Source organism: Suncus etruscus, chromosome 15 (assembly GCF_024139225.1).
Source record: "Suncus etruscus isolate mSunEtr1 chromosome 15, mSunEtr1.pri.cur, whole genome shotgun sequence".
Taxonomy (NCBI): Eukaryota; Metazoa; Chordata; class Mammalia; order Eulipotyphla; family Soricidae; genus Suncus; species Suncus etruscus.
Window position 1 is genome coordinate 93126725 of NC_064862.1, and position 67124 is coordinate 93193848.

Genomic DNA, 67124 nt, shown 5'->3' on the forward strand with positions numbered 1-67124 from the left:
AAAGCAGCTAGTCACATATAAATCCCTTGATCGCCCTCACTCAAAACAGGTGGCCTACAAAAATAAGAGAACCATGGGTAAGGCACTTGTTTACATACAGCTGATCCAGGCAAAATACCTGCTGCCACATAAGGTTCCCAGAACACAAGCTGGCAACTTGATCACAGCCCTCATCGCAACCAGGAGTGGCCTCAAACCCAAAACCAAATCGCCTCGCAAAATTTAACTTTCTTCTTTATTCAATTTTTGGTTTGGGGCCACACCTGATGGCACGCAGGGGTTCCTCCTGGCTCTGCAGCTTTGTTTTTTGTTGTTTGTTTTTTTCGTTTTTGGGTCACACCTGGCGGTGATCAGGGGTTCCTCCTGGCTCCATGCTCAGAAATCGCCCCTGGCAGGCACAGGAGACCATATGGGATGCTGGGATTCGAACCACCGTCCTTCTGCATGAAAGGCAAACGCCTTAGCTCCATGCGGTCTCTCCGGCCCTCTGCAGCTTCCTAATAGAGCACAAAACGGTAAACTGAGGGGCTGGAGAGATAATACAGAGGGTAGAGCATTTGCCTTTCACTGAGCTGAGCTGGATCTCCTGCGTCTCATAGGGCTGAACAGCGCCAGGTGCAATTCCTGAGCACAGAACAGGAGTAGGCAACCTCCGAGGGTGGGTGTGGCCCCCAAAGGAAACGAACCGGGGGCTGGCGCGAAAGCACAGAGGGGAGGTCGTCTGCCTAGCACAAGGATGGCGGGGTGAGATTTCCCACCCCCTGTTTGATCGCCGTCGTCCCCGAGGGGTCCTCCCCTGAGCACTGCCAGGAGTGATTGCTGAGCTCAGAGCCGCAAAGAAACAAACAAGCAAAACCCGAAAGGAAAGGAAAGAAAACAAGATCAAAGAGCCTCCCTTCCTCCGTCCAGGCCCAAGAGAGGCATAAAGGCGCGGGAACCGGCAGGGCCCAGAGGACTCTGCAACCGGGGGTCGAGGGGGCGTGGCTTCGGACATGTGGGGGCGTGGCCTCCAGCACATGAGAACCAATCAATAGAGGTGGGGGGGGGTCTCGGGTGTTTCCGAGCGCGCTCTGCGCACGCGCAGCGAGCCCGACTACGGGGCGCCGCAGGGCCAAGAGAGTCCGAGGTCCGCCGCCGCGCCGCAGGTCACGTGACGCGGAGGGCGCCGCGACTTCTGGAGGCCGCGCCATTTCCTGTAGGTGAAGGCGTGATCGGGGGTGACCCAGGGCCTTGCGGGGAGGCTCCGTAGAGAGAAGCGCCGAGAGGCGACCCTCGGGCGCGGGTCCTGGTGACGGAAGCCTCGGGCAGGAGGGGAGACGGAGGGGTCGCGTGCGCGCGCAGATAGGGCGTGGCCTGAGCAGAGAGGGCGTGGTCTCGTGAGATGCCGCGCAAGGGGCGTGGCTTACGCCGGGTCTTGACCGGCGCCTGGGGCGTGGCCTCACGAGGTGCCGTGTAGGGGCGTGGCTTACCCCGGGACGCGATTGGCCCGGAAGCCGTGGCCACGCCCATGCCATGGGCGTGGCCTCCGGGTCGGGTCGGGCCGGGCCGGGCTCGCGCCTTCCTGCGGAGGCCGAGGCCGGCTCTCGTCTCGCCCGGGTCCTGGCACCGACGTCTCCTTCCCCAGGCGCCCGCCCATGGAGATCCCCGCGCCCACCAGCCCCGCGGCGAGCTTCCTCCCCTCCTGCCTGCTTCTGGCTTGCGGCACGCTGCTGGCGGCCCTGCTGGGCGCCGCGTACCACTTGGGGCTCTTCCGGCAGTTGGCGCACAAGGTGTGGGGCCGCGGAGGGAGGCGACCCGGCTTCCCCCTCCCTGCCCGGGCGGGCCCCGCGAGCTTCCCGCTGGTCCTCGGGTGTCTGCGGCGCTGCCCTCCTCCCGCCCCCGCGCCTCTGGGGCTCCCGGACTTTGCCGTAGGGAAGAGACACGCGAGCAGCCTGACTTCTCCCCGACCCGCCGGCGTCCGGCCTGGGCCTCGCGCTGGCAGGTGTCCTCTGCCGCTGAGCTCCAGCCCCGGCCTCCTCCTAAGTCCTTCCTTGGCCAGCTGGGACCACCCTTGCTCGCCTGGCCGGCTGTGGCCCCATTGGACGAGCGTCCTGAGCCTTAAGGCCTGCTCTGCATTCTAGCGACGAGAGCCCAGGCTTCTGCCCGATTGCTCGCCCACACTGGGCACAGAGGGCAGCCGGTGCCTGGGGACATCGTCCCAGTAGGACAGTCTGACCTGCTCCTGGAGAAGGCTGCAGCCCCCGCCTCCTGCCCCTCCTCTCCCTGTCTGCTGGCCCTCATACTCTTGATCTTCCCGTTGGGCCCAGGTGGACAAGAGCAGCACCCAGCACGGCGGGGAGCTGGTGGCGGCCGTGCTGAGGGCCCATGGCGTGCGCTTTGTCTTCACGCTGGTGGGGGGCCACATCTCTCCGATTCTGGTGGCCTGCGAGAAGCTGGGCATCCGTGTGGTTGACACCCGCCACGAAGTCACCACCGTCTTCGCTGCAGATGCTGTGGCCCGTCTGAGTGGTGAGGGCAGAGTGGGTGGGGGGTTGCCAGGACCGGGTGCCTCTCAGGGGCAGGGCACAGCTCCCTGGTCTGTGTTCCAGGGACGGTGGGTGTGGCCGCGGTCACGGCAGGTCCTGGCCTCACCAACACGGTGACAGCTGTGAAGAATGCTCAGATCGCTCAGTCCCCCATCTTGCTCTTGGGGGGCGCAGCCAGCACAGTAGTCCAGGTACTCCAGGGGAGAGTTTGGGGGGGCAGGTCTCAGGGACCCCATGCAAGGCAGATCTTGGACCCTAAGGGCTGTCTTGGACTCTGGGGGGGGGCAAGTCTTGGACCCCGGGAGAGGCAGGCCTTGGAGGGGGGAGTCTCGGACCCTGGTGCCATGGCAGGCCACCGAGACGCTGCGGTGCTCAGCTGTGACTCTTTGGACCTCATCTTTGCCAGAACCGAGGTGCACTCCAGGCCATCGACCACCTGTCTCTGTTCCGGCCTCTTTGCAAGTTTTGTGCCTCCGTCCGGAGGGTGTGCGACATCGTGCCTACCCTGAGGGCTGCGATAGCCGCTGCCCAGTCGGGCACCCCAGGTAGAGGGCTTGCTCGAGCGTGGACGGACCCAAGGGCTGGGTCGGAAGATGAGGAAGCACAGCCTCTGCCCTCACAGGCCCTGTGTTCGTTGAGCTGCCCATTGACGTGCTGTACCCATACTTCCGGGTCCAGAGGGAGATGATGCCCAGCAAGCCGCCCAAAGACCTCATGGGTCAACTGGTGTCATGGTGAGCAGCCCTGCTTCTAGCCACCCACCAGTCCCACCCCTCGACCAAGGCCCACACGCCTTGTGTCCCTATGTCCCGCCCCTGGCAACTGGCCACACGCCCACGCCCCAAGTCCATTCTTGACTGCAGGCTACGCCCACCCCCTCCCCAGGACCACAGACCACGCCCACCCCTAGCCATTCCTTCTGGCCACAGCGTACTGGGGGCTGTCTGGCCTCTGCTGTCCAGGGCTCTGTCCTCAGGGCTTCGGAGTGGTTGAGAAGGTGGGCAGTTGGCATGTGTTCATCTCTTTCGAGTTGTAATGATTTCAGAAGGCAGGAACAGGTCACTGCTGCTGGCAAGGGGGTGCCAGGCATGGTGGCCTCTCTGCCGGTTAGGGTTGGTGGGGGCAGAGGGGTACTGGTCAGTCCCCGGAACCCCCCTGTGAGCTCAGGGCTACATCACAGGCCTGAGGGCCGGTGTCCCGGTGGGTCATGACCTCTAATGAGAGGTTCCGAGGCAAGGTGGTCCTGACTGGCAGCTTATCCCCTTGTCTGGCCCCTCTCCTGTCACTGTCTCCCCCCACCCAGTGACTCCCAGTGACTCCTGGGGATTCTCTTCCTCTTTGCAGGTACTTAGGAAATCACCTGGCCAACCTTTTTGCTGGCGCCTGGGAGCCTCGACCCGAGGGGCCTCTGCCCCTGGATATCCCGCAGGCATCCCCCCAGCAGGTGACACTCTTCTTCCTGCCCAGGACCCCCAGCGGGATGGCGGCCTCTCCCCAAGGCGCTGTGGTCTCTACGGTGGCCCCTTCTCTCCTCAGGTGCAGCGCTGTGTGGAGATCCTCAGCCGGGCCCGGAAGCCCCTCGTGGTTCTGGGCAGCCAGGCCATGCTGCCCCCGACGCCCGCTGACAAGCTTCGGTGAGGAGCCTCTACCCATCCATCTCCTGCTGCCCGCCCCAGACTGGGCCCACACACTCACCTCTGTCCTGCCTGGCCCTCAGGGCAGCATTAGAGACCCTGGGTGTCCCCTGCTTCCTGGGCGGCATGTCACGGGGACTGCTGGGCCGGAACCACCCTCTGCACATCCGGCAGAACCGCAGCGCTGCTCTCAAGAAGGCTGATGTGGTCCTGCTGGCAGGTGCGTTTCGGCCCCCTGACCCTGAGCCTTGCCCCTGGGGCACCTCTTCGTCCCCTGCCTCTTCTTGGGCCTCCCGTTTCGGGCTAGGACCAGCTGAGGCCTGCAGGACAGAGGTGCCCAGCAGGGTGTCTTTTGTTGTTGGTGTTGTTTTGGTTTTTGGGCCACACTTGGCGACACTTGGGTTCCTCCTGGCTCTGTGCTCAGAAATCGCTCCTGGCGGGCTCAGGAGACCATATGAATGGGATGCCGATGATCGAACTCGGGTTGGTACTGGGTCAGCCTCAGGCAGTGCAAGTGCCTTACCGCTCGCTGTGTTATCGCTCCCGCCCCATCAGCCCAGCGTCTTGCATGTGGTAGGGCAGATTGTCTAGGGCATTCATGCCATCTGCCGTGTCCTGGAATGTCTGAGGCTTGCCAGATGCAGCATGTTGTGCCTCTTAGTATGGCCCCTGCTGGGTGTTGGCACCGTGCAGGGTATCAGCTGTGGGTTGGCACCGTGTATGGGTATTTTCTGCTCTTGAGTTGTGACCCCAGCTGGTTGGTGGATCTCTCTGTCACCTGTTTCCTTGGGCCCCGGGTCATGGCTAGTGGGCAGCCAGCCTGGAGCTTGGTGACAAAGGACTATTGCTGCTGTCAGGCCCCAGGAGGCTGACACCCACTTACTGTGGCCGTACACTCTGCTGACCCAAGCATTCTCAGGGCAGACAGAGTTGGGCTCCATGGCCTTTGCTGGTGGCTGGGAGCTCTTAGGTGTACAAGGTACCCCTGGGTACAAGGGAAAGCACCAGCCTTGCCCACTGCCTGGTCCTCGCCCATCTCCCAGGAGCCGTGTGTGACTTTCGCATGTCCTACGGCCGCGTGCTTAGCCGCAGCAGCCAAATCATCACAGTCAACCGGGACCGGAAGGAGATGCTGCTCAACTCAGACATGTTCTGGAAGCCCCGGGAGGCTGTGCAGGGTCAGTGTCGGCATTGCCCACATCCTCCCAGGTGGGGAGCCAGGGCCACCCCAGGTGACCCCATCAGTGGGGCTCTGGAGAGTTGGGGGCTGCTGGGTCTTCTGTTCCTGTGTCCTCGCACCCTGGCGTTCTCGTGCTCCTTCTGCTCCCTTAGCTGTGCTCTCCACGGCATTGGCACCTCTGGCCTTGTCCTGTGGCTGGTGGCCACTAAGCTGGTGCTTGGTAAAGGGCCCTGGACAGGAAGGATGTGCTGGACTAGGGACTGGAAGGACGGGCCTGGGCAGGGAGCTGTGGCAGCCCTGAGTGAAAGTTTGCCCACCTCACTGCACCTCATCCCCTGTACACCCTTTAAGCTGCTGGAGTCGTGTGGGTGGCCCCAATGCTGGGCCCCACCGTGGGAGGCTCAGACCACTTAGCTCTCCACGACTGTTGCTCCAGCTTTGGCCTCCCTCGCTGCTCCTCTTCCAGGTCTTGAAGGGGATGTGTCTGGCCCCTCGGTCCCTCTGGCTGGGAGGGCAGCCCCATCCACTGCTGTGTCCTCTTCCTCCTGCAGGGGACGTGGGCTCCTTCGTGCTCAAGCTGGCGCAGGGGCTTCAGGGCCAGGCATGGGCTGCAGATTGGGCCGAGGAGCTGCGGCAAGGTGACCGGCAGAAGGAGCAGGACTTCAGGTGGGACTTCAGAGCCCGGCATGGCAGGCCGGGGGCTCTGAGCAGGGCCCCCGCTGACCGCCCCTGGCTCGTTGCAGGGAGAAGGCAGTGCGGCCTGTCGCCCAGCACCTGAACCCCGTGCAGGTGCTGCAGCTGGTGGAAGAGACGCTGCCTGACAATTCGGTCCTGGTGGTGGACGGGGGTGACTTTGTGGGCACCGCTGCTCACCTGGTGCAGCCGCGAGGCCCCCTATGCTGGCTGGACCCTGGTAAGGAAGAGGTCTGGGCACAGTGCTCTGGGTGTGGGCAGGGGGTGCCCTCCCCTCACCTGCCTCCCCTCTCCTAGGGGCCTTTGGGACTCTGGGTGTTGGTGCAGGATTTGCACTCGGGGCCAAACTCTGCAGGCCTGATTCCGAGGTGAGTAAGCTGTGGGCAGGGGGAGGAGGGTCTCCGTGGGCTGTGACCTGCCACCCGCTCCCTTCAGGTGTGGTGCTTGTTTGGGGACGGAGCCTTTGGCTACAGCCTTATTGAATTCGACACGTTTGTCAGGCATAAGGTGAGCAGCTGCCTCGTGGGGCTCCGGGATGTGGGGCTCGGCGGCAGCCCAGTCCTGGGGTGATGCAGCCCGGTCTCCGCCGCAGGTCCCCGTGATAGCGCTGATTGGCAACGATGCCGGCTGGACACAGATTTCTCGGGAGCAGGTGCCCGTTTTGGGCAGCAATGTGGCCTGCGGCCTGGCGTTCAGTGGTGAGCAGCCCGGCCAGGGTGTGACGCGGTGGGATGGTGGCTTGAAGCCCCGCCCTCCAACGTCTGTCTGCTTCTCCCCTTGCAGACTATCACCAGGCAGCCATAGGTCTGGGGGCCCAGGGCCTGCTCCTCTCTCGGGACAATGAGGACCAGGTGGTACAGGTACTTCGGGAGGCCCAGCAGCGGTGCCAGGAGGGCCACCCGGTGGTGGTCAACATCCTCATTGGCAAAACTGACTTCCGCGATGGCGCCATCTCCATCTAGGGCCACGTGGCCCTGGACCTGCCTGGCTGCCCGGGCCATCCTGCTGTGCCTTCCGCCCTCTCACACCGAATAAACCCCCTCCTTGGAGGCTTCACTCGGACTGTGCATACTGGTTTATTGTCCACAGAGACGGCAGTGACAAAGGGTGGGCAGACCCCGAGGGGAGCCCTGTCTCTGGCACATGAGGGTGCCGGACCCTGCCAACTCTCCCCCCCAGGGGGTCTCCAGAACCTCTCGCGCCCCACACCTATTCACACACTGGCCCTCACAGACAGACAGACACACACGCACGGAGACAATAAATAGGGTCCGTACCAAACTGCCCCAACCTGACGCGGAGGTGGGGCCCCTCCGAAAGGAAGGTCTAGTAAGTGCTCAACGTTTTCAGGGACAGGGCGGGGAGGGAAGGCCGGACGCCCCACAGCCCCCTCGGCTGTCGGCGCCCGTCCCAGGACAGTCCTCTCCTCTCCTCTCCCCAGGGAGGCAGAGTGCAGTGCTCAAAGCTAATACTGATCGGGTTGGCAGCAGCAAGAGCGGTGCTCACAGTAACTGGTGTCCCCCATTCGGGGGAGGCAAGGAGCCTGCTGGCAGCAGGGGGAGACCCGCGCCCCCAGCGAAGCCCAGTCTTGACCCTGGGCCCTCTACAAACTGGCGGACGGGGCGGGCGGGCGGCAGGCAGCTTGGCCTGGGCCGGGCTAGAGGCACACGTGGATCTGCTTGGAGAGCTCGCGCTCCAGGTCCAGGATGAGGGCGTCGAAGTCCTTGAGGTTCAGGTGCGGGTTGAAGGGGGCCTCGAAGGCGTCCTCGTCGTCGTCGGAGCGGGCGGCGCCCCGGCGGCCCCCGGCCCCCTCGCCGTCCTCGTCCTCGTCGCTGTCGCTGTCGCTGCCCGGCGCGTGGCCGTAGTCGGGCCCGGACAGGAGGTCCCGGCCGCAGACGCTCCAGTCGCCCGCGTAGCGGTTGCTCGGGGGGCTCTCGGGGCCGCCCCGCTCGCGCTGCCGCGTCACCACGGCCGGGGCTGCCAGCGGCAAGTCCAGCGGCGACTGGCGTCGGGGCCGCAGGCAGGGCGCGGGGTCCGGGGCTTCCGCGGGCCGGCGGGGGTCTGCGGCAAAGGGCTCGGTCGGGCGGGGCGAGAGGCCGATGGGCGGACCGCTGACGGGCAGGGTCAGGGGCCTGTGGGGGCGGGCGGGGATCGGGCTCACCTGGCCAGGCCTGCAGCAGGTAATGCAGCACCTCGATGTGGCGCTTGAAGTCCACCGCGTTGGCGAGGCCGGGGCCCGAGCTGCGCGTGCGGGGCCTGGCGGAGGCCTGGCGCGCCGGCAGCAGCACCGGGCCGAAGCAGACGGCCAGGTTCTGCGGGGTCATGCGGTTGTGGGCGTGGAAGGAGGACACGAGGCGCAGGTGGTCCAGCAGAAGCGTCAGCGTGGCCTGAGGAGAGAAGTGCGAGCGCATGGTGGTGGTGGCGGCAGCACCGGGGCCCTGGCGCTGAGAAAGGAGATCCAGGTGGCCGAGGCTAGGGAAACGGGCGTCCGCGGGGTCCCATCTGGAAGGTGTTCGGCAAGGACCGGAACCATTTGCTGGAAGGGAGACAAGCAGCCCGAGGTGCTGCCACGCTTTGGAACGGCAGAGCCTAGACTCGAACCCATCGCTCTGTAGGCCAAGCCGGGCTGACTTCAGTTCCATTGTGCAGAGGTTTACCGTCCGACTGTCTGATAGAGCGTGCACGTTGGAAGCCCTGGCACCTCACTGACCTGCGATGCCCGTTTCCGCACCTGGGTGATGGAGGCCCTAAAAGCGCTTTCTAGGCCTGTACGTAACGGTGCCAGGCAGGGCCAGGCGTGGGACAACGGATGTACTGGTCTCCAGCTGGGCTCCCAACTCACCCTCTCCACATCAGGCAGGCAGCTGAGGAGTTCACGGGTCCCTTCAGTGCTGGAGGCTGCCCTGCTCGCGGGCCCTCGGGCCATAGCTTCCAGCACCACCTGGTAGAGGGGCTGGGTGATGAGTGGGGTGGGGAGTTCCCTTAGGTAATCCTTGAGGATGCCTGTGGAGACAAACCCCATCTGGTCAGGGCACCCGGAGTTTCCGAGGTCAAACCGGGCAGCGGAGCCGGAAAGGAGGATAAATATAGGCCGGACAAGAGGGTCTCTGCACTGGGGCTCAGGGGTGGCCTGAAGGTGAGCGTGGAATGGGGTGATTGGGCAGGTGCACTGGCCTGTGATGACGTTGATGTCTGGGTACAGGTCCTCAGACAGGCAGACAGCCGCACTGTCCCGCTCGAATGCGTCCCGAAGCTCTTTCTTCACAGCTGCCGAGCCGCACAAGCGGTACAGCCCCACAACCTGGGGTGGGAGCCGCAAGAGGTAGTGAGGGGGCTGGCCCAGGTGCAGTCAGAACTGAGAAGGTGGTGGCTGGCCTGTCGTGGGGTCCTGGCACCTGCCTCCTCGACTGAACCCTGACGGCTCGGCTCCTCTGCTCACCTACCCCTTCCTTTGCAAAGCCTTCCCTGGCCGTTTTAAACACATCTACACCTGCGTGAACCGCGGTGGCTCACATCTGGATGTGCCTTCATTAACTCAAATCCTAGCTGGCAGCACCGGCCTCAGTGTAGGGTCGTGTGTCCTTGGGGGCTAGGCTTTCCCCCGTCAGACACCCCGGAAAGCTGGATCCGGCTCTGCAGCACGGATGGGTGGCTGGACGTCTGGGAAAGGCGCCCTGGGATACTGGGATACGGAACCTCGCCCGCTGGGAGTTTCCTGGGGAGAGAAGCTTGGCGGCCACGTGGGTCGGGGCGCGGGACTCACCCGCAGCCCTCGGCGCTCGATCTGCGCGACGCACTTCTGGATGATGAGGGGCACCTGCCCGGGGGGCTGCTCCCGCTCCACCAGCAGCGGCAGGGGCAGTCCGAACACGCGGGGCTCCGCGGTCCCCGGGGCTTCCCGCTGCTCCGAGAGGGTCAGCTTGGCATACAGCAGCCCCTGGGGCTCGAGGTTCACGGCCAGCTGCTGGGCCTGGCAGCCTGCAGACGCGACGGCAGCTGAGCCACCGGTGTCTGGTCGTCGGTGGGTCCAGACTCCTGCGGGAGGCCGGCCCCGCCTGCAGGCCCCGCCCCCGAGCCTTCCAAGCCCCGCCCCGCCGGGAATCCACCAATCACGCCCTCCACCGAGCAGCCGCGCCCCTGAACGCCCCGCCCCGTCGGGGAAGCCCCGCCCCTCGAGGGTCCCGCGGTCCCGACCGGGCCTGGGCCTCTCGCCTCTCGCCGCTCGGCCCCGGGACCGTCGGCGGGACCCCGGGGGCCGCCCCGCGCCTCGCGGCCCGCCTACCTCGGAAGAGCGCGGGCAGCAGCACGGCGCCCTGCGCGCACGGCCGGTGGCGCCGCACGCCCGGGTCCCAGGCCAGCACGAGCGCCCGCAGCAGCCGCGCGGCCTCGAGCTCCAGGTGGAACGTGTGGTCCAGCCGCAGGAAGCCCGGCCCGGCGCGCAGCGGGCCCGTGCGCGCCCGCGCCACCCCGTCCACCTGCAGCAGGCAGCACAGGTCCCGCGCGGCGGCCCCGGGCGCCGGCCGCAGCCCGCCCAGCCCGCACAGGTGCAGGCTCAGGCGGCCCCAGAGCGCGGCCGGGGGCGCGCGGGCCGCGGGCCCCGCCTCGTAGGGCCGGAAGGCGGCGGGCGGCGGCGGGCCGGCGGGGCGCTCGGGGGAGTCGCCGTCGCTGCGGTGGCCGGCCTGGGGCGACCCCGCGGCGCGCCCCGCGGGGCCCACGCTGCTGTCCAGGTGGTAGCGGCTGATGACGGAGCCCGCGGGCGCCGCCCGCTCGCGCTCCCGGCCCGTCCGGCTGCTCCGCAGGCTCAGGCGGCGCCGCAGCTCCGGCAGCTTCTTCATCTTGAGCGACAGGCGCCGCGCCGGGCCCGGGGACTTGGCGCGCGACGCCTTGCCGGGCGGGCTGCCCGGGGCCGCACCTGGCGGGGAGGGGGCGCTCAGGCTCGGACCCGGGCTCGGACTCGGACCCGGACCCGGGCTCGGACTCGGGCTCGGACCCGGGCTCGGACCCCGGCTCGGACCCGCCGCGTCTCCGCTCACCTGCCTGGGCCGCGCCCTCGGGCGGCGCCGCGGGCGTCTCGGGCGCGCGCGGCCGGGGGTCGTCCTCGGGGATGGGGTTGTACCAGATCGCGCCCGCCGGCTCCCCGCTGCCGGGCGCCCGCGGCCCCAGGACGGCCTCCTCGGGCGGCTTGGCCCCGCTCAGCACCCAGCGCCGACTGCTGGGCTCCAGGCTCTGCAAGTACGCGCCCCGGGCCGGGCTCCGCGCGGGCTCCGGGCTGGGGGTCCCTTCTGGGGCCGGGGCTTCGGGCTCGGGGGCTCTGGGCTCCGGGGGCTGGGCGGGCCGGCCTGGCGGGGGCAGGGGCGCCGTGAGAGGTCCGGGCAGCCCGGGCCCGGGGTTCAAGCCCGGCCCCCTGCCCTGGGGCCCAGCACCTCCCGCCCTCTGCGCCACCCGGCTCTCGGGCCCGGCTGTGCCCCTCGGACGCGGGCCGCTTCCTGTATGCGTGGTCCCGGGCCTCGCCCGCCGCCTCTGACCCGGCCCCCGCTTGCTCCCGGACGTCCTGTCCCCGGGGCCTCCCGTTGGTTTCCCAAGCCGGCACGGACCCCCTCGCCCAGCCCGGCCCGGACCCAGGGGTGGTCTCGGCACGATGCCGAGGAAGTTGAGTCCTGCCCCGCCCGTGCCTCAGTTTCCCCCGCTGCGCACCAGGGCCGTTTCCTGGAGCTGCTTGCTGTCCGGTGGGTGTCCAGGGGCCGCCGCCCCTCCTCGGCCTCTCCGAGCCCCTCTAGGGCTCCGGGAGCCTCGGCCCGGCCCAGGCCCGCTGCCCCTCCTCGCCTCCACCCCGCCTGCTCAGCTCGGCTCGGCCCGGCCCGGCCCCCGCTTCCTGCAGGCCCGGGCCCCCTCCCGAGCTCCCCAGCCCGCGGTGCTGGCATCCCCGGCCGAGCGGCGGATAACGGTCCGCGCCCCTCTCCCACCCAGCTCGGCCCGCCCGGACGGGACCCCCGCCCGCCCCGGATCCGCAGGGAAGGGGCGCCCCTGGCCCCTCTGCAGCCTGCGCGCCTTGGGTGCCCGGGCCGGATCTCGGTCCAGGCCGGCGGGGCCCTCCTGCGCCCCGAGTCGCCCCAAAGCCGCCCCACCCCGCCCCACCCCAGCCGTCCCCTCCCGGGCCGTCTGTCCGCGGCTCACCGCGCTCCTTGGCGTCCGACTTCTTCCGGGGAAGCTTCTCGCGGCCCCGCAGGCGGGAGAAGGTCTTCCTGAGCAGCGGCTCGGCCATGCTGGGGCCCGGCGGGCCGAGTGCGCGCCCCGCGCCCGCAGGAAGCGCATTCCGGGAATGCTTGGCAAAAACTTTTTTTTCCCTCTCCCCTTCCCGCGGCCCGAGCAAGCGATGCTGGGAGATGTAGTCGCCTGGGCAGGCGGGAGGGACCCGGGGATGTGGGCACGGCCTGGGGCGGCCCCCGCCGGTGGGGACTGGAACTTCGCAAGGGTGCAGCGACAGTTCCGGCTCTTCGGGCTTGCCCCGACTCATCACGGAATCAGGGTTCCCCTGGCTGCGGAGGGTGAGACCTAGCCACCTTTGGTGGTCTTACCGGGCGGGTCCCCGCAGACTCGGGGGGGGGGTGAGACCGTCAGGAGCTGTCCCAAGCTGGCCCTTTGTCCCCTCTCTGCTGGTCCCGAGTGCCAGGAAAACTTTCCCTCACCACGCCTGGCAGGGTCGAGAGTCAGAGCTCAACCAAGCCCTGAGGATGCCTAGTTCCATCAGGACCATGGCCCGCCGCTTCCCACCTAACCCGTGGCCCCTCACACTGCTCTGCCCCATCGCCCACTTTCCTTCCTTTCCATCCGTGGCTGCTTCTTGCTGGCCACCTGGTCTGTGCAGTCCCAGGATGTGCACTCAGGATCCGGCCCTTTGAGTTTCTGGAGATGCCACCCGCCACCGTGGCAGATGTCCAGGAAGGTGTGTTCTCTGCGTCAGGTTCCCACTGGCCACCACCGACCTTGGGTGGCCCTGTCCCTCACCTAGGACTTCTGTGACCTCTGGGGAGTGTGTGGGACTGCTGGGACTAACAGGGCTTCTGAGCTGTAGAGCTGTTGAAAATGGCCCCGATGTCATACAGAATTAGAACTGGGCCTCCCTGACCACACGCCGCCTGGGATCAGTGGGCTGTTGATTACAGGCACCACAGGGGCCAGCGGGGTCCCCAGGTGTTGAGAGCCAACTCCGGTGGACCCAGGGAGGTGCCACACAGTATGACCCTTGGCAGACAAACTCTCTGCACTCTGGCCCAGCTGAGGACTCGAAAAGTGCGACCTTCCTCTTGCAGGACCTTTGAGGAAAATTTGGCTGACTGTTTTGGAATCTGGTGCTGGGTGGCCTGATCAGGGGAAGAAGCTTTGATGAGGTTTTTGGGGGTGGGGAGGGGAAGAAAGGATCAGTCCTCAGCTGAGACCCAAGCTGCCGGGTCCACTTCTACAGTATCACTCCTTTTCCAAGGAAGACAAACCATCTGCCTTTCTGAATACACAGTTCTGGGTGAGGACAACATGGAAGGCTGATAGGCGTCACAGGTCTCATTTGTGTTGCATTTCTGTTTTAATTCAGCGCGAAGCAAAAAACCTGCCTTGAGCACAATAACGTGAAATGGGTTTCAGCATCTGAAGCTGGTTTCCGATGTGCTGGCCACAGATAAGCCCCCCCACCGCCCTAACCCCAGCTGTGCCCATCCCCCCCCAAGCTGATATTTACTCTTTGGGTCTTCAGAAAAAGCTAAACAAAGCTGGCCTGTAGCGAGAGCACAGTGTGGGGCGTTTGCCTCGCACCCTGCCGACCCGGATTCAGTCTGTGGCATCCTGTAAGGGTCCCCTGAGCACCACCAGGAATGACCCCTGAACTCAGAGCCAGGAGTAACTTACCTCTGAGCACCAATGAGTGTGGCCTCCAAATTTAAAAATAATGCTAAAAGTTGAGCCTAAAATCATGTCTCTCGAGGGCAGTCCTATGCCACCTGACCGAAGCCCACCCAAGGGCCATGTCTAGTTCAATGCTCAACAGGGCAAGCTTTGCAAAGCTGTTTCTTCCAGCGGAAGGTCACTCACTCCTGAGCTGCTCTGGGGATCCCAGGATTCAATTTTGGGTTCAAGAGCTGCAGGCGCCCTGGTTGGGATCTTGGGGGACACCCTCGCCCTCTGGTGGCTGTTGTCTCAAACGACAGCACGCAGGGCTTTGTGGCCTTCGGTTTGGATTTTTGCTGTGGTTTTTTTTTATTAGCACCAGCAGACCAGCCGCTTCCTACAAACCCAGACTCGCAGTCTCCCCACCATCCCGCAGCTGTCTGTGCCAGAGGTTCTGGGTCTTCGCACTCTTGGAACCCCTCAGACTGGTTGCCCCATCCCTCTCTTCCACTCCCCTCCCTTCCAGATGCTGATTCTCTGATACAGAACATCGGGCTCGTTTTTCCACAGAAAAGCGTTGAGGCTCCCACTCTGGTAAAAGACCAGGGAGGAGGGGCCAGAATGATAGCATAGCCGTAGGGCATTTGCTTTGCAGTAGGACAACCTGGGACAGACCGGGGTTCTATCCCCGGCATTCCAGATGGTCCTCTGAGCCTGCCATGAGTGATTTCTGAGTGCAGAGCCAGGAGGAACCCCTGAGGGCTGTCGGATGTGGCCCAGAAATCAAAACCAAAACAAACAAAAAAAGCCTCCAAACCAAAAAACCCATCCAACTAACAAAAAACAAACAAACAAACAAACAAACAAACAAAAAAGACCAAGGAAGAAACGTGTGGAAGAAATAGACAAGGTTCCAGCTCTGGGGTCCTTACTGTCATTTGCTGGACCCAAGAGGGAGCCCGCCCTCTTCTCACCTTTTCTTTCCCTCTCTTCCCCTCTCTTCCCTGGCCTTGGCTGGGGCCTCAGGAGGTGAACAGGGCAGGGGCTCAGGGTGTGTGGGATGGTGCTTTTGTGGGTAGGGCCTGGGTCCCTCAACTTGTTGTTTACATGGCTCCTCAGGTGGTCTGGCTCTTCCCTTTGGCTGGGTTCCCACCTACCTCTGCAGACATTCAGGATTTTAGAGCCTGCACTCAGCAGAGTTGTCCAGAAAGACCAGCACAGGCCCTGCATGTCAGTAGACTTGTCTTCCTTCCTTCCTTCCTTCCTTCCTTCCTTCCTTCCTTCCTTCCTTCCTTCCTTCCTTCCTTCCTTCCTTCCTTCCTTCCTTCCTTCCTTCTTCCCTCCCTCCCTTCCTTTTTTCTTCCTCCCTTTCTTCTTTCCTTCCTTTCTTTCCTTTCCCTTTCCTTCTTTTCCCTTTCCTTCCTCCCTTTCTTTCCTCCTTTTCTATCTCCTTTCCTTTTTTTCTTTCTGGCCATTTTCATTCTGGCCACACCCAGAGGTGCTCAGGGCTGCAAGAATATTCTAGCTCTCTCAGGGATCACTTCTGGTGGGGCTTTGGAGACCTTATGTGGTGCTGAGGAACAAACCCGGGTTGGCCACTTGTGAGGCAAGTTCCTTCCCCACTGTACTTTCTCTCTGCCCCCCTGGAAAATTTCTTGTTTAAATTGCGAAGCTCTTTGCTCAGTTTCCTACACCTCACTGGACCTCCCCATTTCTAGCAACTCTGCGGCCTCCCTAGCAAGAGCAGATGGTAGGAACATTATCCCACTTACATGCATTTAAATTCTAGCTTTTCTCTGCTAATCTCACCCATGTAATCTGGAGGTTTTCTGGAATCCTAATTTAGAAGCCCAGTGGAAAAGTGGCTTGACCTCTGTGAGCAGAGCACCCCGAACTCCGTCCCCCACCCTACAGCAGCCCAGCGCACATCAGCTCTAGGCCTGAGATGGGGCCACTTTCCCTGCCAGCTTCCTCAGAGCCGCCTTCATGTCCCTGTTCCGGAGGCTGTAGATGAAGGGGTTGAGGAAAGGAATGATGACCCCGTACATGAGGGCGGCCCCCTTGTCCTTCTGGGCGGAGGTGGCCGACGTGGGCAGCAGGTAGACTGCGAAGATGGTGCCGTAGAAGAGAGACACCACAGTGAGGTGGGAGCCGCAGGTGGAGAAGGCCTTCCACTTGCCCTGAGCCGACGGGATCTTGAAGACCGCCCGGAAGATACAGATGTAGGAGAAGACGGTGATGATGAGGGGGCTGAAGCCCATGACGATGCTGAAGCCGAAGACCACCAGCTCATTGAGGTGCGTGTCCGAGCAGGACAGCTTCAGCAGGGGCATGAGGTCGCAGAAGAAGTGCGGGATCTCGGCGCTGGCGCAGAAGCTGAGCTGGGCCATGAGCGCCGTATGGACGATGGACTGGATGTTGGGGATCATCCAGGAGACCCCCACCAGCATCCCACACACACGGGGGCTCATAATGGTAGAATAGCGCAAGGGGTAGACGATGGCCATGAACCTATCGATGGCCATCACGGCCAGCAGGAAGGTGTCCAGCGGCCCCAGCAGGTGGAAGGTGTACATCTGGGCCAGGCACCCCGCAAAGGGGATGGCGCGGCTGCGGGTGTGCAGGTTGGCCAGCATCTTGGGGACGGTGGTGGAGGAGAAGAGCACGTCCACCAGCGACAGGTTGCACAGGAAGAAGTACATGGGCGTGTGCAGGTGAGCGTCGGTGAGGATGGCCGAGACGATGAGCAGGTTCCCCACAAGCGTGACCAGGTACATGGGCAGGAAGATCCAGAAGAGGAGCGTCTGGTGCGCGGGCTTGTCTGAGAGCCCCAGCAGGATGAACTCGGACAGGCGGGTCCTGTTGGCCGGCTCCATGGGCTGCCGGTGGCTGCTGGGGAGAGAGGGAGGCTGGGAGGGGCTGTGGACAAGGGGGTCCGTCCTTAGCTCTGGGGCTGTGACTGAGAAGGTAGAAGGGGAAGTGGGTGTGTGGATAGAGCCCCAGGGCTGGGACTGCTTTGGGGGACCTGGCTCTGTGTCCCGGCTATGCAGAAGGGCCCCGTGATCTGTGGGCTCGAGAGATGCAGGCAGCCTCTGCCTGCCAGATCAGGGAGTGTCCTGCGGGCATTCTCTGCTCTTGCCAGGATACCACCCGGTGGGCAGTTTGTGCCACCTTGGGGTGTTCTGAGCTCACACTTCTTTTCTCATACCCAGGAGAGGGAGGAGGAGAGGACTAAGGGAGGACAGACAGGACAGTGACCACAGGTCTTCACAGAACCCTGACTTTCTGGCAAAGGCTGCTCTGAACTGAGCTGATTCTTTTTTAATTTTGTTTTGTTTTTGGTCCACACCCAGCGGCGGCGCTTAGGTGTGGCCTGGCTTTGCACTCAGATGGCTCCTGGCAGGCTTGGGGAACCATATGGGATGCTGGGAATTAAACCACAGTCCGCCCTGGGTTGGCTGCATGCAAGGCAAATGCCCTACCGCTGTGCTATTGCTCCGGTCCCTTGTTTTTTGTTTTTTTGTTTGTTTGTTTTTGTTTTGCTCGAAGCCAGTGATGCTTAGGTGTTACTCCTAGCTCTGCTCAGTAATCACTCCTGGCAGGGTCAGGGGACCATACGTGAAGCCGGAGGCAAGGCAGAGGCCTTCTCTGCTATGCTTCTGCACCAATCCCGTGGTTCTGCCTGGTTCCCCTCCAGCCCAGCAGTACCTGACATGCACCCATCTATGGTTTGGGGTATCTATGAGTCCTGCTTTCATGGTTCCTCAACTCTGTTCCTTGTGAGACTTTGAGCAGAGGCCCTTGGTCCCAGCTGACAAGGAGAGGCTGGTAGGGGGCACAGTTGGCAAATGCTCCCTCTCTCCTCTGCCCAGACCCCCTTAGCGCTCCTCCTGGCCGCCTCTTTCCGAACCTCCAACCCACAAGCTACGGAGAGCAGACACTGTAGATTGAAGCCTGCCTCCCAATGACTTTGGCATCTAGGGTCACTGAGGTTGGTGGTCTTGAGGTCAGGAGTCCCGTGGGAACTTAGCACAGGGTGTTCTGAGAAGGGTGTGGGGACCCGGAGGTGTGTAGTCAGAGAGACAAGGAAGACAGGAAGGGAGAGACGAGGGAGAATGATGGATGGACACGGGGAGAGAGACACACAGAGAGACACAGAGAGAGAACAATGAAGAGAGATGGGGAGAGATACAGGGAGGGAGAGAGATGAAGAGAAACAGAAAGGAGAGAGATGGAGAGTGATGGAGGAGAGAGAAGAGAGACAGATGGAGAGGGAGACAGAGGAGGCAGAGGGGGCCAGAGTGATAGCACAGCAGGGAGGGTGTTTGCAAACAGCTGACCTGATTTGATGCCTGGCATCCCATATGGTCCTCGAGCCTGACTGGAGTAATTTCTGACCTCAGAGCCAGGAGTAACCCCTGAGTGCCATGGGTGTGGTCCAAACCAAAACTAAATACATAAAATAAGCAGAGACAGAGGAGATAGGAAGGATGAGAAGAGGAGGACGGAGAGGGAAGGGGGTGTTATTGTGTGAAATGGGAGCTGGGAGTCTTGCAGCTCTGCCTCCAGGTCTGAGGTGTCCTCCCACAGCCTCGTCTTCCTATGTGGGCTCCATGAGGTGCTCCAACGCGGGTGACTATGTTTGGACGTAATCCTGCAGAGCCTGGACCCTCGACCCTCATCAGCCACCTTGCCACAGGCGGGACCTCAGTGCCTGGGGCTCTGGGCGGGTCAGAGGGGCTGTCCTGTCACCTGCCCACGGGCTACTCTTCCCGGGGTCATGAGAGATCCACAGTGTAAAGGGGCTTGTGCTGGCGCCCTGACCTACGACCCCACACCGTCCCCTGACTGCTCTCCCTCCGCCTCTGTCTCTCTGTTCCTCTGCACCCCCATACAGGTAGCAGGGATTCCTCCCTCTCCCCGAGTCCAGCCCGCACCCCTTCTCCGCCCCTCACCCCTTACCAGGATGGGTGTCCCAACACCAGCCTCCTCCTGCCCTGGCTGCTCTTGGAGCCTGAGGTGTGCGCTGGGCTGGCCTGGACGGGCATGGGGCGAGGAGTTTGTGGCAGTCGCCTGGGCAAGTCTGGAGTCTGTGTGGGGGTCCCAGTGCCCCAGCTGGGGCGAGTGAGCAAGCCTGGGACCCAGATGGGTATTTACGATGTGGGGCTCAGGGGGCCCTGCTCCCAGGGCTCCTTGTTAGGAGGAAGCTGCTAATCATCTCTCCTCACTCCTGCCTCCCAGGGTCCCCTCTCTGGGGTGCGTGTGCTCTGGGAGGAAGGAGACGAGGATGCGGGACTCATGGGACTCACTGACACCCTCATGTCCCTCCCAGTACTCTGGAGTTCCCCCATAGAGTGCTCTGGTCCCCGCATTAGGCCTCTGCTTCTGTCCCTGTCTGCACGCCCGGGTCGGCATGAAGCAGGGACTGTCTTGTGGGGGCCCAGGGAGAGCTCCACTCATGGTGCTCATTAATGGACAAGTTTATTGAGGTTGTTTGGTCACCTGTCACAGCTCAGGTGTCCTCTCCAGGATGTCACACAGAACCTGGCAACCAGCCTTCACATCAGCCCTTCGTTTGTGATAAGCTGGGCCTCTCCATCCTGTGTGGTCTCCATGAAGCCCGTTAGACCTGGTATTTAGGAATCTCTTTGCTACTTTGCTCATGGAGAGTTTTTTTTTTTTTTTTTTTTATCTTAACACTGCACCATGTTGTTTATTATAGTCATTTCAGGCAATAAATGTACAAACACCAGTCCTACCTCTAGTGTGGCCTTCTCTCCTCAGTGTCCCCAGGCTTTCACTCACCACCCTAGCATAGATTTTCACCTTGTAAACTTCCTTCATGTTGCTTGTTACAACACAAAAGCAAACAGAATGGTCCAAACTTAGGTCAACACAAATGCAGTCGCCGTGTCTCCACTTGGCCAGCTCCACAGACTCACTCAAAAGAGGTGTAAACCAAGCTCTGAAAAACCATGGATACACCAGCCACACAGCTGGATGTAGAGATAGTTCACGTGTGTCGGAAGGGGGATGGTGAGGCCTTTCTCGGCTTGGCCTGGCCGGTTCCTGCAGCCCCTATGACCTGGCGGGTCTGAAGCTTGCAGTGTGATGGCGGAGAAATTCCCAAAGCAGTCAGATGAAGTTTCAGGAGAAATCCAGCTTTATTACAAGGTCCTGACCATTATGTGCCACATGGCTTCTAAGCAGCCTCTTTCCTGCTGCTCTATGATTTCTTTCCTCCTGCCTGTGCTCTCTTTCAGCTGCTCTCCAGTCTTTCTTGCTGCCTCTTTCTTCTCTCTCTAACTCTCCTTCTTAGTCCCTCTCTCCCCCCAGGCAGACTCCTCTACCAGCCCATTCCAGGTGTGGTGGTTCTGATCATTCAGATGGGATGAACAAGAAGTTTGGGGAGGGGATACCCACAGCTGGAAGCTGGCAATCGCGGGAGGAGAGGGTGGACTAACTCTCTGCCTTGCCAAAGCCACGCCTGCTGCACCAATCACCCACGATCCACTTCACCAGTGGCCCTGCTTCACCCCTCCTCTCTGGCTCTCTGCAGAGACACCAAAACTCCAGGTACACCAGGTTTGGGCTGATACTTTCAGGGTATTTTTTTGGAGTGAGTATGGCCACCCTCCCCTGCTTCTCATTCTTCTAGAAGCCCTGGCAGCCAAAACCACACCCCGCAAGTAGCTGCAGAATCGGTAATCGTGTTTAGAATTCCTAGACAATATGGCTGCATTTGCAGCCTTAAAACAACACCATGTTTGGGGTTTTTTGGGGGGTGGGCCACACCCGGTGACCCTTAGGGGTTACTCCTGGCTGTGTGCTCAGAAATCACCCCTGGCTTCGGGGACCCTATGGGATGCTGGGGGATTGAATCTCGGTCTGTCCTAGGCTAGCACGCATAAGGCAGATGCCTTACTGACTGCGCCAACTCTCTGGCCCCATGCTTGATTGTTTGTTTGTTTGTTTTATCATGGTAATCCCTGTAGGAACACACCAATTGAGAAGCCAATGTGTATCTGAAGCCACCTAATGTTCAGAACAAAAGAAGAAACAGAATGAACCAATTAGCAACAAGCTTACTAACCAATGACAGTGACCTAAGGACCTCCTACTTTTCACAAATATTCTTTTTTTTTTTTTTTTTTTTTTTTTTTTTGTGGTTTTTGGGTCACACCCGGCAGTGCTCAGGGGTTACTCCTGGCTCCATGCTCAGAAATTGCTCCTGGCAGGCACGGGGGACCATATGGGATGCCGGGATTCGAACCGATGACCTTCTGCATGAAAGGCAAACGCCTTACCTCCATGCTATCTCTCCGGCCCCTCACAAATATTCTAATTTTCTTTTTTGTTGTTGGTCTTTTAAAAGCATTTCATGCCACTTACTTGGGAACAAATGTATGATCATCAACTATGTGAAACATGGTCTTTAAATACATTAATTTATGTTTTATTTGATTAATTTTTTGGTTTTATTTTGGACAAAACCCAGCAGTGTTCAGGGGTTACTCCTGGCTGTGCACTCAGGAATTGCTCCTGGCAGGCTTGGAGAACAATATGAGATGGCGGGTATTGAGCCTGAGTTTGTCCTGGGTCGACTCACTACAAGGCAAATATGCCCTATCCACTGTGCTATTGCTCCAGCTCCAAGTAATTTATATTTTCTATTTTTTTTTTCTTGTTTGGTGGTATTTTGGTATGGTTAGATATGGGTGGTGGTGGTGGTGGTGGTGGGTGGAGTAATTTATATTAAAAAAAATACTTAGAACAATACTGGTCAACTTGAGATAGTTGTTCCATCTCTTTATGGTGTTACTCAGTGTCTGTCTACGGATTTAAAGGCTGTGGTTGGTGCTAGTTGAGTGTCTGTGTTACTATTTAGGCTCCTTGAGTTGGTAGATGGAACTTTCCCATCTGATGTCCCATGACCCCCTGGGCTGACACTATTCAGAAATTTTGAGTTGTCATATGGTCATATGTCACTCAGGATTTCTAGATTTGGGACAAATTTGGTAGCTTGGCAATTTGATAAAATGAAGTTGTGGAGCTGGGCCGTTGCTGTGGAGGGTGTTGGATGTGTCTCTGGGCTCCTGTGATAATTGCAGGAAGGGGAGTCTGTACTCCTCCAGTCTGAGAAGTTTCACCGCCATCAGCCCAGATCAGATTACCTGGGAAGAGTCTGCAGGCATTGTTATCTTTCAGGTAGAGGAGTTGGGCTGATTTTCTGCCAGGAAAAAGGAGTTTGTCTCACAAATAGTTGTGGTGGGTCTCGTTCTTTGAAGTTGTGTTCCCGATTTGTATTTTAAAGCTTTATGTTGTTCTGGGGTCACATCTGACTCTACTCAGAGGTTAGTCCTGGATTTGTATACAAGAATCACTCTCTTTTTTGAGAGGGGGCACATCTGGCGATGCTCAGGGGTTACTCCTGGCTTTGCACTCAGAAATCGCTCCTGGCAGGCTCGGGAACCATATGGAATGCTGGGAACCGAACCCAGATCTGTGCAAGTCAGCAGCGTGCAAGGCAAAAGCCCTACCACTGTGCTATCTCTCCGACCCCACCGGTATCATACTTGGCAGTGCTCAGAGAGCCTTGTATGGCGGCAGTTATTAGGCTGGCCTTAGCTGCATGGAAAGAAAGCGTGCTAACCATCTTATTTTCCGGTGTATAAGATGACCGGGCGAATAATTTTACAGTTAAAACATAGGTTTAGGCCTATATTTGCTGTATAAGACATAATGTTCCTGTGCTGCAACTGTATCTTCCACAGTGAGCCAATCACAACAAGCAAAGGTCCAAAGGTAATACTGTAATAGATGTCCTCTCTGACTCTGGCCAATCTGAACAGGCTTTTGACAGTGTAGATTCGGGGATAGAACACTGTATAATTTGCATGCATCAAAAACCTGCTCGGATTGGCTGAGTTAGAGAGGCGGTCCGAGCAGCCTTGCAGTGATTGGTGCAAGATCTAGTTGGAAAATTTGTTTTGTGGCAATATTCAGACAATTTTCGTTTAGTGGCATATTGAAACATTTTTTTGGGATATACTCGGCGTATAAGACGACCCCCAATTTTTCGGTTGACTTTTTTTTGTTTCAAAAGTCATCTTATACGCCAGAAAATACGGCATTTCTCTAGCTTTTGTTGTTTCGGGAATGCTCAGGGGCTACCCCTGGCTCCTGTGTTTAAGAATCAGTCCTGGTGGACTTGGGGGAGGGAACCCTATGGGTTGCTGGCATTAGCCATGTGCACGGCAAATGCTCTACTTGCTGTACTATCACTCTGGCCCTCTCTGTCAAGTTCTTACACATTGTTTAACACTCCCAAAGACCACAGAGAGATCTTTCCCACAGAGGCCCATTTTCCATGTTGGCTACGTGCTGTCTAATCGTCAGCATCATCAGACCGAGGAAGGCGCTGTTGGCAATAATGTTCTGAGATGGAGTTACTCAGATCTTACTGATCTTCCCCTGTCCTCATGGCTTCTTTGTGCCCTGTGACATCAAAACCTGCCTGGGTGTCTGTGACGCTGCTGCCTCCCACCACCCGTGATGTGTGTGATCTCTCTCCACTCAGAATCTGACCCCCCCCCCTTTCATTTTGTGTGTGTGTGTGTGTGTGTGTGTGTGATATCTGGTAGCGCTCAGGGGTTCCTCCTGGCTCTACACTCAGAAATCGCTCCTGCCAGGCTCGGAGGACCATATGGGATGCCGGGATTTGAGCCACCATCCTTCTGCATGTGAGGCAAATGCCCTACCTCCATGCTATCTCTCCATCCCCCTCACCCCCTCTTTTATCACTCCCTTAACTCTCTCTCTTCCCGAAGGTGTTTTTTTGGGAGGGGTGGGTCAAACCCGGCAGTACTCAGGGCTTACTCCTGGCTCTACGCTCAGAAATAGCTCCTGGCAGGTTCGGGGGACCATATGGGATGCCAGGATTCGAACCACCATCCTTCTGCATGCTCTGGCTCCTCTTCCCAAAGTTTTGATACTCCACAAGCCTGTGCTACTGGACCTGCCAGGTGCATGACCTCTCAGTCAGGAGTGTTACACTCTACACAGCCTTCTTTTTATTTATTTATTTATTTATTTATTTATTTATTTATTTGTTTGTTTGTTTGTTTGTTTTTTGGCCACATCCAGTGACTTTCAGGGGTTACTCCTGGCTATGTGTTCAGAAATTGATGCTGCGGGGATCGAACAGCAGTCCATCCTAGGCTAGCCTGGGCAAGGCAGATGCGTTATGGCTCGAGCCACCGCTCCAGCCTCATCTACACAGCCTTCTTTTTTTTTTTTGTTTGTTTGTTTTTTGGGCCACACCCAGCAGTGCTCAGGGGTTACTCCTGGTTGTCTGCTCAGAAATAGCTCCTGGCAGGCACGGGGGACCATATGGGACACCGGGATTCGAACCAACCACCTTTGGTCCTGGATCAGCTGCTTGCAAGGCAAGTGCCGCTGTGCTATCTCTCCGGGCCCTACACAGCCTTCTTGATCCCTCTCTTGTTTCCTGAATCAGCAGTTGCTCTTATTAGTGGCTAGTAGTTCTGTGCTTGGGGTGAGCAATAAGCCAAAAGTGGCATCAGTGTCAAAACAATCAAATGGGTTGTGACTTAATAAAAACCACTCGATGGGGCTGGCGAGGTGGCGCTAGAGGTAAGGTGTCTGCCTTGCAAGCGCTAGCCAAGGAAGGACCTCGGTTTGATCCCCCGGCGTCCCATATGGTCCCCCCAAGCCAGGGGCAATTTCTGAGTGCTTAGCCAGGAGTAACCCCTGAGCATCAAACGAGTGTGGCCCCCCCCAAAAAAAAAACACTCAAATATTTGTATGCAGGTTCTGTGTCTGTCTATTGTCATGTCTCTTGAGTGTACCTTGGGCCATAGGGTAAGAGTCTGTTTAACTTTCTATGTTTCTATCAGTCTATATCTCATCTTTGTCCTTCCATTCACCCACCTCCTATCTTTCTACACTATCATCAGTCAGTTGTAATCTATTATTTTTTTATTGTCATCTATTTATATCTCTCTTCCCACCATTCATTTCACCATTCTTTCTGCATCCAGTCTTTCTTTTTCTGAATCTGTTTATTGATTCATAAAACTATCTCATAAATCATTTTTTCATGATCAATGTATATATCTATCATCTATATCCATTCATACAAAATTTTCTCTATAAATTTTTATCTACCTAATCTTCTGTTTTTGTTTTGTTTTGTTTTGGGGCCACACCCAGTGGTGCTCAGGGGTTACTCCTGGCTATGCACTCAGAAATCACTCCTCATGTTTGCCACCCTTGTATCAGACAAACGCTATCCCTGTTGTGCTTTTGCTCCTGCTCAATTTTTTTTTTTTTTGCCATATGCAGAAGTATTCAGGGTTGGCTCTATGCTCAGAAGTCACTCCTGACCATGCTCAAGAACCCTCTATGGTGTCAAGAATTGAATCCAGGTCAGCCACATGCAAGCCATGCAAGTGCCCTACTCACTATACTATATTTCTGGTCCCATCTTTCTATTATGTCTACCTACCACTTCAATTTCTTTTTTTTTAACTTTTCTTTTCTTTTTTTGTTTTGTTTTTGGGCCACACCCAGTGGCGCTCAGCGGTTACTCCTGGCTATCTGCTCAGAAATTGCTCCTGGCAGGCACAGAGGACCATATGGGTTGCTGGGATTCGAACCACCTTTGGTCCTGAGTTGGCTGCTTGTAAGGCAAGCGCTCTACCGCTGTGCTATCTCTCCGGCCCCATCAATTTCTACTTCTGTGAGTCAACCTATATATGTGTCTGTGCACCTGTGTGTTTCGCTCCAGAACCCCTTCGTGAATCTGCTCTATTCTGTCTCCATCTTCTCTCCCCAAACAGACATACATCCCTGATTCCAAGCACCATGGGTTAGCTATACGTATAGCCATGACCGTATCCATACATTTTCTTGAGCTTTATTTTAAGCAATCCAGAGCAAGCACACACATACCTTTTGTCCTCATTCCTTCACATTATATTTGTTGAGATGGAATCTAGTTACTGAAGAAAGCAAGAGTTTATATTTCTTATGCTGTGCAGCATGGGTTGGCTTAATATATTTGGATTGGTATATTTTTTGGGGGAGGAAGAATCACTACAAATGATATTCAGTATCAAGGAAGCATCATCAGTAAAATATCTCCAAAATCTTGTAACTCTATGTTAGGTGCCCATAAAAGGGTCTTTGAGGAGCTGGTTCAGAGCCAGGTCCTAGGTTGTGCAAAGTTGCAAAACAGAGTGCTGTGTTACACCCCCACCTCCATTGTATTTCTCCATTTCTAGGAACTGTGTCCTCTCTGGAACGAGCAGATGGCGAGTGCCTCACCCCTCTCGCTTGCCATTATCTCAGCCTTTCCTGACTAACCTCACCCATGTCTTGAGGAGTTTTCTGGACTCTGAACCTAGAAGCAGAGCTGAGAATTAATTCCCTATGAGCAGGGTATCCACACTCTGTCACCACACCCTGAGCGGCCCTGGGCAGGATCCCTGCACACCTGTACTCTAGGCGTGAGAGGGCAGCACAGTCATGGCGAGCTTCCTCAGGGCTGCCTTCATGTCCCTGTTCCGGAGGCTGTAGATGAAGGGGTTCAGCATGGGGATGACCACGCCACACATGAGGGCGGCCGCCTTGTCCTTCTGGGCGGAGGAGGCCGAGGCCGGCTGCAGGTAGACGGCGAAGATGGTGCCGTAGAAGAGAGACACCACGGTGAGGTGGGAGCCGCAGGTGGAGAAGGCCTTCCACTTGCCCTGAGCCGACGGGATCTTGAAGACCGCCCGGAAGATGCAGACGTAGGAGATGACGATGCACAGGAGGGGGCTGAAGCCCATGAAGAGGCCAAACACGAACACCACCAGCTCGTTGAGGCGCGTGTCCGAGCAGGACAGCTTCAGCAGGGGCATGAGGTCGCAGAAGAAGTGCGGGATCTCGGCGCCGGCGCAGAAGGTCAGCCGGGCCATGAGCGTCGTGTGGACGATGGACTGGACGTTAGTGACGGTCCAGGGGATTCCTACCAGCAGCCCACAGACTCGGGGGCTCATGATGGTAGAATAGCGCAAGGGGTAGACGATGGCCACGAACCTGTCGATGGCCATCACGGCCAAGAGGAAGCTGTCCATGGTCCCGAACAGGTGGAAGGTGTACATCTGGGCCAGGCACCCCGCGAAGGGGATGGCGCGGCTGCGGGTGTGCAGGTTGGCCAGCATCTTGGGGACGGTGGTGGAGGAGAAGAGCACGTCCACCAGCGACAGGTTGCACAGGAAGAAGTACATGGGCGTGTGCAGGTGAGCGTCGGTGAGGATGGCCGAGACGATGAGCAGGTTCCCCACAAGCGTGACCAGGTACATGGGCAGGAAGATCCAGAAGAGGAGCGTCTGGTGCGCGGGCTTGTCTGAGAGCCCCAGCAGGATGAACTCGGACAGGCGGGTCCTGTTGGCCGGCTCCATGGGCGGCCGCTGGGTGCTGGGGAGAGAGGGAGGCTGGGCGGGGCTGCGGACAAGGGGGTCCATTCTTGAGTTTTAGGGCTGTGACTGAGAAGGGGTGTCTGGGGTGCTGGGCAGGGGGAAGTGGGTGCGTGGAAGGAGCCCCAGGGCTGAGGCTGCTTTGGGGGACCTGGCTCTGTGTCTATCTGTGTCTGTCTTCTTTGCAGAAGAGCCTTTTGATCTGTGGGCTCAAGGGAAGCAGCAGCCTCTGCCTGTCTCTGCAATGTGGGACTCAGGGAGTGACTGCCTGACGTTCCCTGCTCATGCCAGGATGCCACCTGGTGGGCAGCGTGTGCCACCCTGGGGCAAGGTCACCCTTCCTTTCTCGGGCACAGGAGAGGGAGGAGGAGAGGGACTCAGGGAAGACTGACAGTGCCCGAAGATCCTGCAGAATTCTAACTTCCTGGCAGAGGCTGCCCTGCTCCCAGCAGCTTCTTTCCTGCTTTCCTTCCTGTCACTATCTTGTTTCTGCCTTTATTTTTCAGTGGCATTTTGGACCCTCACTTTGGGGAACAATGTCACCGTTTTCCATGGTGCCAGTGCCCCGAACTGCCAACCCCACACAGGTCCTCACCTCTCTGGAGCCTGCCCGTCCCCTGACTGCTCTCCTTTTGTGTCTGTCTCTCTGTCCCGTGCATCCCCACTTCATGTAGCAAGTATTCCTCTGTTTCCTCTAGTTCAGCCCTCGCCCTTTCTCCATCCCTCACCTCCTTACCAGGATGCGTTTCCCAATACCAGCCTCCTTTTGCCCGAGGAGCCCGAGGTGAGAGCTGGGCCGGCCTGGACGGGCATGGGTTGAGAAGCGTGTGGCAGCCGCCGGGATGAGTCTGGAGTCTGTGTGGGGTCCCAGTGCCCCCAGCTGGGGCGAGTGAGCAGGCCTGGGAGCCAGCTGGGTATTTACGATGTGGGCTCTGGGGGCCCTGTTCCCAAGGCTCCTTGTTAAGAGGAAGCTGCTAATTGTCTCTCCTCACTCCTGCCTCTTAGGGTCCCCTCTCTGGAGTCCTGGGAGGAAGAAGGTGAGGATATGGAACCCGAGGGATTCGCTGTCACTGCCATGTTCCCTCGTGTCCCTCCCAGCATGCTGGGCCCTTGGCAGGGCCTCTGGGATTTTCCTGTAGAGTGCTCAGGTCCCCTCATCAGACCTCTACTTCTGTCCCAGCGTGAAGGAGGAACTGTCCCGTAGGGGCCTCCCCAGAAAGCTCCATACATGGTGCTCATTATGAAGGAGTTTATTGAGCTCACAGGGTCACCTGCCCTGGCTCAGGTTGTCTTGTCCAAAATGTCACACAGGACCTGTCAACCAGCCTTTTGTATGTGATGGGTTGGGTCCCTCCACCCGTCCACTGGACCTGATTTAGGAATCTCTCTGCTATTTTGCTCACTAACAATTGTTTATTTGTTTCTGGCCACACCTGGGATGCTTAGGGCTTGCTCTGGGTTCTGCACTCAAGAATTACTCCTGGTATCTCTTAGGGTCTCTGTGGGGTTCTGAGGATCGAATCCAGGTCAGTCTGTTCAAGGCAAGTGCCCTCCCCACTGTGCTATCACACTGGTCCCTTGCTCAGGAACAGTTTGGATGGGTCTCCGTGCATTGTTGTTTTCATGTCCTTCACTTTATATTCAAGAATAGCTTTTGCGTATGGGATCCAAAGAGCCATGTGCAAACCTGATGGTAATTTAAGGGATGGGCTCGTGCTTCTGTGTCTCTGTTCTCCCCCGGGACTTCAGGTCTTTGACATACATCGGGTCAAAATGTGTAGAATCAGCTCATGCACTTTATGCTCAGTTCGCTCAGCTCATTGTATTCATGGTTTGCAGGTCTGTTCATGCCACTGCGCATGGGTATTGTGGTGGTTGTTTCTACCCCTTAATAATCAACTTCCTTTTTTATGTCTGGTTTAGGGCTATACCCAGCAACCAGGGGTTACTTCTGGCTTTGCACTCAGAAATCACTTCTGGCAGACTTGCGAGACCTTCTGAGTTGTGAAGGGTTGAGCCCAGGTCTACTGCTTCAAAGGCAAATTGCCCTCCCTGAGCTATGGCTCAGGCCTGAGGTATCTGGGTTTCTTGTTTGTTTGTTTGTTTGTTTTGTTTGTTTGTTTGTTTTTTTTTTTCTTGTGCTACACCCATCTGGATTTGGGGGTTACCCCTGACTTTGCTCTCAGGGATCAGTTCTTACAGTCTTGGGGGACCCTACGTGGCATTGGGAATCAAACTGAGGCTGGCCTCCATGGTCAAGCACCCTCCCTGCTGTGAGGCAAGCATCTTGCCCTGGAAGAGGCAGCACTAAAGCCGGGCCTTGCACTGCCTTGCACTGCTGCAGGGCTCGAGGATGCTGCACCTTGGGGTCATGCTTCTGACAAAGCATATTCATGGGTAGCAGGTGCTCACAGAATGGACATGCTTGCAGCTGTGCCAAAGCACTGAGACTGTCCATGTCTCGAGGCCAAGCAGGAGTTGCGTGTCTTGTGTGAGGTCCTGGGTCTGGGGACCAGGTTCAAAGGGGCTTTGGAAGGAGGAAGTTGCCAGTTTCCTGCTGAAGGAGAGCGAGGACAAGCTCTGGACAGGCTCCTGTAGAGGGAGCCAAAGTTCTCACCAGTAATGATGGTTCAAGGTGTTGTCTCGGACGGGAGTTCCAGGTGTTGGCCCAGGTAGTGGCTCCAGCTGTTGTCCCTGATGATTGTTCCAGGTGTTGTTCCAGATGGTGGCTCCAGGTGTTGCCCCAGATGGTGACTCCAAGTGTTGGTACTGATGGTGGCTCCAGGTGTTGAACCTGATGGAGGTGCCAAGTGTTGGCCCAAAAAGCCATGGTCAGTGTGGGTGGTGTTGTTGGCCCTATTTTTAGCACCAGAGCCCAATTTTCTTGTCCTGTTCCCTAGAGTAAAGATCAGGTAGGGACAGTCATCTCAGGTGATAGCAACCTGGTGATGTTCTTGCAGACCTTGCTAGGTCTCTAGTAACCACACTCCTTTCTTCTCCTTTCCTCTCCTCTCCTCTCTCCTCTTCTCCTGCCCTTCTCTTCTCACCCCACCTCTCCCTAATCTCCCATACTTTCCTCTCTCCTCTCCTCTCTTCTTCATCCCATCCCTTCCCATTGCCATCCCTTTTCCTCTCTCCTTTTGTCTTGTCTTACTTGTCTTGTTTTCTCTCCTCTCCTCTCCTATCCCCTCCTCTGTCCTTACCTCCCCTCCTCCTCTCCTCTCCCCTTCCCTAACCTCCTCCTCTCCTCTCTTCTCCCCTTCACTTCTCTCCTTTTCTCTCCTCTCCTCTCCTTTCTCCTCCCCTTTCCTCTCCTCTCCTCTTCTCTTGACTCCTCTCCACTTCCCTCCCTTTCCTCATCTCTTCCTCCTCTCCTTTTGCTCTTCTCTTCTCCTCTTCTCTCCTCCCCTCTCCTCTCTTCTCCTGACCCTTTCTCCTCTTATTTATTATTTCTCCTCTCCCCTTCTTCTTATTCTCTCTCTCTCTCTCTCTCTCTCTCTCTCTCTCTCTCTCTCTCTCTCTCGTTTTTGAATCACACCCAGGGGTTACTCCTGGCTCTGTGCTCAGAAATCACCCTTGGCAGGCTCGGAGTACCACATGGGATGCTGGGATTCAAACTGCCGTCCATCCTGTGTTGGCTGCATGCAAGGCAAATGCCTTACCGCTGTGCTATCATTCTGGCTGGCCCCTCCTCTCCTCTTCTTGTTCCTTCTCTTCTCTTTTCTCCTCACTGCTCACTTCTCTCCTCTCCTTTTCTCTCCTTTTCATTCCTCTCATTCCTCTTCTCCCCTCCTTCCTTTCTCTTCCTCTTTCATTCTCTCCCCTTTTTTCTTCTCCTCCCTTTCCCCTCCCCTCTTCTCCCCCTGTCCTCTCCCCTACCTTTCTGTCCTCTTTTTTCTTCTCCTCTCTTCTCTTTCTCCCTTCCACATCTGCATCTCTCTTCTCAGCTCCACCCCTTTTATCCATTGCCCCTAAACTGACTGCATGGAGCTGGGAAAGGCTTTGTGTCATCTTCAGTTTCCTCCCCTGAGTATCTGGGTTCAGGGCTTCTGCAGGGGATCGGGATGGGGATCCACAAGGCCAATCTCTCCTGGTCCCAAAGTGGGGGAGGAGTAGGAAAGGGTGTATCTGAGGGTAACAGGCTGGCGGCCCCCTGTGCCACCTAAAGTGTGGTTCTTGGTGTTCTCCAGGGGGACTCCCACTCATTTGTTGAGGTGCCCCTGATCTGCTCACTCTGATTTACATTTTGCTATTTGGGCCACACAAGGCCCTGTGAGGGGTGAAGAGGGCTGATGCTTTGCCCATTGTGCCCACTCTGGGTCTGATGGTTACTCACAGTCCAAGTCTGGATTTTGTTGGTGGTAGTTGCAGTTTAGGGATTGGGATCAGGGAGGGGGGACTTATCCAGCAGTGCTCGAGGGCTGCGGGGCGCCCAGGGGCTCCCAGGTCCAAAGCCAGCAGGTTTCAGGGTGCCTGGGACCTCTTGCTCATCAGGCTTGCTCCCTGGCCCTTAAGCTACCCCCTTGGCCATCATCATCCAGCTGGTATGTGCCGATACTGTGGTGCACTTTCTTGGATTCTCTTAGGGGGTGTTTTGGGAGTGGAGCAGGCTCTGGATGTCCTGTGTGGCTCCAAATGGTCTGTTTGAGGGGAAGGTGGGACTTCCAGTGGGACTTCCAATGACCTGTCACCTGCATGCTGTCACTGGAGTGTCCTTGGGATCTCAGGGGACTGGGGTGGGGCTCACCTCCAAGGGAGTGGAAGATTGCTCAAGAGGCTGGAGTACAGATCTTTCTGTTTTGTTTGGTTGGGTGCTGAGTTTGCTCCTGGCTGTCCCTTGGGTACCAGGTGGGGTGCCAGGACTCGAAATTAGGTTAGTCTCATGCAAGGCAAGTATTCTCCCTGCTGCAGTACTGCTCTCCACCCTGGATTTTGTGCGCATCAGGCCTGACTGCAGACCCTGGCACCAACTACAATCCCCAGCCCCAGACCACTAGCCCGAGTGGCGCCACATCAGGCAGAATCAGGTAATCAGGCAGAGCCTTGCCCTGTTCAGTGGTTCAGCCCCCAGCATCCCATATGGTTCTCCAGGCTGGGGAGTGACTGGATTCTGGATCATGGGGTTTGACTCCAATCCCAAAACACAAACTGAGCATGGCTGGAAGTGGCCTTGGTCCTTCTGAGCACCACCTAGAAGGTCTCATTTTCTCCCCCTTCCAGAAACCAAAAGAAAGTGAAACTGTAGATAAGTGTCTTTAAGGGAAGCAGGAATGGATTAAAGGGAAGAAACTTGGGACCACAGCACATTAGGGAGGGCGTTTGCCTTGCACGAAATGATCTCAATTTGATTCCCGGCATCCCAAATAGGGTTCCCTGAACCTGCCAGGAGTAATTTCTGAGCATAGAGCCAGGAGCAAGCCCTGAGCACTGCCAGGTGTGGCCCCCAAACAAAACAAAACAAAGCAAGGGAAGGCTGTAGCAATCATATACCAGTCACCAGTTGTACGACCTGCTCATAAAACTCCAGGCTCACTGTCTGGGCTCCAGCTGGTTCGCCCTACAGGTGGCATTTGCATTTCATTGCTAATGAGGAAGACACTTTCTTTGAGCTCTATGTAAACAGCTTGAGAAGAACTAGGCATTCTCTGATGTGGGGGCATGTGCAGGGAGGGGGCTGCTGCGTTTTTTTTGGGTTTTGGTTTGAGTTTAGTTTATGCCCTGTATCTTTACTAAACTCAAACCAAAAGCAATACAATATGCTCCAAAGGCTGGAGAGCAAATCTTTCTTAATTTCCTTTTGCTTGATTTGATGTGTAAGACTTACTCTTGGCTCTGTGCTCAGGGATCACTCCTAGAGGGCTGAGGTGGGAGGGGGGAACTTGGGGGTGCAAGACAACAGCTTTATCCAAATTCAGGGGCTCTAAGGGGGGATTTGCAGGGCTAGAAGGTACTGCCTCCCAGGTCAGCTGCAGTCCCTTTGTCTCCATTGCCCTGCCTTCTTGTCCCTCAGCTACTGGGTAAAGCTCCGATGCGGAAGAGGGGCCAGTTAATCACAGTAGCCTCAAAACTCGAGTCGTGGAGCTCTTGCCCCTTGGGCTCAGCAGTGCACCCTGCAGGAGACCGAGCAAGTGATGGCCCGGAGAGGGAAGCCTGGCCCTGTGGGAGGCAGGGGAGATAGAGAGAGAGAGAGCTGGCTGGCAACAGAGCCCATGACAGGCCTGCCTCATCCGCATCTCCTGGACATGGCCAGTGATTTGGACTTTCTGAACAACCCTCCTTCCAGGCAGGCCACAGTGTCCTCGCTAAAATGATGGCCACCTGACACCAAGTCACCCCCTCTAAATTCTGCCTGCATGCCAGGCCACCTCCACTCACTGCCCAGCCCCAAGATGGCTCACCCACCTCCCCGAGGAGGCCTGCAAACACCCCAAGTCAGACACACATTCCCAGAGCGCCTTCATGCTGCAGCCCCTCATTCCTTTTAATTACACTGCTTCCTCTTCCTCCTCTTCCTCTTCCTCCTCCTCTTCTTCTTCTTCTTCTTCTTCTTCTTCTTCTTCTTCTTCTTCTTCTTCTTCTTCTTCTTCTTCTTCTCCTCCTCCTACTTCTTCTTCTTCTTCTTCTTCTTCTTCTCCTCCTCCTACTTCTTCTTCTTCTTCTTCTTCTTCTTCTTCTTCTTCTTCTTCTTCTTCTTCTTCTTCTTCTTCTTCTTCTTCTTCTCCTTCTCCTACTTCTTCTCCTTCTCCTACTTCTCCTCCTCCTCCTTCTCCTCCTCCTCCTCCTCCTCCTCCTTCTTCTTCTTCTTCTTTTCTTCTTCTTCTTCTTCTTCTTCTTCTTCTTCTTCTTCTTCTTCTTCTTCTTCTTCTTCTTCTTCTTCTTCTTCTTCTTCTTCTTCTTCTTCTTCTTCTTCTTCTTCTTCTTCTTCTTCTTCTTCTTCTTCTTCTTCTTCTTCTTTCTTTTCTTCCACCAGACCCCCACCCACACTGGTACTCAGGGGATATTCCTGGCAGACTTACAGGACCCTATGGGATGCCAGGAATAAAACCCAGGTTATCTTCGTGCAAGGCAAGTACCCTCCCACTGTGCTATCACTGACTCCCTGATGTGTTCTTTTTATTTGTGATGCTGGGGATAGAACCTGAGGGCATGGGACCGGAGCAATAGCAGAGTGGTAGGGCGTTTGCCTTGCATGTGGCCAACCTAGGATAGACACTGGTTTGATTCCTGGCATCCCATATGGTCCCCCAAGCCTGCCAAAAGCGATTTCTAAATGCAGAGCCAGGGGTAAGCCCTGAGCACCGCTGGGGGTGACCCCAAAACAAAACAAAACAAAACAAAAAAGACCCTGAGGCCTTATATGGCTCTACCTCTCAGACCCCTTTGTTCTTTTTATTTATGATTTAAATAATAGCACATTGTCTACAGTCCAGTGGTCCTCAAACTTTTTTTTTTTTTTTTGTGGTTTTTGGGTCACACCCAGCAGCGCTCAGGGGTTACTCCTGGCTCCATGCTCAGAAATTGCTCCTGGCAGGCATGGGGAACCATATGGGACGCCGGGATTTGAACCGATGACCTTCTGCATGAAAGGCAAATGCCTTACCTCCATGCTATCTCTCTGGCCCCTGTCCTCAAACTTTTTAAATAGGGGGCCAGTTCACTGTCCCTCAGACTGTTGGAGGGCCAGACTATAGTAAAAACAAAAATCTATCAACAAATTCCTATACACTGCATATATCTTATTTTGAAGTGAAGAAACAAAACGGGAACAAATACAATATGTGGCCCTCGGGCCATAGTTTGAGGACCATTCTACACAGTAATTTCAAATTAAAGAACTTCTTGGGGTGGGAGGCAGGCTCGAAGGTCTGAGCACAGACTACCTGCAGCTGAGGTGAATGGCCAAACACCAAACGGTCCCAGTTCCACCAGGAATAGCCCCAGCACAGAAATGAATTGCCTCCCAAATAAATAGCAGTTTGTTTCGTGTGTGTGTGTGTGTGTGTGTGTGTGTGTGTGTGTGTGTGTTTGTATGTGGTGTTTGTGTGTTGTTGGGCTATACCTGGTGGTGCCTAGGTGTAAATCCTGGATCTGCACTCAGGACTCATTTCTGGCAGTGCTCAGGGCACCATATGTGATGCCAAGACAGAAACTGGGTTGGCCTTGTGCAAGGCCAGCACCTCTCTGCTGTGCACTATCGTCTCAGCCTAACTTGCTTTATAAAAAAATTTTTTTTCAGGCCATACCCAGTGGTGCTTAGGTCATACTCCTGGCTCTGCGAGTTAGGACTATTTGGGGGTGCCCCAAGGATTGATCTTAAATTGGTCGTATGCAAACACCCTACCCTCTGAAGTGACACTCCGTTCCAACTTGCTTTTATAAGAATAAAAATATTTTTTCTCCTTGAAAGTTATTTTATTTTTCTCTTTACTGAAGTGTAACTTAAAATTTTATTTTTCCTTTAACTTAAATGTAACTTAAAACCTTGCTCAATAATTTAAAAATACATTGGGAGGTCACACCCAACTGTGCTCAGGGCTGACTGCTGCTGGCTCTTTGCTCAGGAATCGGTCCTGGCAATGCTCAGGGGACCACAGGTGTGCCAGGCCTTCAGCTGGATCTCTGCGTGTGACGCAAGCTCCTTACCTGTTGTACTGGTGTTCCGGCACCTTTGCTTAATTATTTTTGCTGGTTGAGAAATTTTTATTTCAGTCAGTCACCCATTTTATGATACTGTTCCTGATAATTTTTTTTTTTTTTTGGGTTTTTGGGCCACACCCGGCGTTGCTCAGGGGTTACTCCTGGCTGTCTGCTCAGAAATAGCTCCTGGCAGGCACGGGGGACCATATGGGACACCGGGATTCGAACCAACCTCCTTTGGTCCTGGATCGGCTGCTTGCAAGGCAAACACCGCTGTGCTATCTCTCCAGGTCGTGATAAAATTTAATGAATGCAGCATCGTGATACCACACCCCTCTCAGAGTGTCTGTTCCTTCCACCATTGTTAGTGAGGGTTCCCTCCACTTCAATGCTGTTATTACTCTAGAGCTTTAGTTATTCCTTAACTATGTTTTGATATCAGCCTGATATGAGAGCTTCATGCTGCTGTATCTCTCCTCCTCTTACCTAAAGACTATGAATCTTTCTTTCTTCTTTCTTTCTTTCTTTCTTTCTTTCTTTCTTTCTTTCTTTCTTTCTTTCTTTCTTTCTTTCTTTCTTTCTTTCTTTCTTTCTTTCTTTCTTTCTTTCTTTCTTTCTTTCTTTCTTTTTCTTTCTTTCTTTTCTTCCTTCCTTCCTTCCTTCCTTCTTCCTTCCTTCCTTCCTTCCTTCTTCCTTCCTTCCTTCCTTCCTTCCTTCTTCCTTCCTTCCTTCCTTCTTCCTTCCTTCCTTCCTTCCTTCCTTCCTTCCTTTTCTCTCTCTCCTTCTCTCTCTCTCTCTCTCTCTCTCTCCCTCCCTCCCTCCCTCCCTCCCTCCCCTCCCTCCCTCCCTCCCTCCCTCCCCCTCCCTTCCTTCCTTCCTTCCTTCCTTCCTTCCTTCCTTCCTTCCTTCCTTCCTTCCTTCCTTCATTTCTTTCTTTTTCTTCTGCACCTGGGAGATCTAGTAGATTTCTAGGGATTATTCTTGGTTCTTCACTCAGAAATTACTTGTTTTGTTTTGTTTTGGGGCCACACCCAGCAGCACTCAGGAGTTACTCCTGGCTCTGTGCTCAGAAATCTCTCCTGGCAGGCATGGGGGACCATATGGGATGGCGGGATGCAAACCAAAGTTGGTCCTGGGTCTGCCACTTGCAAGGCAAATGCCCTACTACTGTACTATTTCTCTGGTCCCAGGAATTAGGTCTAATGGGTTATGGGGGACCATATGGGATGCCAGAGATATAACCTAGCAAGTACCTTACTGATGGACTATTTTACTGGTCCAATTATGAATTTTTATACCCCTTTGCTGAGTCTTTATGTATCTGTCCTGCCCTTGCCAAGTTACTATTATGTATCTTTGTTTTTGTTGTTCTTTTGGGCCACACTCGGTCACTCTTGGCTATGTGCTCAGAAATCGCTCCTGGCTTAGGGGTCCAGGAATCGAACCAAGGTCTGTCCTGGGTCAGCTGTGTGCAAGGCAAATGCCCTCCCGCTGTGCTCTCTCTCCAGTCCCACTATGACATGTCTTTATATCCTCCTATTGTGCATCTTTATATCCTATGACTATGTATCTTTATACCCTGCCATGATGTAGCTTCACATCCTTTACTATGTGTGTTTGTACTCTTCTATTATGTATCTGTACTCTATGTATACCACGTACGGAACTTTAACCCCTAAGACTGTATCTTCTACCCCACTGAGAAGTCATTTTGCATGAGACTCCTTCCTACTGAATTCACTTCCTTCCCAGCACTCGTGACAAAGGGATTTTGTCTTCTCTGACAGCCAGCCATGTTTCATTGTGTAAACACACTCTAATAACAACTGTATGCAGGTCAGGCTGGCTGTGAGGAAAGTGTGCGTGCTTGGTGTGGGTGCGTGAGGCCTGGCCTGGCCTGTGCACGGAGCACTGACAGTGAGTCCCAGGGACGTGACAGCAGAGTGTGGGATTGTGCTGATCTCCTTCAGTCCCGTGGCTTGGCAGGGAGGCTCTGTTTCTCCACCAACTCTGACTCCATCCTGCTCTCTCCATTTCTACCAGAAAGTGGGGTGTGGTCCACATTTTGCAGTTTTCCCCTCCCAGAGGATGGGGAGGCTGAAGGAGGCTGGGTGGGGGCACAGGAGGGGCAGCTCCACCTGGAAGCAATGGCTCTGGTCTCCAAGCCTATGTAAATCTTCACTTAAGCACAGTGTCAAAATAGGTAATTTGCCACACATTAAGCACAGTGTCAAAACAGTGATTTGCCAACCGGATACTTGGCCTGAGAAATGGCATTGTATTCTAATAATGGCAGGTTCAAACAGAAGGTCCATTTACATGGACTGGGCTGGAGGGCTCACTTCATTATCAGGCATGATGACATCCGTGGCCTGCAGGGCTAAACCCAGGACACAAATCTGCCCTGTCACCACCGCTCCCATGCATTCTAAATAAACTCTGTTGTAAATAAATTCAGAACAGGGAGACTTAAGGGAGGCTCCACACCGAATGAATGCCTATAGGCCACAGACACATTTGCAAATTGTGAAATATGAATGTTCTAAGCTTACAGAAAAATCGACCAGATGTGAGATTTTGTTTTAGGGTTCCGTGTTCAGCTCTGGCAGGAGGTGGGGTATAGTGGACCCCTGACCTTGCCCTTCATGCTGTCTCATCCCCAGCCCTGTCCGAAAGCCTCATAGGCAGGTGCAGCTCATTCACTTTCTGAGTCCTGGCTGGCCCCAGAGCCGCGTTCCCCAGGCTGTGCAGGCTGTGGACTTTGGAAACACTCCAGAGGTGATGGAAACCTTGGGTCATGGGTTCGGAGGACTCCCATTACCCGCTTGACATCCCAGGCAGGGGAGCCACCATTTTGTGGCTCAAAAAGTTTTCTTGGCTGCAAAGCATTTCCAGATATTGTTTAGAAATGGCTTTCCGGAGAAAGAATTTCACACGGTTCAATCCACCCAGTGAAAGGCTCCGAGGTCCTTTATGCCACACAAGATGCCCGGATGGGGACAGTGATCGCGAAGGAGTGACGCTGAGTGACTGGGCAGAGTAGGGGCCTGATGCCCTGCACCTGAGTGGGCTGTGGATGGCGGCCTCTGGTGGGTGCATAAGAGGGCACCCAGGTCACTTGTACAGCCACAGACCCTGGCAGGTGGCCCAGGAAAAAGCACTCCTCTGCAACACACCTTTTCTTGCTTTTCACTCTTTCTTTCTTTCTTTCTTTCTTTCTTTCTTTCTTTCTTTCTTTCTTTCTTTCTTTCTTTCTTTCTTTCTTTCTTTCTTTCTTTCTTTCTTTCTTTCTTTCTTTCTTTCTTTCTTTCTTTCTTTCTTTCTTTCTTTCTTTCTTCTTTCTTCCCTTCCTTCCTTCCTTCCTTTCCTTCCCTCTTCCTTCCCTTCCTTCCTTCCCTTCCTTCCCTTCCCTTCCTTCCTTCCTTCCTTCCTCCTTCCTTCCTTCCTTCCTCTTTCTTTCTTTCTTCATTCTTTCTTTCTTTCTTTCTTTCTTTCTTTCTTTCTTTCTTTCTTTCCTTTCTTTCTTTCTTTCTTTCTTTCTTTCCTTTCTTTCTTTTCTTTCTTTTTTCTTTTCCTTTCCTTTTCTTTCTTTCTTTGTTTCTTTCGTCCTTTTCCTTCCTTCCTTCCTTTCATTCTTTCTTTCTTTTTCTTCCTTCCTTCCTTCTCTTTCTTTCTTTCCTTTTCTTTATTTTTCTTTTATTCATTCATTCATTCATTCATTCATTCATTCTTCTTTCCTTCCTTCCTTCCTTTCTTTCTTTCTTTCTTTCTTTCTTTCTTTCTTTCTTTCTTTCTTTCTTTCTTTCTTTCTTTCTTTCTTTTCTTTCTTTCTTTCTTTCTTTCTCTTTCTTCCCTTCCTTCCTTCCTTCCTTCCTTCCTTCCTTCCTTCCTTCCTTCCTTCCTTCCTTCCTTCCTGCCTTCCTTCGGTCAGTCCTTCCGTCCTTCCGTCCTGCGGTCCTTCTTTCTTTCTTTCTTTCTTTCTTTCTTTCTTTCTTTCTTTCTTTTTTTTTTTTTGGTTTTTGGGCCACACCCTGTGACGCTCAGGGGTTACTCCTGGCTACGTGCTCAGAAGTTGCTCCTGGCTTCTTGGGGGAACATATGGGACGCCGGGGGATCGAACCGCGGTCCGTCCTAGGCTAGCGCAGGCGAGGCAGGCACCTTACCTCCAGCGCCACCGCCCGGCCCCCCAAAAGTAAGGGATCACCAGACCTGACGAGTGCAGGTGTCAACACCAAACAAAGTTCTCAGTTTTTTTTTGTTTTTTTTGTTTTTTTTTGGTTTTTGGGTCACACCCTGTGACGCTCAGGGGTTACTCCTGGCTATGCGCTCAGAAGTTGCTCCTGGCTTCTTGGGGGACCATATGGGACGCCGGGGGATCGAACTGCGGTCCGTCCTAGGCTAGCGCAGGCAAGGCAGGCACCTTACCTCCAGCGCCACCGCCCGGCCCCTCTTTCTTTCTTTCTTTCTTTCTTTCTTTCTTTCTTTCTTCCTTCCTTTCTTTCTTTCTTTCCTTTCTTTCTTTACTTTCTTTCTTTCTTTCTTTCTTTCTTTCTTTCTTTCTTTCTTTCTTTCCTTTCTTTCTTTCTTTCTTTCCTTCCTTCCTTCCTTCCTTCCTTCCTTCCTTCCTTCCTTCCTTTCTTCTTTTTTTCTTTTCTTCCTTCCTGTCTTCTTTTCTTTTCTTTTTTTCTTTTATTCTTCTTTTTTTGCTTTTTGGACCACACCCAGAAATACTCCTGGTTCTGCACTCAGGAATTACTCCTGGTGATGCACAGGGGGCCATGGAATCCTGGGGATTGAGCCCTGGTCGACCTTGTGCAAGGTAAGTGCTCTTCCCACTGCACTATCACTTTGGTCCCTGCAGCACTTTTTTTCTATTTATTTAATTTAATTTTGGGGTTTTTTTTGGGGGGGGGTCACACCCAGCAGTGCTCAGGGGTTACTCCTGGCTCTATGCCCAGAAATCACTCCTGGCAGGCTCGGGGACCATATGGGATACTGGATTCGAGCCACCAAACCTCCTGCATGCCTTTACCTCCATGCTATCTTGCCGGCCCCATTTAATTTTATTTTGGTTTTTGGGCCACATCTGGTGGCGCTCAAGGGTTACTCTTGGCTCTGTGTTCAGAAATCGCTCCTGGCAGACTCAGGGGACCAATAGGGATGAACCTGGGTCTGTCCTGGGTCGGCTGCATGTAAGGCAAATGCCCTACTGCTGTGCTATTGCTCCGGCCCCACTTTTTCTTTTAAAAAATTTTAAATTGAATCATCATGAGATACAGTTAAAAAGTTGCTGAGGGGCCCGGAGAGATAGCACAGCGTCGTTTGCCTTGCAAGCAGCCGATCCAGGACCAAAGGTGGTTGGTTCGAATCCCGGTGTCCCATATGGTCCCCTGTGCCTGCCAGGAGCTATTTCTGAGCAGAGAGCCAGGAGGAACCCCTGAGCAACGCCAGGTGTGGCCCCCCCCCCAAAAAAAAGTTGCTGAGAATGAGTTTTACTCATGCAATGTCCAATACCCATCCTTTCACCAGTGTACGTTGCCCGTCACCAATGTCCCCAGTTTTCTTTGCTGCCCTGCCTGCATCAATGGTAGACATTTTCGTTTTTTTTGGGTTTTTTTTTTGTTGTTGTTGTTTTTGGGCCACCCCGGCAGTGCTCAGGGGTTACTCCTGGCTGTCTGCTCAGAAATAGCTGCTGGCAGGCACGGGGGACCCTATGGGACACCGGGATTCGAACCAACCACCTTTGGTCCTGGATCAGCTGCTTGCAAGGCAAACACCATTGTACTATCTCTCCGGGCCCAATGGTAGACATTTTCTTCTCTTTCTCTGTCTCTGTCTCTCAGTCTTCCCCTTTCCCCCCTTTTTAGACACAGTGATTTGCAATGTTGTTACTAAAGGGGGATCATGCCTATCCCTTTACCACCCTCTGGCACCCAATTCTGGTCCAGAATGATCTTTCCCAACTCTCATTGTCACAGTGGTCCCTTCTCTACCCTCACTGCGCTTCCCTGCTCTTTGTAACAAGCTTCCTCCCATAGACAACTCTTGCCCTGTGTGTATAGTCTTTGGGTATTACTACCATAGAATCTTTTTGTTTACATCTCACAAATTAGTGTGATGATTCCATATCTAGCACTCTCCCTCTGATTCATTTCAATAATATGCTCCATATCCATCTGGGGCTAAGATAAAGCACCATTTCCCATGGGTGTAGAAATAGGAGGCAGAGCAAGCACATCGTTTTAGGTCTCATTATTATTATTATTATTATTATTATTATTATTATTATTATTATTTTGGTTTTTGGGCCACACCCGTTTGATGCTCAGGGGTTACTCCTGGCTAAGCGCTCAGAAATTGTCCCTGGGTTTCGGGGAGCATGTGGGATGCCGGGGGATTGAACCGAGGTCCGTTCCTTGACTAGCGCTTGCAAGGCAGACACCTTACCTCTAGCGCCACCTCGCCGGCCCCAGGTCTCATTATTAGAGGTATAGAATGCAGTCTAAGGGAGGCGACTTGAGGTCAGGTTGTTTTGGCTTTATTTTTGGTTTGCTTATTGGGCTGCAGCTAGAGCACACAGGGTTGATTCCTGGCTCTCCACTCAGGGGTCATTGCTAGAAGGCTCTGAGGACCACATTGGATGCCGGGGATGTGAGCCCAGTTGGATTGGCCATGTGCAAGGTGAACGCCCACCCGCGAGGGTTGAAACAGGTGGAGAGGTCGCTGTGTCGGGGGGAGAGGGTTCTGGGGGAGCGGGAGGGGCCTGCCTCCAGGTCTCCAGAGGGCAGCCGTGGCCACCTCCCTAGTACAGATAGAGAACTTTCCGGAGTGTGCTCTGGATCTCGGGGTTCACCTTCCTCGGCTTCCCCTCCTGAATGAGCTCCGCCTCGGCCATCCTCCGCGTCACCTGCATGGTAAGACAGTTGTTGGCTCAGGCCTCGGTGTGCCCCAACGAAGATCAGCCCTGGTTTCCTTGTATCTGTCTGCTTACAAGTTGGTTTCACCCAAAACAAAGATTGTCTTCTGCGGAAACCTGGGTGGGACTGGCTCAGGGTAGCCCGAGCTGTCTGCTCTGACTATGTCCTAGCTGCCCCACTTGGGGTGGTGTCTGGACTCAATAAAAACAGCCTGGCAGGCAGTTGGCTCCCCATATGAGGTAGGAGACGGCCAGATTACATGGTTTCACCCTCAGCCTGGTCTGAATTATTTCATGTGCGACCCTGATTTAGACTTGTTCACCTGGGGTTGGAGATAGAGAGTGAATACATGTGGGGGGCTTCTCCGGTGAATCCCTGGCACGGGGGAGGGCATAGTCACGAGGCTGGGGCCGCCACTCACCTCAGTCAGCAGCTCCAGGATGGGCCCTTGGTATTCTGTGAACACGTCCACCAGGGTCTGGATGAAGCAGGAACCGTCCTGGTCATGCCTGTAGGCGATGTACCCTGGGGAGGGGTGCCACACACTGACTGGGGCTCTGTGGGTGCCACCGGGGGCCAAGAACCAGGTGGGCACAGGGGGGTCTGCAGGTGGCAGCCACGAGGTCACTGGATGTCTGGGGTGGGGGCTTTGCCCTCCATGTCCGGGGGGTGTCCTACCCTCCATGGTGGAGTAGATGTGCAGGGCGTCCGTGTAGGTGGGGATGGTCTGCACAGTGTCCGTGGTCAGCAGTGCGAGCTGGTCATCGCCCGGGCTTGCTCCCCCCAGGCTTTCCCCGGGGTCCCTTTGCTCTGAAATTCCAAGACGAGGTTCAGGAACTCAGAGAGGGGAGTGGGTGGAGGTGGGGATGGGGGTCAGCCAGGGCGGGGGCTCCCACCTCCTCTGCAGGCCTGTATGATGTACACCTTGGGCTTGCCCCTCAGGGCCAGGCAGTTCTTGTTGTTCAGCGCCTCGAAGAGCTGCTGCAGCTCCACCATCTGCCCGTCCTCCCCCTTGAGCAGCCCTTCCCTGCCGTGCGCCATGAGCACCACGAAGGCGCAGCTGACGAAGTCCTGACGCGCGTCCATGGCCTCCTGGAACTTCTTCAGCTCCTCGTGGAATTGCTGGAGTGTGTGGGGGGCAAAGGCTGGGATTTGGGTGCTGGGGGTGGGGTGGGGAGGTACCTCCGGCCCTTCCCCCCCCTGGCCCGGGGAGGCCACACAGTACCTGGGCAGTGGGGTCTCTCTTCGTGGTGCTCTCAAACCCCAGTTTGGCGAACATGCGTTCCAGGGCGTCCAGGTCAGCCTCGCAACCTTCCCGGGCCTTAGTGACGCAGAGAGTCAGTGCCAGGCGGGCCCCTGACATGTCATACACTTCCTGGAACAAGGTGACACCATCAGCGGTGGGGAGCGGGGAGGACATGGGAAGCAGGGGCTGAATTCGGATAAAGAGGGATCTTAGGGTAGGTCCATCCCAAAGGTCACATGACTCAGACTTTTGTTTGTTTGTTTGTTTGTTTGTCTTTTGTGCCACACCGCAGCGCTCAAGGGTTCCTCCTGGTTCCGCGCTCAGAAATCACTCCTGGCAGGCTCGGGGGACCATATGGGATGCCAGGAATCGAACCCGGGTGTATCCCGGGTCAACCGCATGTGAGGCAACCGCCCTACTGTTGTGCCATTGCTCTGGACCCCAACCTGAAGTTTCTGAGAGAGAAGAATTTGGGGGCCAGCTTCTCTTTTCAGAAAAAATAGCTGGGTACTGAATGGCATAGAATTTGATCTTGGGCCCAGAGAGATAGCACAGCGGTGTTTGCCTTGCAAGCAGCCGATGCAGGACCAAAGGTGGTTGGTTCGAATCCCGGTGTCCCATATGGTCCCCTGTGCCTGCCAGGAGCTATTTCTGAGCAGACAGCCAGGAGTAACCCCTGAGCAACGCCGTGTGTGGCCCAAAAACCAAAAAAAAAAAAAAAAAAAAAAAAAAGAATTTGATTTTAAAATAGACATAGCAGAGATGCCCCCCCCCAGGTCAGGGCTTTATTTCTGAGGTTTTGCTCTGGTCCTAAAGACTTCTCTGATCTCAGAACCCAGGCCAGGACTTCTTTTTTTTTTTGGTCACACCCAGCAGCACTCAGGGATTACTCCTGGCTCTCCGCTCAGAAATTGCTCCTGGCAGCCTCACGGGACCATATGGAATGCTGGGATTCGAACCACCATCCTGCATGCAAGGCAAATGCTCTACCTCCATGCTATCTCTCTGGCCCCCGGGTCAGGACTTCTTTTTATTTATTTATTTATTTATTCATTTATTTATTTATGTTTTGGTTTTTGGGCCACACCCGTTTAACGCTCAGGGGTTACTCCTGGCTATGAGCTCAGAAATCGCCCCTGGCTTGGGGGGACCATATGGGACGCCGGGGGATCGAACCGCGGTCCGTCCTACGCTGGCGCTTGTAAGGCAGATACCTTACCTCTAGCGCCACCTTCCCGGCCCGGGTCAGGACTTCTTAAGTCCCCCTCTCCCAAATGCCTTTGGATCTTCCCCACCCCACCCCACTCCACCCCTGTCCCCAGCCCACCTCTTCCAAAGGTGGAGGGCTGCTCATGTCTCTTGCAGTCCCGAGAGCAGCAATTAGAACTGTCCAGGTGATCCTGGTGGGTCAAGAGAAAACAGGTTGAAGGTCCCCATGGGATATTGGGAGCCTTAGAGGACAGGAAAGCTTCTCCATCTAGGTTTTCAACACCAGAGGGAATCCCAGTGGCTGTTTGGTGATCCCCTCTCCCCAAACACCTCCTGCGATGCCCCTCAGATCCCTGGAACCTTCCTGACTGGCCCTTTGCACTGGGATAAGAAGATCATCAATATGGACAAGAATTGTTTCCTCCTTGTTTCAAACTCCAATTGCTCCTCCACTTCCTTCTCTCTGCCCTGGATCTGAAGATCTGTCTGATCCTCCATTCTCATCTCTGCAACTAAATTCTTCTTGGCTGAGAACAGTGATTTCTGCCAATTTTCTTGACAGGTTTCACCTCCCTGTCTTTTCTTAGATTCCCCCTCAGTTTGAAATGCTTCTTTCCTCATCAAAACCCTTCTCTGCTGACTTGGGCCAGATTTCCCTAACAACCACTTATCTCTCCATCTACCATCACCTGTGGATCCATACATTTCTCCAGCACCCGTACACCCATTAATTTATCAGTCAACCATTAATTGATCCATCCATCCTTCTATTCATCCATCCACCCATCCACTAATAATCCAACCAGGCATTCCTCATATATCATTTGTCTAATGTCCATCCAACACTATCCATCTCTCTACTAATCCATTCATTGATTGAATGCTCATCCCATGTATCCATCCATCCATTTATCCAATCTCCATCCATTCATTCATCTATCATCCACTTAGCCAACCAGGCATTCTCCACTGAACATTCATCCAATATACATCCAGTACCAGCCATCTATGTCTTTATTCATCCACTGATTGAATACTCATCATACCTCACTCACTATAAGCTTTGTTACTCGAGAGACATCTTGAATTGTAGCACCTTGAATTGTCGTTAAGACCAGCTGGTCCCACCTTCCCGGTGTGATGATTTCCCTCAGATTAAATACTCGGATGGAGAGGAAATCTGCCCCTCACATTTTCAGATCTCCTTGGAGCTGGTGGCTTTCCAGGAACCAAGGGTAAATGTGGGAACTACTGAAAATCTCTCTCTCTCTCTCTCTCTCTCTCTCTCTCTCTCTCTCTCTCTGTCTCTCTGTCTCTCTCCCTGTCTCTCTCTCTCTGTCTCTCTCCCTCTCCCTCTCTCTCTCTCTCTCTCTCTCTCTCTCTCTGTCTCTCTGTCTCTCTGTCTCTCTCCCTGTCTCTCTATCTCTGTCTCTCTCCCTCTCCCTCTCTCTCTCTCTCTCTCTCTGTCTCTCTGTCTCTCTCCCTGTCTCTCTCTCTGTCTCTCTCCCTCTCCCTCTCTCTCTCTCTCTCTCTCTCTCTCTCGCTCTCTGTTATTTTTCAGATGACCATCCGATTCCAGACCCATATCTCTCCAGTGTTCTAGTGTTTGATCTACCTCTTCATTCATGTATTGATTGAATACCCATCCAACTATCCATCCATTCACCCATCCACCTACCCATTGGTTGAATATTCATCCATCCACCCATTCATCAATCCAGTATTCATCCATCCACTTATCCAATGAGGCACTCACTACCCATCATTCATTCAATACCCATCATCATCCATCTACTTGCTTCATCTCACCACCACCATATATATTTATTCAGCAAAATATGGGACTAAACCACCTAAGATAGACATGCCTCTTTCCCTGGGGTAGTTTTGTCTATGCCCGAAAGAAACAATCACTCTCTCTCTCTCTCTCTCTCTCTCTCTCATTTTGTCACACACACACACACACACACACACACACACACACACACACACTCACACACACACACACAGGCATGCACTGAAGCCAGTGCTGTGAGGAAAGAGAAACCTGGCATCGTGTGAGAGAACATGGAAAGGAGGCCAGATTAACCGGAATCCGGTCCTGCCTCGCCTCTTCCAACTGTGTGACCTTGAGCAGCTGGCTCCCTGTCTGGACTCAACTCAGTGTTCCCAACTGCAGAGTGCCTGGCCCAGCGGGTGGGTTCAGCCCCAGGAGTTTCCAGGGCTCCCGCAGCTCTGCCTCCTCTGACTTGTTATGCCTTTGGCTCTGACATGCGTGGCTGGCCCAGGACCACTGTGCTGAGATGGACAGCCTGGCTCTGTGTTCTGGTGTCCACCGGGTAATCCATGTGACCGTGGGCACAGGGGAGGTTGAGGTGGAGCAGACACGAAGTCAGGTGAACAAACAAGAGTGTGGGTGGTGAATCTTTAGCTTTGTTCAAACTGGCCCAAGTAGGAGGGAGAGAGAGACAGAGAGACAGAGAGAGAGAGACAGACAGACAGACAGACAGACAGACACACACACACACACACACACACACACACACACAGAGACCCAGACACAGCAACCAAGATGGAGGACTCTTGTTTGTCACTTACTGAATCTAGAAGCTGCTCCTCCAAGTCAGTGCTGTTGTCCCTGAGGAGGTGAGGACATGGACCTTCCCGACACCTCCTGAGAAGACTGAGCGAGGTTCGTGCCTTGTTAGGTCCTTTATGGTAGCAAATTCTCTGGTCACTGTGACTGCTGTGGGGAGCACACACCCCTCGGTGTGGCAATGGAGCAGGTCCCCTGGGTGTGCTAAGATGAGCATTGGTGGGGCGCAGCCGACACCTCGTTGGGAGGCTGAGGACACAGCCTGATTAGGTGCGTCAGCTCAGCTGGCTCAGCCCTAGCCCCAGGCTCTTATCAGCCCATCATTTCCATCATCACCACCACAGCATCCATCAGCCCGCCTGTCCCTCAGCTCACAGGCTCGCACAGCCCCAGCGCAGGGTTGAGGCAAACACAGAAACTGAATCAGAGAAGTGATTTCTGGGGATACCAGGCAGGAGTGGCACTATGGCAGGAAGCCCTGGTCAATGACAGCCCAAGGAGTCTGGTCCAGCCTGAAGGCCACATCCTGGAGCACTGCCCAGAGGGTCCGCCCAGCCTTCCCATGGTCTCAGTCCCTCTCCTCTCAGGAGTCGTCCTTCCTCTCCTCTCCGACTCCCAAACCTCCCTCCTCTCTTCTCTTTACAAACTTTTCCTTTTCTCTTCTGTCACCTCTGTTCTGAGATCTGCTTCCTTTAGCTTCACAAAACATGGATGCTTGGTGTCACCTGCATCTCAACTGGCACTTTTAATTTTTTTGAAATGATAACAGAATTCACACCTTCATGCTGTTGAGAAAATGACCAAGATGGCAGAGATGGCAAGTGCTGTGTCTTAACACATTACAACAGCACATTGCCAAATCCTGGGGCTGTCTCATTCTTTTCTTCACATTTGATTTGAGAATATCAGGCATCAGGCTGACCCGTGGTTGTGCAACACTGTTCTTGAAGGGGACCTTATAGATGGAACTCATGTCAGCAGCGTCTTGGTTTCTCTTTGGTGTCTGTTCATACAGCATATGGTACATATTATACAGTATATGGCCGTGTCTATTCGGCTTCCATGAGAAGCCTTTTTTTTTTTGGTTTTTGGGTCACACCCGGCGGTGCTCAGGGTTACTCCTGGCTATCTGCTCAGAAATAGCTCCTGGCAGGCACAGGGGACCATATGGGACACCGGGATTCGAACCAACCACCTTTGGTCCTGGATTGGCTGCTTGCAAGGCAAACGCCCTGTACTATCTCTCCAGGCCCACGAGAAGCCATTTTAAGGCATTTTTGTGCATTGCCTCCCACGAATGTTACAACCATATATAGTGCATATCTGTTAATCCATCGATGGATCTATACATCTCTATCATCTGGCTTTGTCATCTATCTATCTATCATCCACCTTCATTATCATCTTGGATCCATCCACCTAAAGCTCTCTCCCTGTGTCGATGTATATCTCTGCATCTTCCTTCTGGCTCTGTGTTTGCATAAACAGTCTCCTCCCCACCCCTTGTAGCCACCTCGAGCAGCACCAAAAGGTCTTGCAAACCTCATTGTCCCCAACGTTGCTCAAGTACCACTGACAACCATGTCCCAAGACTTGTCATCTGTCAGTGGCCGGGCTGAGGCTGGGTATCCACTGACAGAGAATAAGGTGAGGCCTGGCCACTGCAGGGACAACAGAATGTACTGCTGCCACGGGGTTACCTGCAGAGACAGGACACACCAGGTGGCTTCTTCCTGAGATGGTGTTTGGGGTCTCACTGGAAGGAAATGCCTCTCATGTCGAGGCTCATTCTGGCCCTGCTGCCTTCTTGGAATCTTCCTGCATGAGGTCAGCAGCCTGGAGACAGGCTCTGGGGAAGGAGGTGGGTGGGCGTGTTGGCCTGGAGCTGAGTGTGGGTCATAGCTGGAGAGCCCGAGCCTATGAACAGCCACACGCAGGCCCCAAACACACAATATAGCCACACACAAGCCCCAGATACACATACAAGCCACACACAGGCCCCAGACACACAATATAAGCCACACACAAGCCCCCAAAACACACACACAAGACACACACAAGCTCCAGATGCACACATAAGCCACACAGACCCAAACACACCAACAAGACACACACAGGCCCCATACATACAAAAGACACACAAAGGACCCTACACACAATATAAACAGCACACAGGCCTCAAACACACACAAGACACACAGGCCCCAGGTACACACACAAGCGACACACAGGTCCCAAACACACATACCAGACACACACAAGCCCCATACACACACAAGACACACACGGGCCCCATACACACACGACACACAAAGGCTGTAGCCTAGCCAGATGGGTTTCTAACTATTAGGAATTACTGTGCAGTTATATTTGGTTGTGTTTTTTGTTTGTTTGTTTGTTTGTTTTGGGGGCACACCCCGCAGTGTTCAGGAGTTCCCTCTGGCTCTGTGCTTAGAAATCGCTCCTGGCAGGGACGGGGGACCATATGGGATGCTGAGATTCGAACCACCGTCTGTCCTGAATTGGCTGCATACAAGGCAAATGCTCTACTGCTGTACTATCTCTCCAGCTATATTTGGTTGTATTTTGTTTACTTCTCTCTGAGTATTCTCCCCAGACCCTTAAGTTTCGAAAGAGAACAGCTAATGATGCAGTTCTTACTGGACTGAGTTAGAACCAGCATTAAGTAGCAGAAGTCAACTACTGTACAATTCTTGGACTTAACCATCTTTTTTTAGTTAAATAAAATTTTAATGTAAATGAAGCTTTACTAATTTTAAGTGCTAAGCATTGCATTAAAATATTTATATAAGGGGCCCGGAGAGATAGCACAGCAGCGTTTGCCTTGCAAGCAGCCGATCCAGGACCAAAGGTGGTTGGTTTGAATCCCAGTGTTCCATATGGTCCCCCGTGCCTGCCAGGACCTATTTCTGAGCAGATAGCCAGGAATAACCCCTGAGAACCACCGGGTGTGGCCCCAAAACCCCCAAAAAATATATATATTTATATAGGGGCCAGAGAGACAGCATGGAGGTAAGGCATTTGCCTCCCATGCAGAAAGACGGTGGTTCGAACCCCAGCATCCCATATGGTCCCCTGTGCCTGCCAGGAGCAATTTCTGAGCATAGAGCCAGGAGTAACCCCTGAGTGTTGCCAGGTGTGACCCAAAAACAAACAAAAATTCATATAATTAGGGGCCGGAGCGGGTGCAAGTGGTAGGGCATTTGCCTTGCACACACTAATCTAGGATGGACCACGGTTCGATTCCCTGGTGTCCCATATGGTCCCCCAAGCCAGGAGCAATTTCTGAGTACAAAGCCAGTAGTAACCCCTGAGTGTCACTGGTTATGGCCCAAAATAACAACAACAACAACACTCATATTATTAAAAAAAGATCCACACAGGCCCTAAGGGCACACACAAGCCACACATAGGCCCCAAATGCAATACAAACCACACAGAACCCCAAGCACACACAGGTTCCAGATTGTTGGGTTACTGATCCTACCCTAATCAATAATTGTACTCCACCCTATGGTGTGATCTGGCGATAGTCTATTGGATTACTCCCTACTTGGTATTCTCCTCCCACCCTAGGGTGGGACCTGATTCTTGTCAAAAAAGCAGGGTTCTGAGGAAGGCAAGAGGCTCACTCTTTGGAGATGGGGATCTCTCTGGTTTAATGCTGGTAGTAAACGATAAATTATCAGCATGGGGAAGGCCTTTAGATTGAGAACTCGCATCACCACTGGAAGGCACCTTCCCCTCTTGTGGCGTGTGTGCGGGAAAATCTCTAGGGAGCCTGGCACGTACAATCCAGAGTAAGGAATGCAGGTAGATGGATCAGAGCAACATGAAGCCATTCAGAACAGAAGCCATGGTCACCCATGTTCCAGTGAAAGGCACAGCACATTCAGTTCAGCTCGAGGGAGCTGGCATGGTGGTAATCCACCCAAAGGACAAGTCGCTCACCATCACTGAGTTCTTCTGGGGTCCCTGGGTCCTAGGTCGCTATTCAGGTGCTAGTTGTAAAATCACCCCAGGTGCTATATCTTCAGTCCCAGGTGTACAAGTCTGAGTCAGGATCATGCATGAAATAATCCAAACCAGGCAGAGGGTGAAACACGTGTAGTTTGGCAGTCTTCTCTCTAGTATGGAGGCCCCGCTGCCTGCCAGAACTTGCCACCCAGGTTGACAAGTAAGACAATCTCTGTTTGGGGGTAAATCCAAGTAGTAAACAAACATAGTAAGAAACCAGGGATGATCTTTGTTTCAGGTAAAATAAGGTATGTTCCAACACAGATACACAATACAAGAGACACACAGGCCCCCAACACATACAACACACACATAGGGCCCAAACACACAAACAACACATACACAGGCCCCAAGTACACACAGAAGCCATATGCAAACCACACACAGGCCCAAAACACACACCAACACATACACAGGCCCAAAACACACACAAGCTACACACAGGCCACAAACACAAACACAGCCACACACAGGCCCCAAGAATACAATACAAGACACACACAGCTGAAGACACAGAGAACAGAATCTGCTCTAGGTGTTGCTTGTGGATATCACAGTCAGGGCCAGCCCCAGCCTACCAGCATGGGTCCCCCTGCAGTGGGACAGTCAGATCTGGGGAAACACATCTGGGGCCCTCTGAGGGTCCCACCCACCATGCTCAGGACTGAAAAGGGCTTTTCCCGGGGCAGGTGGGCCCACAGGTGGGTGAAGTTTGTGCTGAAGGTTTGAATGAGCTGGTGCTGAATCACAGGGCTATGAACCCCGAGGCTCTGCCCTCCTGTGGCCTCCTGGGGGGCCCCCTAGAGTGGGCACAGTGTATGGGCAAGTGCCTGCAGCTGTATGAATGCCGCTGTGTGTGGGCACAGCAGGTGTTGCTGCAATAATCCCCTCCACAAATTCATAAGGCGTTCAATGTCTCCATAGTTCCTAGAGCCCCACCGAGAAGGCGCAGGAATGGCCTTTTCCAGGTGCCACCCTGGGGGGAGTGCTTGTGGGGAGGAATGTGGACCTCAGCCCAAGCCCTATCTGGCCCCATCAGCACCAGGGACCTCCAGCTCCACCACAGGCCGGCCAGTGCCCATGGCATGGCGAGACTTGGCCCCTCGGACAGAGGAGGGTTTCTTTGCGCCACGGTTAGCAGCTGTCCTACGGTGGCAGTGAGATGCCCAGGCAGCCTTCGGGGGCTTGGGATTAGCTTCTCAGCAGAGACTCCATTACTAGATCTCTGGGGCTGTTCTGTGAGAACAGGCTTTGGCTCCTTGGCACCATCTTTCTAGGTGTTTTCAGTTACAGTGATCATAGCCTGCTACTGTGGGCCACATTCCTAGTCCCCCCCCCCCCATCCTTTTTTCAGCCCACAGCTGAGTGTGTTCCAGACTGACCTGCATCCCGGGCCCTCTCTGAGGCTTCCTGATTTTAGCTTGGAGTTTGCCCCACATCGCAGGCTCCTTGCCAGTAAACAACCACACACAGTCTGCGAGGGCGAGGCCAGGCGTTCTCCAGCATCTCCGAGGCAACTTGTCGGGCTGGATCTGAGGCTGGCAGAAGGGAGCACACCCAGGAGCCTGGGGGGAGCTCTGCTTCCCTCCCTGAATACATCAACTTTTGTTTGGCAAGTTCTGGAATTTGCAATCAAACGGGCAGCGCAGGAATGCGGCTGGCCTTTCTCAGGCACCTACCAAAACCGACTGGGAGCCACTTCTGGGGCCCGAGCGAGGACATTCAGCGGGGGAAAGCGGAATTTGAGGGAGGTTCAGCTTAGGCTCACGACACACAGGACACGGAATGGACGTATAATTAATCCCACAGTAGCCCGCAGCAGCAGGAAGTCCTGTGGGAGGCTAGAGGCGACGGTGCTGTGGGATGCATGGGATGCAGCAACCCTTTTGGGCCCTGCGTCCTGCAGCACAGGCAAAAGTACAGAGATCCCTTCTAGACAAAAAACAGGTACTGGGCATGTTGTCATCCTGGCCATCTGTGGGAGTTCACATGTCATAGTCCAGCCTGGTATTGTCTGCAGTGGGGAAGCTCTTCCAAGACCTTCTGTTCTTTCAGTTAATGGTAAGAGTTTGCAAAGTGGGGATGGGGAAGCAAGGTCGGGTATGGAGCCAGCTGCCAGATGGGTCTTAGGCACATGGATAGGGCAGTGGGTTGTTTGGATGCCAACCTGTCTGGGCACCCCGTGGTAAGTCAACAGCATGGCAATTCTGAAGAAAGAAGGATGAGGAGAGGAAGAGGAGAAAGAAGAGGAAGAAGAGGAAGCGGAGGAGGAGGAAAAAGAGGAAGAGAAGAGGAAGAGGAGGAGGGAGAAGAGGAGGAGGGGAAAGAGGAGGAAGAGAAGAGGAAGAAGAGGAAAGAGGAAGTGGAGGAGGAAGAGGATGTGGAGGAGGAAGAGGAAGAAATAGAGGAGGAAGAAGAAGAAGAGGAAGAGGAGGAGGAAGGTGAGGAAGTGGAGGAGGAAGAGGAGAAAGTAGAGGGGAAGAGGAGGAGGAGGATGGGGAGAGATGGGCCCCAGGCTTTGCATGTCATGGCCTGCATGCACACACCTGCCTCTCGGTGGGACCTGGGAGGGTTGCACTCAGCCGCTGGGCTCTACGTGGTTCCTGGACAGGCACAGGGCTAGGCGGTGGCCCTGCGTGAGGTGATGCCAGGATGGGCTGGCCCAGGGTTCACACAACCTTAATGACTTCAAGATGTCGCATGAAGTTACTAATGAGGTGCCAGACTGAAGATAGGAGGCTCATTATCCAGCCCGATGGCACAAGCCAGCAGTGCCCCTGAGGACAGGACAGGAACACGGACAGTTCTGGAACAGGGCCCCTTGGGGACACTAAGGCCGCCATTATAGAGTAGGGGGGGTGTCCGCTCAGGAGACCACCTCTTTCTACTCAGGGAGCTGGCAGATTAAGGCCCAGAGGCCTGAGATGCTGTGAGATTTTGACCCAGTCTGAGCCCGAGCCCACTGATCTGAGACCTCAGGGACAGAGGTGGCTGCCCTAACCTTGGGTCCTTTCAGCCGACTGCTCACACAGGGGCACCCTGCCCTCCCCGCTCAGCTGGGGCAGCCCCACCCTTTCTTTGGGCCAATGGGCATGCTCCTGACAGTATTGGCAATGGGCAATGTCCAGGGCAAGGTGCCATGCCAGGTGATGCTGGGGAAGGAGCTCGGGCTTCAGACATACACACGTACTGCCCTTGGCTGCCCTCAGCCCATCGCTGGTGGCTCACAGCTTTGTTTGGAGCCCACTGCTTCACCCACTCACATCGCTGGGTGCCCTGCACTGCCCTGCCAGCTGCTGGGCTGTCAGCTGAGGGTTGCCAGGGGCATGTGGATGGACAGACTGAGTAGGCGGGATTGAAAGGGTTTGTAAGGGGTCTGGCAAGGTTGAAAGGAGTTGTCTCCCCACCCCAGTGGTTTCTGGATAAGGGCAGCAGAGCGTCAGGTGGGGAGTCAGGGGGCTTCTTCTGGGTCTGCTGAGGCTTCAAACACACTCAGGTCTATTCAGACACACGTGTGTGTGTGTGTGTGTGTGTGTGTGTGTGTGTACACGCACGTGTGTTTTCCTGTTCAGCCAGGAGGTGAGAAATTAGCATCTTTATTGTTGCCTTAAATGAATGCTTTGGAATCTGTTTCCTCTGTTGCAAATCAGCAGCTTGTTCTAAAAGACATTGTCTCCCGCTCTGGGTGAGGCTGAATAGAATTCTGCATGAATGCGTGTCTCTCCCTGGTTGTGTTTATGTGTCTGCCTGAGTGCATCTGTGCCTGTATCTATCTGCATGTGCGTTTGCCTGATTGTGTCTGTCTGCATGTCTGTGTCTGTGTAGCTGCCTGAATGCTGTCCCTGTCTGGTGTGTATCTGTGTCTGAGTGCATCTTTGCCTCTGTCTACCATGTGTCTGCATCTGTGTGTCTGCCTGAATTCATCTCTGTGTGTCTGTCTGTGTAGACATTGGCTTGTTCCCTCTGAGAAGCTCCCAGCCTCATCCTTGTCCCCGATCCATGGTGTGCTGTCGAGGTTACTCCTGCTGACCTTAGAGCAGTTTCCTGGCACCAGAAACAGAAGATGGAGCCAGAATGCCAGTATGACAGGGAGGATGCTCGCCTTGTGCATGGCCAACCCAGGTTCCATCCTCAGCTTCCCATAGGGTCTCTGAGCACTGTCAGGAGGGATTCCTGAGCGCAGAGCCAGGAGGAACTGAGCATTGCCGGGGATGGCTGTGTGTGTGTGTGTGTGTGTGTGTGTGTGTGTGTGTGTGTGTGTGTAAGAGAGAGAGAGGAGAGAGAGGAGAGAGAAAGAGGGAGAGAGATAAGGAAGAGAGAGAGGAAGAGAGAGGGGGGAGAGAGGGGAGAGAGAGGAGAGAGAGAGAGAGAGAGAGCGCTGTGCTGGGATCTGGAGAATCAGCTTTTCCTGAGCAGAGTCCCAACAGACACCATGAAAAGGGGCCCCAGTTCAGCTGATGGGAGCCCCGAGTTCTGTCCACACCACAGGCTGCAGCACCTGGGCTGAAGATGCCAGCCCCTCTGCCTTCCTTCCATGGGCTTGGCACCTGCTTACGGGCACTGAGGACTTTCTCTGCAGTGGTGCTCACAGATGACTCCTGGCTCTGCGCTTGTGCGTCTCCTCAGCAGTGCCCAGACCCTTCCTTCACTGCCCACTGATCCTGGGAAAGAGGCCTCCGAAGGAGGCTCCATGTAACTCTGCCTCTTTCAAGATTATGCTTCCTTATTGTTTTTTTTCCCTCTGGTTTTCAGGCCACTTAGACACTTGGACTTGCTCTTCAGGCATCTCTCCTGGTGGTGCTTGGGGGTCTCTAAGAGATGCCGGGATCGAGCTCAGATCTGTCACGTGCAGTGGAAATACCTTCCCCTTTGTGCCCCAGATTAAGGTCCTCTATGGGGGGGTTGGGCTTTTGTTGTTTTGGTTTGGGGGGGGCACACCCAGAGGTGCTCAGGGGTTCCTCCTGGCTCTGCGCTCAGAAATTGCTCCTGGCAGGCTTGGAGGACCCTCTGGGAAGCCAGGGATAGAACCTGGGTCCATCTAGGGTTGGCCACATGCAAAGTGAGTGCCCTACCGCTGTGCTATCACTGTGCCCCAGATTAAGGTCCTTTATTATATTTTATTGTCAGGCTAAGGGGCACTGAGAGGGGTCGGGGCACAGGAAGGATGGGGCGCTTGGCCCCGACTGTGGAGCTCGGGCTCAGGGCGGTGGGGGCGGCGGAGGGGAGTGGGGCTCCCTGTCTTCTCCCTGTCCCTGTCCCTGTCGCGGGGCTGCTGCGGAGCACTGGAGCATGGGCCGCTGGCGAAGGCGCAGCCGCACCACCTTGTGGTCCACTTCCTGCGCCAGCTTCTTGCAGGCGAGGCTCCGTGCCAGGTGCTCCCGCATCTCGTGCAGCTCTGAAAGGTTCTTCTCCGCCTGTGCCATGTGGCGCTGCAGCTGGTCGGTGCCCTGTCGGGGGCGCAGCAGACTGAGTGTTCGTGTGTGCACGGTGGGCTTTTGGTCTGGTTTCTGGGCCTCACCCAGCGGTGCTCAGGGCTGACTCCTGGCTCTGTGCTCAGGAATTAACTAATGTCGGAGGTGCTCAGAGCTGACCTCTGGCTCTTTGCTCGGGACTGACTCCTGTTTCTATGCTCAGGAATCAGTCCCGGTGGTGCTCAAGGGACCCTCTGGGGGTAAGTACAGGTGAGCCAACCCAGATTGGCCACATGCCCTGCTGAACTCTCTCTCTGGTCCCAGAGAAAGGGCTCGCCCCTGAGGGGCCAGGATGAGGACGAGGATGAGGAGCCGGCGTCCAGACAGATGTGGGCAGGCCTCCCAGTAGGTAGCTGGAGCCCAGGTGGGGTCCGGCTGTGCCTGGGGATGGGTCCTCGGGGAGAACTCCGTGGGAGGGATCTGCATTGGGCGTACCTGGCCCAGGCGCGAGGCCTCGGGGAGTTGGGTGCCCACATGCCTCTGGAACACACGAACCAGGGGTCTGTCCAGCTTCTCTCGAACCTCCAGGTGTTTTTTTGATATGGGGCCCTGGGGGTGCAGAGTGGAGACGGGTGAGGTCGTCTCCCAGATAACACCCCAGCTGGCTGCCCCTACCCCCAGCCCCACCCTGACCTTGATGAGGCCGTGGGTGATGGACATCTCGTGATTGAACTTGTTGCTCCGGTGGATGGCCCCCCTCATCAGCCCAAAGGCCATGGTCAGTTTCTCCTGGGGGGGGGCAGGCAGACCCCAGGTTTCGGATCCCTTTCTCCCTCCCTCTCCCGGTCTTCCCCGCCCCACGAACCGACACCTTTAGCTCCGTGGTCTCGCGCATCTTCTGCACCAGCGTGGAGCACACGCGGTCGCACATCTGCTCCTGCTGCGCGCTCACGGCCGCCTCGTTGGCCGCCAGGTCCTGCAGGGCGTCGGCCGACTCTGCCAGCAGCCGCGTGGCCTCCCGCATCAGCGCTGCGCACTCTGGGGACAGGCACGGACAGGGACGAGGGGTGCTGTGGCTCGCAGGCCCGCTGTTCCTCCCTGGCAGCCTCGGGTTCCTCTCAGGGTGGGTGATCTGGGCCTCCGAGGTGGTGGGGCTGGGCCCCAGGGTGCCCCTGGGGCATGGTGCTAGTGTGCCTCCCTGGGGGGGGACATGTACGGGTGCCGTGTGGTAGGTGAGTCTGAGGTTGATTTCGAACCCCTGCGGAGGAACCTTCCAGAACCACGTCTTCAGCAACACGGGGCAGTGGTTTCCCCTTTGCCATTCGCTCTGCAGGCGACCACCACGCCACCCGTGCCTCGGAGATCTAGGGCAGACCATGCTGCTTTGGAAAGGGCATGTTCTCATTTGTTTGTTTGTTCGTTGTTTAGGGGGCACACCCAGAGGCGCTCAGGGGTTCCTCCTGGCTCTGCGCTCAGAAATTGCTCCTGGCAGGCTTGGGAGACCCTGTGGGATGCCGGGAATCGAACCGGGGTCTGTCCTGGGTTGGCCGCGTGCAAGGCAAATGCCCTCCAAGTTATGCCATCACTCTGGCGCCAGGGCCGTGTTCTGTCCTGAGCTCCCCCACACCTGATGTCCTTTCTGGGGCACCTACCGGGGGTGTAGGCACCCAGGGGGTCAGGAGACGGGGTCTTCATGCCCTTGGTTTGCGGAGTGGGGGTGCGGGTCAGGTCCAGCCAGGAGTGGCGGCCGGCCTGCTCCAGAACCTTGTCCAGGGGCTGGTTTATGAGGTCCAACACTTGGGCCCTCTCACGATAGTTGAACTGCACCGCGTCCCGGCAGGAAGCCAGGGTCTGTGAAGGAGGAGAGGAGAGGAGAGTGGGAAGCAGGGGACTGGGGTTGGGTTTCATTCAGGTCTACAGCCTCTCAATCCTGAACCCCTCACCAGTGTCCTCTCCCGTCCCCCAGTGCCCTTCCCTGTTTTCCTTCCATTCACCACCCAGGGGGTCTTTTTTTTTCTTTAAGAATTTTTTGTTAAAAGAAAAAGAATTTGTTGTTGTTGTTGTTGTTGTTTTGGGGCCACACCCGGCAGTGCTAAGGGGCTACTCCTGGCTCTGCACTCAGAAATCACTCCTGGCAGGCTCGGGAGCCCATATGGGATGCTGGGAATTGAACCCGGGTCCATTCCAGGTCGGCTGCAAATGCCCTACCACTGTGTTTATCACTGTGGCCCCTAATATATATATATATATATATATATATATATATATATATATATATATATATATATATATATATATATATATATATATATTTAGCCCAGTGGGAGATGCTCAGGGCTTTTTCCGGGCTCGGCACTCATTCCTTGGCAGTGCTCGGGGAGGAGGGGCCGTGGAATGCCGGGGGTCCAACCCAAGAAGAAGGCAGAAGCTCTCCCTGCTGCACTTCGGCCCCAGCCCCAGTGGAGTTCTTCAGCCCAGAGGGAACTGGCCCAAGCGCTCCCCCCAGGCTGTCCAGGCACCGAGGAAACCGTCCGAGCGCATGAGTTGGGAAGTATGTGGGTGACCGGGCCCAGGGTCCCTGTTAGGGGGTGGGATGGGGCGGGGCGGGGGCTTCTCTGCCCCACCTGGAGCAGCGCCTCCGACTTGTCCATGTCCTTCTCCATCGTGCTCTTCAGGGCCTGCAGCTCCTGCCTCTCCCAGGCGAGCGCGCTGTCGGCCTTGTCGGGGATCTGCGAGCAGAGAGGCTTCGGAGGGCTGATCCCCGCGGCCTCCCTGCGCCCACTCTCTCCACCCGGCGCGCAGGCGTGCCAGTGTGAGCGCGAGTGTGTTTGTGTGTGCGTGCGTCTGTTCGTGAGCGCGAGTGTGTTGTGTGTGCGTGCGTCTGTTCGTGAGCGCGAGTGTGTTGTGTGTGCGTGCGTCTGTTCGTGAGCGCGAGTGTGTTGTGTGTGCGTGCGTCTGTTCGTGAGCGCGAGTGTGTTGTGTGTGCGTGCGTCTGTTCGTGAGCGCGAGTGTGTTGTGTGTGCGTGCGTCTGTTCGTGAGCGCGAGTGTGTTGTGTGTGCGTGCGTCTGTTCGTGAGCGCGAGTGTGTTGTGTGTGCGTGCGTCTGTTCGTGAGCGCGAGTGTGTTGTGTGTGCGTGCGTCTGTTCGTGAGCGCGAGTGTGTTTGTGTGTGCGTGGGAGCGTGCGCCCGTGCGCCCGGCCTGGCCCGTCCTCTCTGTTCGGGGCGGGAGCGTCCCCCGGGCGGGCCCCAGGCGGGGACCCCGGGCGGCGGCGGGCGCGCACCTTCTCGGCCTCGGGCCGGGCCCCGCGCATCTGCGCGCTGCGCCGGTTGAGCAGGAGGCCGCCCCGCACGGCGCGCAGCCGCTGGCCCGTGGCCTGGCGCTGGCGCAGCAGCCGCCGCAGCTGCCGCTCGAGCTGCTGCAGGGCGCGGCCGAGGCGCGCGGCGACCAGCCGCGTCCCCCGCGCGTGGGCCCGCACCAGGGCGGCCGTGTGCTGGGCGCGCGCGTCGCGGAGCAGGGGCAGCGGCACCGCGGGGCCGGGGCCCGGCGCGGGGCTCGGGGCGCGCGGGCCGGCGCGGGGCTGCCACAGCCTCGCGGCCTCCAGGGCGCAGCGCTCCGTCAGCCGCTCCGCCTTCCTCACCGTGGCCTCGGCCGCCCCGCGCCACTCGGCCGCCCCGACCCACACCGCCGGGCCCTGCGGGACTCCGGGCATCTTCCCCGCCGGCGCCCTCGGGCCCTCGGACCCTGGCCGGGAGCCGCGGGACCTTCACACAGCGACTGCTTCGTGCGCGCCCAGAGCCGAGCTCCGCGTCCAGCCCGTTGCCAGCGCGACGGGACAGACGCAGCCGAGGGCAGCGTTCTGGAACGGGGCGGGGCTTGGCACCCAGCACCGGCCCCGGGACGGGTCTCCCCAGTCGCTGAGCACACCCTGCGCCCTCGCTGCGCCCGAGCTCCGAGCTCCCCAGGGTGCGGCCCCGGTGCCCACTCCTCTCCGGGATGTCCGGAGAGTCCCGAGCGCTGCCCCCAGCCTCGGTGGGGCCTTCGTGCGGGTCCCTGTTTGATCCCCGAAGCCTGAGCCTGGAGGAAGCCCCCGTCAGCCTGGTGATGGCCCCTTGAGGTACTTCCAGGCCACGGAGGGTCCAGGCACCCGGCCTAGCTCACACCCACTTTCCACACCTCACACCTTCCCGCAGACCATTCTGTTCTGTCCTACGCACTCACCCTGTCCGACGCACACGCCTGTCACACCCACCCACCCTGCCCCACACAAACACGGCACACCCACCCATCATGCCACACTCGCGCCCACCCTCCCACTCCTGCGGGTGCCCTTGTGCAAGGTGAACCTAGCTAAAACCCTAAACAGAGGTGCTCCCCCAACTTCCTCCCCCCATAAGCTCTTCCTTGGATATGTAAAAGCCCACCTGAATTACCCACTGTGATGGATTTGGTGCTGGAGAATAAGAAGAGAGAGATCTGGCTTTGGGGGCACCGAGAGAACACGTGGCAGAGGCCATAAAGCAAAAAGCAGAATAACTCCAATGATCTTTCCCTCACTGGCTTGGTATTATTTCTCTGCTGCTACCCTGCTTCATCAAATCCCATTCGCCGAGGGGTTAGAAATACGGAGCCTGGGGCGGTGCTCTCACCACGCGTAGATTTATTTATTTTATTTATTGTACACCCTTGTCTTGGCACTGAGGTTTCTCTGCCTCCCGCAGTCTTCAACCCTTCCACTTCTCTTCCCACAAGTCTTCTGAACCCCTTTAGACCCACAGCTCAACTCAGATCAACTCCATTTTTTGTTGTTGTTTTTGGGTTGTACTCGGTGGCGCTCATGGGTTTCTCCTTGTCTCTGTGCTCAGAAATCGCTCCTGGCAAGCTCCAGGGACTATGTGGAATGCCAGAGATCGAACCCAGGTCCATCCTGACCAGCCATGTGCAAGGCAATCGCCCTACCATTGTGCTATCTATCACTCAGGCCCCAGATCAACTCCTGAAACTCAAACTTGTGTGTTGGGGACAAGTGCCTGTAGCCGAAGCAAGGAGCTTTAAAATAAAAATATTAAAAAAAAATCCACGTGTTGGATAAGACCTCCCAGGCACTGTGTTTCTAACCCCTCAGGCAGATGGTTCGAATAAAGCAGGGTAGCGGGGAAGAAATAATGCACCAGGCCAGTGAGTTATGATAGTCACTGGAGCCAACTCGCTTCATTCCTTATGGCCTCTGCCAGGTGTGTTTTCCATCTGCCCTGTGCTGCCTATGCCATGTGCTTTCTCTCACTAGCCCAAAGCCCGCACTCTTTTCTTTATTTGAACCAATTTTCCCAACCCAAGTGGGGGAAAGTCGTCAGATACAAAGGAAACTCTCTGTGGGCTTTTACAGCTCATAGGAAGAGGTGAGGGAGAAAGGAAGTTGGGGGAAGGATTTTATTGGGCCTCAGTGGAGCCTGAGTCTTGCGGCCTGAACTCCTGCAGTGAGCTCCCCCTGGCCCTGGCTTCCTGGTACGGAAGTGGCTCCTTCTCCTCACTCAGGTGGGCCATCCCTGAGGGTGGACTCGAGGCTGAACGGCCCTCAGGGGCTGGCTGCGTGTGCCTGGATAAAACTGTCCTGAAGGCGACGGACGGGCTCTCGGTCATCCCAGGAGGAGGCCGGGAGCTTCTTTCTGTCCTGTCGCCCAGGAGGGTCTGACTGGAACCCGCTGTTGCACTTGGTCTTAGGCAGCGGCAGAGAAGCCCTGGGACTGAGTGCACCCCTGGGGGACGGTGGCTGGAGACTCACAGGGGGAGAACCCTGGCATCTGACCCTGTCAGGCTGGTCTGTCTTCCCTTCTCCAGACAGCTCACCCGCCTGTACAAGTCCTCTCGCTTCTCCCTCCCAGGGTCCCTCACGCCGGCCCAGGGAGAATGGGTGTGACCACCCCTGATCCACATGAGACTCTCGTCGGTGCCGGGACGACCTCTCGGCCTCGTGGCCCTTCGCCGTGTGGGGGGAAGCAGATCCCAAGTTCTGAACCCGACTCACTTCTGTGGCTCCTGCCCTTCACGCCAAGATCCCGGCCGGCCGGTCATTACCAGAGACCCCTTTTCCGGGTCCCCGGTGCCTCCCCTTCTGGGGCACCACGTTCTACTTTTAGCCGGGTGCCCCCCTTTCTCCTGGAGACGATCACACCCATTTGTCTGTGGGTCCAGGGGGATGTGACCCAGAATCGCTTTTGGCTTTGAGAAATGAGGTCGCCTTGCTGGGTGGGGGGTGGGTGGGAGGGTGTTAGGCGATGTGGGGAGCCCCAGCGGTGGCAGCAGGGAGAGGAGGCTCTTCCTGGGTCCCTGCCTCGGGGTGACCTTGAGAGGGTGACAGACGAGGCTTGTGGCTGCAGCCCAGGGGCATAAGGGAGCCTGGAGGGAACTGGGATGGGGACACTTGGGGGTCATTCCCAGTTAACAGTGCCTTCAGCGTCCAGCTCCTGGGGTCCAGCTGTGTGAGCTCAGAGTCTTGTCAGAGCACGGGGCTCCTCGCCCCATGATGGTGACTGTTGTTGGGGTGGTCCTGCCGTGTTAGCACCCCTTCCCTTGTTGGGTGAGGTCCCGATTGATTGGAAGTGGGGGTGCTCTATTGCAGAGATGCTCTGTGGGAATTACACCCCAAGTAGAAGTTGAGACAAGTCAAGGTGCTTAAACCCTGAGAACAACCCAGAGTGACCCTGGTGACCTGTCACGCATTGGTCATGGCTCCCAGGGCCCCTAGAGCAGGTAGACATGCCCCCTGCAGTGTCTAGCACCACAGGTTCTGGCAGCACTGCTCCTACTATCGAACCATCCAGTTCAGTCAGTGGAATGTGTCCAGGGGCATCCTTGTCACTTGTCACTCCTCTGTCCCTCATCTCCTGTTTCCATGGAGTGTGTCAGGCATCCCGTGGCCATTTCTGCTCTAGTCCCTTTGCTCACTTCTCCCTGTCCAGGGTGCTGGGAGCCCCCAACGCCCAGCGTCTCTTTGTTCTGGACCCCCCAAACAGCTACTTCCTTGCCCACTCTTTCTCATTCTTTTTACATTTTATTTATTTTTGGTCACTCCCAGCAGTGCTCAGGGGGGTTACTCCTGGCTCTGTACTCAGAAATCATTTCTGACATGTTCAGGGGAACCTTATGGGATGCCGGAGATTGAACCCCATCAGCAGCATGTAAGGCAAATGCCCTACCCACTGTGCTATTGCTTTGGCCCAGTTTTGCTTCATTTTGGCCCACCCCTGGTGGTGCTCAGAGCTTACTCCAGGCTTTGCACTTAATAATTGCTCCTGGTGGTGTAAGGGTGACCCTGTGGGTTGGTGGGGATCAAACTCAGGTTAGCTGTGTGCGAGGCAAATGCTGCTGTACTATGACTCCAGCCCTTTTATTTATTTTTTAAATTTATTTTTATTTACTTATTTTTTTGGGGCGGGGGAATACCCAGTGATGCTCAGGGATTACTCCTGGCTCTGCACTCAGAAATCACTCCTGGCAATCTCAGGGGACCATATGGAATGCAAGAATCGAACCTGGGTCTGTTCCAGGTCGGCCACATGCTAGGCAAATGCCTTACCTCTATGCTATCGCTCTGGCCCTAATATTTAATTTCTTTATTAGGCACCATAACTACACACATTTGTAGTTGGATTTGAGTCACAAAAAGTACACTCCCCTTCACCAGTGCAACCTTCCCACCACCAATGTCCCATCTTGTCCTTCCCCACCCCTCCAGTTCTTTTTCTCATTACTCCTTTCCTTTCATTTTCTTAAATCATAAGGACTCATTTGATGTCCACGTTTGGGACTTGCGTCTGGTGGTGCTCTATGCCTTGCCTCAGTTATCTCCTTCCCAGGCCCTTCCAATGGTGTCTGTGGGGGTCATGGCGGCCAGGGATGTTCAGCATCTGGTGCTCCCTCGTGTGCTCCTGCTCAGCCAGGCCACACTCATTGTCATGGTCAGCTTCTCATGTGCTCCAGCACTTGGGCTCAAACCCATGACTTTCACGTGGATTTTCACATGAATTCTTTGTGTAACATGGTAGGCAAATGACATGATGCCCATTGCAAGTTGTGCTTTGATAATAGAAATAGTCTCTCTGGTGGGATCCCAGCATAAGCCCAGCCCTGAGTGCAGAAGTTTCAGGGGGCTTCTATGTGGTGTGTGTGTGTGTGTATGTGTGTTTGTGTGTGTGTGTGTAATTTTTGTTTTGTTTTGGGGAGGCCACACCAGGCGGTGCCAGGGCTTCTTCCTGGCTCTGTGCTCAGGGATAATTTCAGGTGCAATCTAGAGGACCATTTTTGGTGCAAGTGTCCTCCTTGCTGTGCTGTCTCCTCAGTCTGTCCGTGCCCTGGGGCTGCCTCCTTGCTAAAGAAAGAGGGCTGAAGGCCTCTTGACAGTGGCCATTTGGCACCCATCGCTCCATGCAAGCATGTTCACAAATTTCCACTTGGGCTAGGGAACCATTCATAATCATCCGTCTCTGAGCCACCTCAGTATGGGGAACCAATGTGCAGAGAACATGGGGAACGAGGTGTCCATTGCCCATTGAAAGGTGCTGTTGTGCACCAAAGAACACCGCAGCCGTGGCAAAGCCAGCAAGGTGGCTGGTGGTGTCCCACTGCAGACTGCCACCCAGTTCTGCACCCCCTGCCCCCCCACTTCTGGCTCTGCAAGTCTCCTCTCTCCAAGGCTTCCCCTTTTCAGAGATGCAGACAACAGGGGGAGCTTGGGGTGGTCCTCACCCCTCACTCAAGCTGAGCAGGCTGGTTGCAGGAGGGGCCCTGCTTTCCCTCAGCCCATTGCTGCCCTTCGGGGGCCTGGCATGATGGGGGCTCTCCGTAATGACTCTGGGGGCTGTGTGGGTGCCGCAGGCCATTTCTGCCCTAATTAACTGCCAGGAAGCTGGTCCCACGAGGAGTCAGCCTGATTCCTCCCTCGCAGAAGCCTCTGCTCAGCCCACACCCCACAACCAGGACAGCCATTTGGGACAGGTGGGTGCTTGGTCCTGAGGGGGCTGTGTTTGGTGGGTGTCTATTGCCTGCTCTGCACCTAGTCTGAGGCCGTGAATGGCCTGTTCTGCTGGACACCCCCAGAAAGAGCCACCCTGTGGGCTGGGCTGGGGGTCCAGTGCACTGAAGGCCGGCGGCACTCCGGCCCTTAGGCAGAGAAAGCTACACATGTGACCTGCTGAGGTTTCAGCCCCCCAAAGCGAAATTAGTCCAGCCCAACCCATGAGTCAAAGACCCTGAGCTAGAACATGTCAATGTACCCCAACCAAAGCCCCAAAAAGGGAGGAATTAGTGAGAGGTGACGCCCTACTAGTGGATGTGAAAAGCTGAAAGAACCAACCAGACACTGTTGTCTTTGTCTATCCATCCATCCGTTCATCTGTCCATCCATTCCTCGCTCTCTCCCTTTCTTCCTCCCTCCTTCCCTTCCCCCTCCTTTCCTCCCTCCCTTCCTCCCTTCCATCCTTTCTTCCTTCCATCCCTCTTTACTCCCTTCCTTCCCTCCTTCCCTCTTTGGTCTTTGGGCCACAGTTAGCGAGGCTCAGGGGTTACTCCTGGCTCTATGCTCAGGGGTTACTCCTGGCTCTATGCTCAGAAATTACTCCTGAAGGGCTTCGGATGTTGGGGATTGAACTCAGTTTGCTGCTTGCAAGGCAAATGCCCTAT

At 55.5% G+C, this 67124-nt stretch overlaps 6 protein-coding genes across 7 annotated transcripts; 1 reads left to right on the forward strand and 5 right to left on the reverse strand.

Annotated features, from left to right (window-relative positions):
* Positions 1-1595: 1595 nt before the first annotated feature.
* On the forward strand, positions 1596-7077 carry ILVBL (ilvB acetolactate synthase like). The gene is made up of 15 exons (XM_049789285.1): positions 1596-1769; positions 2307-2508; positions 2589-2716; positions 2932-3070; positions 3148-3259; positions 3870-3969; positions 4062-4159; positions 4243-4379; positions 5203-5337; positions 5891-6005; positions 6083-6252; positions 6330-6400; positions 6468-6539; positions 6625-6730; positions 6816-7077. Exons 1-15 carry the CDS (start codon positions 1635-1637, stop codon positions 6992-6994), a joined length of 1899 nt encoding a protein of 632 aa, XP_049645242.1. The 5' UTR covers positions 1596-1634; the 3' UTR covers positions 6995-7077.
* A 588-nt stretch (positions 7078-7665) lies between these two features.
* SYDE1 (synapse defective Rho GTPase homolog 1) lies at positions 7666-12397 on the reverse strand. Of its 2 annotated transcripts, none has more exons than XM_049789284.1 (8): positions 12209-12397; positions 11101-11193; positions 10315-11009; positions 9796-10010; positions 9207-9333; positions 8875-9035; positions 8194-8419; positions 7666-8093 (listed from the first exon to the last, which is right to left on the reverse strand). In XM_049789284.1, exons 1-8 carry the CDS (start codon positions 12292-12294, stop codon positions 7690-7692), a joined length of 2007 nt encoding a protein of 668 aa, XP_049645241.1. In that variant the 5' UTR covers positions 12295-12397; the 3' UTR covers positions 7666-7689. The 2 variants fall into 2 exon arrangements, with proteins under 2 accessions (XP_049645241.1, XP_049645240.1); XM_049789283.1 differs by having other exon boundaries at positions 11101-11371; positions 12207-12397.
* A 3447-nt stretch (positions 12398-15844) lies between these two features.
* On the reverse strand, positions 15845-16786 carry LOC126030237 (olfactory receptor 1I1-like). Its single transcript, XM_049788407.1, has one exon. The coding sequence runs from the start codon at positions 16784-16786 to the stop codon at positions 15845-15847; it is 942 nt and encodes a 313-aa protein (XP_049644364.1).
* Positions 16787-26437: 9651 nt separating this feature from the next.
* On the reverse strand, positions 26438-27379 carry LOC126030238 (olfactory receptor 1I1-like). The gene has a single exon (XM_049788408.1). The coding sequence runs from the start codon at positions 27377-27379 to the stop codon at positions 26438-26440; it is 942 nt and encodes a 313-aa protein (XP_049644365.1).
* Positions 27380-42712: 15333 nt separating this feature from the next.
* CASP14 (caspase 14) lies at positions 42713-48033 on the reverse strand. The gene is made up of 7 exons (XM_049789281.1): positions 48002-48033; positions 45522-45594; positions 44174-44323; positions 43845-44070; positions 43627-43758; positions 43370-43473; positions 42713-42938 (listed from the first exon to the last, which is right to left on the reverse strand). Exons 2-7 carry the CDS (start codon positions 45546-45548, stop codon positions 42834-42836), a joined length of 744 nt encoding a protein of 247 aa, XP_049645238.1. The 5' UTR covers positions 45549-45594; positions 48002-48033; the 3' UTR covers positions 42713-42833.
* Positions 48034-57235: 9202 nt separating this feature from the next.
* Positions 57236-61158, reverse strand: CCDC105 (coiled-coil domain containing 105). The gene is made up of 7 exons (XM_049788409.1): positions 60730-61158; positions 60073-60177; positions 59101-59299; positions 58320-58486; positions 58142-58237; positions 57944-58057; positions 57236-57484 (listed from the first exon to the last, which is right to left on the reverse strand). The coding sequence occupies exons 1-7, from the start codon at positions 61156-61158 to the stop codon at positions 57236-57238; spliced, it is 1359 nt and encodes a 452-aa protein (XP_049644366.1).
* Positions 61159-67124: the final 5966 nt, after the last annotated feature.

Coding starts and splice junctions, on each gene's coding strand:
- ILVBL (XM_049789285.1), top strand. CDS start 1,635: ATGGAGATCCCCGCGCCCACCAGCCCCGCGGCGAGCTTCCTCCCCTCC. Junction 6,006..6,082: donor CAGAAGGAGCAGGACTTCAG/GTGGGACTTCAG, acceptor GGCTCGTTGCAG/GGAGAAGGCAGTGCGGCCTG. Junction 6,731..6,815: donor CTGCGGCCTGGCGTTCAGTG/GTGAGCAGCCCG, acceptor CTCCCCTTGCAG/ACTATCACCAGGCAGCCATA.
- SYDE1 (XM_049789283.1), bottom strand. CDS start 12,294: ATGGCCGAGCCGCTGCTCAGGAAGACCTTCTCCCGCCTGCGGGGCCGC. Junction 9,334..9,795: donor TCGAGCGCCGAGGGCTGCGG/GTGAGTCCCGCG, acceptor CTCCCACCCCAG/GTTGTGGGGCTGTACCGCTT. Junction 8,094..8,193: donor CCTGCTGCAGGCCTGGCCAG/GTGAGCCCGATC, acceptor CCTTTGCCGCAG/ACCCCCGCCGGCCCGCGGAA.
- LOC126030237 (XM_049788407.1), bottom strand. CDS start 16,786: ATGGAGCCGGCCAACAGGACCCGCCTGTCCGAGTTCATCCTGCTGGGG.
- LOC126030238 (XM_049788408.1), bottom strand. CDS start 27,379: ATGGAGCCGGCCAACAGGACCCGCCTGTCCGAGTTCATCCTGCTGGGG.
- CASP14 (XM_049789281.1), bottom strand. CDS start 45,548: ATGAGCAGCCCTCCACCTTTGGAAGAG. Junction 44,071..44,173: donor AGAGAGACCCCACTGCCCAG/GTACTGTGTGGC, acceptor CACACACTCCAG/CAATTCCACGAGGAGCTGAA. Junction 43,474..43,626: donor CATCTACTCCACCATGGAGG/GTAGGACACCCC, acceptor ACCCCTCCCCAG/GGTACATCGCCTACAGGCAT.
- CCDC105 (XM_049788409.1), bottom strand. CDS start 61,158: ATGCCCGGAGTCCCGCAGGGCCCGGCGGTGTGGGTCGGGGCGGCCGAG. Junction 58,238..58,319: donor GCGAGACCACGGAGCTAAAG/GTGTCGGTTCGT, acceptor GCCCCCCCCCAG/GAGAAACTGACCATGGCCTT. Junction 58,058..58,141: donor TCACCCACGGCCTCATCAAG/GTCAGGGTGGGG, acceptor CTGCACCCCCAG/GGCCCCATATCAAAAAAACA.